The sequence below is a fragment of the Psittacula echo genome, assembly GCF_963264785.1.
Source record: "Psittacula echo genome assembly, chromosome: Z".
Taxonomy (NCBI): Eukaryota; Metazoa; Chordata; class Aves; order Psittaciformes; family Psittacidae; genus Psittacula; species Psittacula echo.
The window spans coordinates 44,031,757-44,102,989 of record NC_137742.1 but is presented as its reverse complement, the minus strand read 5'-3'; the positions used below and the strand labels follow the sequence as shown (position 1 = coordinate 44,102,989).

The 71,233-nt window shown below is 39.8% G+C and overlaps 4 protein-coding genes across 14 annotated transcripts; 3 read left to right on the top strand and 1 right to left on the bottom strand.

Annotated features, from left to right (window-relative positions):
- Positions 1-10,854: 10,854 nt before the first annotated feature.
- Positions 10,855-13,297, bottom strand: RMI1 (RecQ mediated genome instability 1; the record flags this gene model as incomplete). Its single annotated transcript, XM_080637813.1, has 1 exon — positions 10,855-13,297. One exon carries the CDS (start codon positions 13,295-13,297, stop codon positions 11,414-11,416), a length of 1,884 nt encoding a protein of 627 aa, XP_080493939.1. The 3' UTR covers positions 10,855-11,413.
- Positions 13,298-15,659: 2,362 nt separating this feature from the next.
- HNRNPK (heterogeneous nuclear ribonucleoprotein K) lies at positions 15,660-36,545 on the top strand. Of its 11 annotated transcripts, none has more exons than XM_080637069.1 (17): positions 15,660-15,790; positions 18,156-18,232; positions 18,332-18,411; positions 19,863-19,972; positions 21,430-21,486; positions 23,017-23,060; positions 23,959-24,031; positions 24,572-24,685; positions 25,699-25,827; positions 26,296-26,603; positions 26,957-27,011; positions 27,767-27,805; positions 30,886-30,936; positions 33,636-33,657; positions 33,735-33,817; positions 34,371-34,540; positions 35,327-36,545. In XM_080637069.1, exons 3-17 carry the CDS (start codon positions 18,363-18,365, stop codon positions 35,358-35,360), a joined length of 1,338 nt encoding a protein of 445 aa, XP_080493195.1. In that variant the 5' UTR covers positions 15,660-15,790; positions 18,156-18,232; positions 18,332-18,362; the 3' UTR covers positions 35,361-36,545. The 11 variants fall into 11 exon arrangements, with proteins under 11 accessions (XP_080493195.1, XP_080493201.1, XP_080493197.1 ...); XM_080637072.1 differs by lacking the exon at positions 15,660-15,790 and adding an exon at positions 15,818-16,070 and having other exon boundaries at positions 35,388-36,545; XM_080637066.1 differs by lacking the exon at positions 15,660-15,790 and adding an exon at positions 15,819-16,070.
- Positions 36,546-38,032: 1,487 nt separating this feature from the next.
- On the top strand, positions 38,033-43,697 carry QNG1 (Q-nucleotide N-glycosylase 1). The gene is made up of 5 exons (XM_080637430.1): positions 38,033-38,085; positions 38,260-38,608; positions 40,063-40,322; positions 41,892-42,087; positions 43,395-43,697. The coding sequence occupies exons 2-5, from the start codon at positions 38,272-38,274 to the stop codon at positions 43,625-43,627; spliced, it is 1,026 nt and encodes a 341-aa protein (XP_080493556.1). The 5' UTR covers positions 38,033-38,085; positions 38,260-38,271; the 3' UTR covers positions 43,628-43,697.
- A 1,983-nt stretch (positions 43,698-45,680) lies between these two features.
- Positions 45,681-70,499, top strand: KIF27 (kinesin family member 27; the record flags this gene model as incomplete). Its single annotated transcript, XM_080637963.1, has 17 exons — positions 45,681-45,999; positions 47,194-47,394; positions 48,766-49,724; positions 53,606-53,749; positions 56,253-56,426; positions 57,455-57,630; positions 58,022-58,152; positions 58,671-58,826; positions 59,903-60,111; positions 60,987-61,184; positions 61,531-61,644; positions 62,651-62,827; positions 63,435-63,650; positions 65,523-65,729; positions 66,428-66,626; positions 67,376-67,540; positions 70,045-70,499. The coding sequence occupies exons 1-17, from the start codon at positions 45,690-45,692 to the stop codon at positions 70,497-70,499; spliced, it is 4,191 nt and encodes a 1,396-aa protein (XP_080494089.1). The 5' UTR covers positions 45,681-45,689.
- Positions 70,500-71,233: the final 734 nt, after the last annotated feature.

The following is a 71,233-nucleotide window of genomic DNA, read 5'->3' as shown; positions in this document are numbered from 1 at the left end:
AATGAGTCAAAAGGATGGGGCAGAACTGGGTTCAAAATACACTGAGGCACACTGACACACTACTTTTTTGGGTTTGGTTTTTTTTTTTTTTTTTTTCCTCTCCCTGAGGGCAAACCCCGTAGCAACCAAACCTACAATACCTTTTGCTTTAGTAATATCTGCATGGCATACCCTCCCAAATTCTGCCAGGAAAATGAAGTTTCCATCATGATTCAAGACTCAAGACTGTTTAAATAATACCATAAAATGTTACTACCTTTCTTACACAGATATTTTTGTGTACTCATTCACAGAAGTATATATTTTAACACTTCCTGACAAAAGAAATTAAAGTTCAATGGGATACTTATGAGAAAATACCAATTTGCTGTGCTTTCCTTTCTCTTTTGACCACAAAAATTCCAGCAGGAAACACAGCATAGATACTAAAGCACCTCAGACGAAGCTATTTCTCCCAATTATTTTTTGCACCTTCACTGGTATCTTTAATCAGTATAAATATGTATGGCTTTCATTTTTAGCTTCTCCTGAAGTTGAGGTAGGTTTTCTGAATCACTTACTCTTTTTCAACCTTCTGGACAGCTTTGGACTTCCTTTTTTTTCCCCGCTCCTCACCTGTTTATTATTTTTTACTTCTCCTAACAAAGCCATTATTTGATTCATGGAAGAAAACAGAGGATGCAGTAAGCTTTTTCTCATCGTAATATTCAGAGCTCAACCTCCTAGCTTCCTTCCATTCTGTTCTTTACTTGGTCTTTTCCTATATTTCCATCCTATTTTCCTCCTGCTGTTTCTGAAGGATGCCTGTTGCTACCCATGAGCAGAACAGTGGCTGTGGCTTCACAGGCTTTAAACCAGCACACGCAACTCTCCATAACCCTCCCCCTGCTTCTTTCCACCCCTGTACTATTTCTTCCTTTGTACCTCAGGAACTAATCCAAGCTAAAATCCAACCCAGCAACTAAAGAAAATGTTTTAACTCAGCAGCATTATGGTGATGCTTTTAACTCAGCACAAAGATGATGGTTGCAAGCACGAAAATGGGCAGAAAAAGTCTAATAGCTTCTTTTAGTGGTCAAGATAGTTCATATAGATCTAAAGCAAATGCAGAACTACCATATTAAATGGTTAGGTGTTAATTTTTTTTTTTTCCAGTCAGTCTAATTCTACCTAAATCTTAAGGTACAATACAGACACTATTTCATTAACTGAGGTTATTACACAGCTTCTGCAAACCAGCACTAATTATACCAGTTGAAGCATCTTTATATCAATAACTCAATGTCCAAAGACTGTCAGTCTGTGTCAGCTGTATCACAAGTAATGTAGTTACACTGAACCTGTCTCCCATAAAACCCACACAAATTCACATTCTGTGCCTGGGAGGCATCAGGTTACTCCAGACACCCAAATGACTTGCAGGCTTCTGTAGAACAAACATGCAAGTTTTTGCTTCCAACAGCATGTTAGATGAGACAGTACTGTCAAAAAAAGAAACCCAACAAACCCAACTCAAAACAAGCAAACAAAACCAAACCAACAAAGAAACCCCAACCCCACAGCAGCCTAAGTTTTGACACAGAAGATTTCTAAGTATTATGATAAACATTAAAGAGTACTTCTTGTAGATGAGTTCTGCTATGAAAGGGGCCAATAAAAATCTTGCTACTGATTGCTCTGTGCACACCACTGCACAACATCAAACACATCATATGTGCAAAGAACATTGCCTGGAACAGCAACCTTAGTTTAAATATACTTTTCTACAGAAACTAAATTAAAACCAGCATATTATGCTTGTGGGTTTTTAATGTTGTTTTATTTAATATATTGCCTTTTTTCTCTACTTCAGTAAGGAAACACCTTGCTAAAATACACTTCCTTTAAGAAACCTGACTTTCTCATCAACCACCCCTTCCTTTTCTGCTAACAAATTCTCCCTAACAATCCCTTACACTCCTAAAATAAAGTCAGAAATGCAGAGACACAATTTCCCAATATCAGACTATGTTTACTTCCATCACAGAATATCTTTTTTAAAGTTTTAAATCCTTGGTATAATACAGTATGAACAAAGAGAATGTGTTTCTTCAGAAGATTTGAAGCGGTAAATTACACCGAAGACTTAACATTCAATTTTTAGATTCAAAACTATTCATTTCACAAAATAATGAGCCTTCATAAATAATGTTTAACTGTGGATTCAAAGCATATTAAAACATTAATATTTTTTATTATCAGACATTTTCATATATCTGCAGCTGAAAAGTTTTTTAAAGAAAGCTTCCCTTTACAAGGAGGTGGCAACAGAGGCTGTATTTAATTCCTATCTACAAGACAGTGGGTTTGTAAGAGCTCCATCAATATCTAGTACACTGTTGAAGCATATCATAATCTGTGTCACAAGAATAAGTTACTATTAGAAGAATATATTAAAAATGGATAAATAGCCATGCTGCATTTGGCACATTTGCTTCTGTCTACCCAGACTGATTAACTCTATTTAAAAGTGGATAAATAGTACTTAGCTGTAAGTATGCACAATTATTTCACTTTTCCAATATTTGCAGATGGATCCAGGGCCTAATTTACTGGTTAATAGAAAGGCCACTACAAAGATATTATTAGATCAAACTAATTCCCAGTTCTGTTTTTTGAATAGCAGAAATGGAAGAATGATCACTAAATCAGGAGTTTTGAACACAACTAGGAAAAAAATAGTCACCTAACTGGTATTACCTGACAAAAGAAAACCAGACTTTTTTCTTTTTTTGTCCCATGATTAGTCACCTACCATAGAATCAGAATAGTTAGGGTTGAAAAGTACCATAAGAGCATCAAGTTCCAACTCCCTGTCATGGGCAGGAATGCCTCATGCTAAATCATGTACCTCAAGGCTCTGTCCAACCTGGCGCTGAACACCGCCAGGGATGGAGCATATACCACTTCTTTGGGAAACCTGTTCCAGTGCCTCACCACTCTCACAGAAAAGAACTTCTTCTTTATATCTAACCTGAACTTCCCCTGTTTAAGTTTGAACCTAATCCCCCTTGTTCTATCACTACAGTCTCTGATGAAGAGTCCCTCTCCAGCATCCTCATAGGCTCCCTTCAGATACTGGAAGGCTGCTATGAAGTCTCCACACAGCCTTTCCTTCTCCAGGCTGAACAGCCCCCGTCACCAATACTATAGAGTAGATAGAGTATTTTGCTGGAGATAGAGAACTATGTCACACCTTTCTCTCTCATTTTACATTAAAAAGATATAACCTGTGTTTTACAACATCAGTATTAGAAAATAAGGTCATAAATAAAAGCTAATCTAATTATTAAAAACATCATGCAGTATCAACCCCATGTACTTTCATGATCACCAACACAGTCTATAGGTCAGACATCTGCTTTTCTCCTATTTAGGCTTTGCTTGACTGTCAAATGTTATGACATAGTATTTAACAGCTGGTGCCTGTCAGCTTTGTACCTGACCATTTATCCAAAAAAAAAAAAAAAAGAAAAAAAAAAAGAAAAAAAAAAAAGGTGTAACTTGTTCCAGAATTCTTGCATACCTTAACATACATTTTAAAGTGGTATAACACTTTTTTTATATAGGCCCTTGCTGCACATATGCTTGGCAGCATAGTCTCTCGGCAGCTCAAGGCTATGTTTCATCAGTATTTGCATATGAACAACCAATCTGTAAGTAAAAGGTTCCAGGCAATACACGTTTTCACAAAAACATATCTATTGAATTATTATTTGAATGTTTAATATTACAAGTAGATCCTTATTTACACTTTCGACTTAATGGCATTTTCTAGTTCAGAGAAACTGTAAGAGGGCAATTACACTAATAGCTGGTATTGGGGAGTAAATTACCTAAGCATATGCTTAGGTAGCCAGCAGTGCTGGGGCTGCTAAGTCTGGTTTTCTTTAAAATAAATGCTAGATTGCAATAATGTTTGCCCATATTTTATATATAGTATGCATTTGTTAAGTCATGATTGTATTGCAATTGTAAATATTACAAGAAATTGTCTTAAACACAGAAAAGTCACTTGTGAATATTTAGCTTGTTATTACATTTATTTCCTAAATGCTGTTAGAGGACTAAAGTATATCCTCCTTATTATTGTAAATCACACTCTTTTCCATCACAGATTCTTTGAACATATACATATTTTCACCTTAGCATGTTAATTTTTTTTTTTTAAATCCAGAAGAACACCTTGTGAAGGTTGTGATTCTGCCAGTACTGTGAGATCAGACCATCATCTGCTGCAGTTAATGCTACCATTCCTCATACTTGTCCAGTAATCATCAATATCATGAAATAAAGCTTTTGACCCTTTACACAGAAATAATAACCTGCCTTTTTCCTTTTTGCCTTACAGCAAAGGCTCTTCTCATCCAAGCACAAAATTAAAACTACCAAGGATGCAAAAACCAAGAAGTTAACATGTCAGGGTGGTCTGTACCAGCCAAGTTAAGAGTATATGCTCTCCATGCACTCCACGCAACGAATTAAGTGTTTCTAAAAAAGCTAAATTGCTGGGAAGGAAGACACTCATTTAGCAGGTAATAGGCAATAACTACTGTATGACTCCCAGCTTCCACCTTCATCTACAGATTAAGCATCTACAGAGATAAAAATTAGATGCCACTTGGATTGAAATTCTTTCTGCTCTTTCAGTAGGCATAAAATTGAGGCAAATTTCTTTTTTCCTTCAATGACCTTGTGAGAGCTGCTCCAGGAGACAGGGAAATACCCTTGACCTGAAAGGCCTTTAACCTATAACTCTTATAAATGGCTCAGTTCATCCAACTCAGTTCACGTCTCTTATTCATGAGGCATTGCCAATACAGATGATGTTCAGGATGCCTGCATTTTGCCCTTTTTCATATTAATGGAACTTAGCTGAAATCAATGACATTTTTGTCCTTAACAATAGTGTAAAAATTGATATTCATCTGCCACAAAAAAATAGGCTGTATATTGCCAATGCTTTTTAAGTAGTATTGTCCAAACAAGTTATGTTCTTCCACCATCACAGTGCCAATATAGTAAAAGGCATTGAATCATTTTAAAGACAGCTTTAACTGTGACTTGTATTACAATATGAAACCTAGGATACAGTCCTTCCTAAATAACTTGCAGCTCACACAGCAATATATATATCAAGAGAAGCATGTGATCCATGACAACAGGAAAATCTCTGCAGGAGCTGCCCCTCATAAATAAAAAAAAGACCAAAAGATGGAAATGTTGAGGGCAGTCCTAACTGCAGCAATCTTGACATTGTGCTGTGTCAAAGGCTTAGAGAAGCGAGCGAGTTATCTCTAAGCTTTAGATGTGCTTCCAGCTTATTTAGGGATCTGCTTGGATCCAATAGGAGATCATCCATGTAGGCAGAAAGGCCCAGGGGAGGGGGCTGCTTTTCAGGATAACCTCTTTGAAGCACACAAACACCAGACGGCGCAGAAGACCAAGCTGGTGCAGCAGGATGACAGCACGGATGAGCACACAACTCCTGACTGAACTCAGATGTGAAAATGAAAGCACATGGAGGTAATTTCAGGAAGAATACAGGGACACTGGTCAAGCACATAGGGATGAGATGGCAACAAAGAGGGCTTCTGAAAGTGCAACAGAAGCGGTAGGAAGACTGAGGAAAGTGGGACCTACTGGTTAGTTAGAGAAGGTGCCTACTGACAAAGGACATGGGAAAGACTGAATAATGCACATTTTCACTAGTTAGTGACAGCACTGTGGCCTTCCATTTACCTGAGCCTACTAAGAGGATCTGCAGAAAAGTAGTACAACCCACAGGAGGGGAGAGAATTGGGAGCACAGCAACCAGAAGACCAGAAGACCATTACATACCAATGGGTCAGTGACACACACAACACAGCTAGGCAAAGCAGGTGCAAGCCTGTGCTGTGCACACCAAGCCTGGCCTTCAAGCTGCACTAATGCCTGGGCAAAGACAACCTCAGGTGACGCATGGTGACAGAGAAGCCAGCGGACAGCTTCTGTTTGGTACCAGAAATTATGCCACCTGCATGGCCTTGCCTTTATTCAGAACTGTTGGCTCTTAATAACTACCATTTTACACAGTACTTTAGAGAATCCAAGTGTTAGGTCATATTTACAGGAGCATTTTACCCTGCAGACACATTCAACTCTCCATGATACCAGACAGGGTGCTGTTGGGGGCCCATGTTCATGTCACTCCTAGGCAGAATACTGCAGAAGTCGCAGAAGTCAGGAGATTCCTGATGACTGGAAAAAGGCAAATGTCACACTCATCCTCAGGGAGGAAGATCCTGAGTGACCTGAACCAAGGAGGTTAGAATAGATCCTCCGCAAATCCCTATGTAGGCACATGAAGCAGATGGTCACTAGAAAGAGCCAGCATGGGTCCACCAATGGTAAGTCATGTCTGTCCAACCTGATTCCCTCTAGGAAGAGGTTTCTGATTGAGCAGATAAGGGGCAAGTAGGGGGTGAAGCTACCAGACATGGCAGGAAGGGGCAGGAAGAAGAACAGAAAGAAACTATTCAGAGAACCAGTACTGCATGGGCTGGACATATAGACTGACAACCTCCTTATGTTCCACAAAAGCAAATGCAAAGTCCTTCATCTTAGTAGAAGTAACCCCATATGACAGAAGGGGCTGGGAACAAACCGATTAGAGAGCTTCACAGAGCAAGACCTGTATGACCTGGTGGGTAGACTGAACCTAAGTCAGCAGTGTAACCTTGCAGTGGAAATGACCAGCCACACACCAGGCTCTACCAGAGCACCAAGCAGGCCCAAGAAACGCAGCTGCCTTCTGCTTTCAGCACTTGTGAGGCTGCATGTAGAGTACTGTGTCCTATTTAGACTTCCTTAGCATACAAAAGCCACTGACAGTGAAGCAGCTTTACCAGAAGATGGCTGCCACGGTGGTCAGGGAGCTGGAGCATGCGCCAAACCGTAGAAAGATTGAGAGAACTGGGCTTGTTCAGCCTTAAGAGAAGGCTAAGAATAAGAAGCAGAACAAATTCTGACAGCAAGATACTGTAATTTACACTGTTAGAAAACCCAGTGTAAATAATAAAAAAAAAATCCTTAAGGAAAAAAAATTAAAAAGTGACATACTGATACAAAAGTATACTACACATACATTCAGTGTCCTGGGTTCAGCTGTTATTTGCTTCCTTCCTAGTAGCTGGTGCAGTGCTGTTTCAGATTTAGCCTGAGAACAATGCTGATAACACACCAACATTTTAGGTGTTGCTCATTAATGCCTACCCCAAAGAAAGACTTGTCAGTCTTTCATGTTCTGCCAGTGAGGAGGGGCACAAGAAGCCAGAAGGAATCAGAATACCTGACCCAAACTATCTAAAAGGGTATTCCATACCACAGCATGTCATGCCTGGTATATAAACTGGGGGGAGTCCTGCAGAAGGGACTGATCACTGCCCAGGTTGGGCTGTGCATCGGTCAGCGGGTGGTGAGCAAGTGTATTGTGCATCACTAGTGTTTATTGGGGTTTTTTTTCCTCCTTCCCTTTTTAGGTTTATATTTTCTCCCCTTGTTATTTCCCTTATTATTATTACTAGTAGTTGTAGTACTTTTATATTATACTTTAGTTATTGGACTGTTCTTATCTCAACCCGTGGGGTTTACATTCTTTCTTCTCATCCCAGCCAGAGGAGGTGGGTAAAAGGCTTGAACCATGATTGAGATGAGAAGCTGATTTGTGGCATCTCATCTACCTCTTCAGTTGAATTAAAAAGAATTGCAATGTCAGGCTGCTCTTAACTTCTCATTTGCTGTCATTACTGTTGACATTGTTCCTTCTAGGACCAAAATGCAGAGAACTGCAACTGAAATGAGAAACACTAATTATGTCTGAAAGTCCCTTTTGCTCCTTCCTCCCAAGAATATTTACATTTGCTTGCCATCAGATAACCCAGAACTATTGTACTATATTCCATAAATCATTCTTCCCTCCCTGTAACAAAAGGTTAATACCTTTTTATTCTAAACAGAAATGCTTGATATTATTACAGCAAGACATTAAGAAATAGGCTTTGTATTTAGAACCAAATGTTATGTTTACTGTTCTATCTAATCACGTTCCATACTCACCTGTGAAAACTTCTCCTATCAATATGACCTGAAATACATAATTCTTTCAGTGTGAAGTCAGAGTACTGGAGCAGTACAACATGCCCTTTAAGAAATCCCTGACCATTCCTGATACTTAAAATTACATCATCTCAACTAGCTGTAGCTTCCTTAGGACACTGCCTACATTCAACAACGAAGCTGCTGGGTTATAATGACATGCTTTGTTGTGGCAAACCTAGTATGCAGTAGGATTAGTATAGTCCTCAAGCTGCTCTTGCCAGCCTAGCTTATTTGGAAACCTGCCACATTCTTCGTTCTAGCCACTGCTTTGTTCTCCAGTTTGAGTGTGAATACCTTTAAAAGTAGGGCACAGTGAAGTTTCTGAGAACTTCCTTTTTTCTACTACCTCACGTTAGTAACAAAGCTTTTAACTGGGATATTCTGATAAGCTTCCTGGCACTGCCATAGCAAATTTATTGCTTTCATTTTCTTTAATAACTCTAAGACAGGCAGGAAGAGCAAACTTTCATCATTAACATAACATCCAAGTCACTGTAGGTTTCATACATTCAAATTATTTGGAAGCTTCCACTGTGATGAGGATGAGGAAAAAACAAAACCCAAAACAGTTTTTTTCATTAATATGAAAATATTCCTTATGAATACAGATTCTGAAACTGCACAGAGACAGATACACTGCAGGTGCACAAGTCTACTTAGCAGCTGAAACAATGTTATTAAGAAAAATGGAGTTTGTACAATAGCAGAGATGACAGAATGATCAGGAACTGCTTTCTGCTAGGTTACAAGTAACTCATGAGAGCAGCTGCCATGAAAAATCCCCTGTATGAGCTGGTACAGGAATTCTGTTGCAGCCCCTAGCAGAACTGCGCCTTTACCTCTGCTCCAGATTATCACAATGGTCAGTTTGGGTTACAACCTGTTCTCTGAATTCAGCCTGTAAGAACGCTACTAGTTGAAAGGCTATGACATACACTGCTACTTGGTATGTTGAAGCAGCACACACACAGAGTACACACAGCACAAAAGCATTAAGACTGGTAACAGGGAAGTTGATTTCAAGAGCCTTAGCGGATAAGGCGTGAACCAGTGACTGGTACACACAGCCACCTATGCTATTTTCTGTTAGACATACTGGTCTTAACGTCCTTTCTCAAAGTCACTTTATTTCATTCCTTTTCCTGTCTGAAAAAACCCATGCCATGCTTTTCAGTAATTCTAAAAGCATAAACATAGCTCTACAATTACACACCAGAAAATCACACTGAAATAAATGCAGAGCAGTCAAGCTCTAAAGAGCTAGCAGCACTGAGATTTACCTTCTTGCTCGCACTCGTATGCGAGTAGCCAGCCTGCCAGGAAGAACACCCTGGTAATGAAGACACGGGCAACAGGCGGAGGGGGAGAGAATGAAAAGTCAGATAAATAACAGTGCCTTTAAGATGCTAGGGGCAAAAAGAATGGAAGACACATTAACATTTTAGCAGAGATGACTAAGCCTTAACATAAATGCAGAAAAAGAGGGGCAGGTGTAACTTCATCAGCTGAAACAAAGACAACACTTAAAATTTGATTTTGTGCTTTGAATGACATTCCTCTTGTTTTGCACAAATAGAATAAAATCTGTGGATTATTCATTCACTTGGACTTCAAGGACTCCTATCCTTTTACATGGGAAGGCCAAAACTTCAAAGGAAGTTTCCTTAACTCACCATAAAAGAAATGTTTCCATAAAACTCCAATGAGGTTTACAGTCAGCTGTATTAACTTTTACGGGGATTATGAGATGAAGTTTCATCAGTTTCCTATTAACAAGCAATTCTTTCTGAAACTATAACTAAAGATCCATCAATATAGGTTCCACACAGGGAAAACCTTTTGCTCTTACAGTTCTAAATGATGCACAGCTCCCAACAGACTCAGAAAATAAACCCAGAGATAACTTACAGGGTTATGGTTTGCTCAGGTTCTCTGCAGAGTGGGGAAGGCAAGGATAGGACAGGGAGGAAAGGGATACAGGAATTTATGCATTTCTAAACTGTGTAAAATAAAGCTTAAAAAACTTAAGCCTTGAGCCTGAAAAAGCTCAAGGTTCCCGAAACTCCTCCAACTTCTTCCATTTTTCCCTTACTTAGCAAATTACCTCTAGTGACTCTTTAGGTCACTTGCAGTCTCAAATGATGCTTCTCAACTGGTGACAGGGCAGCAGGGCAATACTGACAATCTCTCACAGCAATTCCCAATGGCCTAACAGACATTGCTCAGAGAAAGAAAAGACTCTGAGAAAAAGATAGTAATTGTCCAATAGAAAAATCCCTTTCCTGGCTACCAATTTTAGAGTCTTTGCAAACACTGCACACTTCTACCTATGGTCCCCTGCCCCTGCCAGAATTAAAATTCTTCTCATTTCAAAGAGGAAAACAAAAATCCAAACAAACAAGTAAACAAAACAACAAACAAGAGAAGGGAAAAGGAACAACAGGAACAAACAAGCAATCAAACCATTTCTGATACTTTACACACTCAACAAGGTTTATACTTTTCTTTTACAGTAACTAAGAAGTTTCCATCAAAGTTTAAATGAAAACTGCAATATATTTATTCTAAAAGTAGAAATAAATATCAAAATTAAGACCAACATTAAATATACATATACAACAGGTTTGTAGCACAAGTGCTCGACAACTCTGTAAAAGGTTAGAAAATTAATTAATAAAGTGGCCTGTGGGTTCAAAACTGTTAGCAATGATCAATATTAACAAGTCAAAAAAAAGAGAATCTCCATGCATTATAATAATACCTTTTTTTAAATAAAAGATTTAAAAATACTTGTATTTTTTATTTGATTTTTTAAAATACACATTAATCTCATTAATATATAGGGCTGGGTTTTCTTTTTACAGCTCATCTGAACTTTCAGAAAAAAAAAAAGATCTACTTTTCTACACTTGTCTTGCACAGTGAATATGTATGAGAGTCTTCTACTCAAATTCTGCTACTCCAGATCACCAAAGACACAGAGAATTCTGCATCATGAAAATTATACACTTGTACTTTAAATCAAAACAGGAATATTTGAAAGCTTATTTCATTACCACCATAAGAAACAAACTGCTAAGTTTTGCTCAAACAAGACATCTCCTCTTCTCACTTTCCATTATTTTTCCTGGTAAGAGAAGAGACATACCACTGAATTTTAAATTTTAAATTTCAACAGTCCCTCAGGGGAAATCTGACTGAAATGTATCCTAATATAGGCTTGCAAGTTTGCACGTTATTTATTCAAACGTTTCTTCAATTGTTCTAGATGCCTTGCATCAGCATCCTGAAGAATTAACACAGTGGCTTTAGACTGAAGTGGATTAAACTCTATAGTCATCAAACAACAGAGATCTATCAGTTGTTTTTGACATTTCTCTAAACCATCCTTAAGCTTTAGACGTAACGCTGGATCTTTTCTCAAATTATTCATTTCAGACACAGAAAAGCCAATCAAACTTGTTAGAATATCATTAGCAAAATCTACTTCAAGATAAGCTGAACCATCAGAAATTTTTGCCTTTATACCCCAGGACCCATTGGTGCTTGTGAGGTTTCCAGTGAGAGTAACAATAAAACATTTAACTTTCAGCACTGTAATAGTTTCTGGTCTTTTTGCAAGTAGAAGAGAGATATACGTGAAAGGTAGAGAATGTAAATCTAAATGAGCGTCTACTGCTCTGCAAGGAACGGTCTGTGAATCATGCTTCTGCTGATCTGCTTCTGGATTCATTTTTGAGAAAAATACAGGATCATCATTTAACAGCCTGTTGTCAGAAATGTGCTGGGATTTACATCTGCTGTCATCTAGGTCTGTATTGTTCTGCCTTTCTCCAGGAGGATTTTCCAAATTAAAATCTGTAGAACTGCAGGTCTGATACATGCTTTTGCACTGCAAAAAGCTGCTCCTACTATTTCCATCACCATCAAATACTGTTCTTCCAAAAGTCTTTTGTTTGCTGAGAGCTTCTACTGGCTTATCCCTTTCACTCACATCATCTTTTTTGCAAGTGCCATTTAAAGATGAATTGCAGGAGCTTCTAGATGTATGTGGAAGTGTCTCAGTAATCAAACTTACGTTTCTGTTTATTACCACTGGTAGCCCTTCTTCCAGCTCTCTTTGTGTCTCTTCTTCCAGAAAAAAGTCATCTTCTGAAGGAAAGTCATTTAAAAAGCCATCAGCATATTCTATGGGAGGTGAAACTTGATCATCTGAATCAGGCAAAGGACTTCCAGATTCCTGTGGCAATACATTGCCATTGGGTGCAGTCACTGAACCTGGGGCTGTACTAAAATTGTTGCTTCTACTGTAGCATCTGCTTTCTAAAGATGCTCCATTGTTTAAAGCAAATTCATTATTTTCATCAAGACTAGCTAAAAGCTCTTCATCTGAAGGACCTAGATTTTGTTCTAAGTCATTCACAGGCCTTGGAACAATGTGGTCATGCTCAGCTTGTTGGATAGAATAAGGGTTTTCAGTTTCTCCAATTAATCTAGCAAGGACTCTTTCCTGAGAATACTCCTCCAGAAGAGCATCCACTTCACCTCCCAACAGTTTCACATTTTCTGGCTTAAGCAGAAGGACTCCAAGACGATACGCAATATTACCCTGTACAGTGATTTTTGTTCCAGGAGGAAGATTACTGTGGAGGACGGGCACTGGTTGATACTCCATGCCCTGAATTTGGTGTATCCCATCAGTTAGTTGTAGCATTAGCATTCGAGTTGGCTTTGCTTCCCAGGGCTTCTGGAATGCTTGAGTACTGGCTGTTACTTCTTCATTTACAGTATTTTTCCCTCTTAGCTTCTGCAGTTGGGAATATGCTGGCTGGCTAACATCAACCAGTGAATCAATCTGTATGGAGTAGAAGCCTGACAACTCTCCTTTGGGAGCATCTAAGATGCAGTCAGGCAAAATGGGATATTCCAAGTCTCTTAGATCAGTAAGAAGCCACTGCTCAAATACCTGACTGTTAATCTGAGCTTGATTTAAGTTATTACCATTATTTTCTTCCTGGATCCAAGTAATACATGCTTCCAGCCATGTCAAAGGAACTTTAACATGCCATTTGGATGAAAGCCAACTTTCCACTCTTGCTGCAATGTTAGGTGCAGACATTTTCTTTTGAGTGTAAATTCCCTAGAATTCCCTAGAACAGAACCCAAAAAAGACATATTTACAGCTTAAGTTATAACAAGTCTCTTGCTCACATTATATAGACATTTGCTCTCAAAGTTCTGCTATTCCAAGTGTGACAACAAAGAAGCAATTTAAATTAACAGCACGTATATGGACACTAAAAATAAGCATGCATTTCTCATATTTAAAGCATAAGAAGTATGTGTATGCAGTTCCCACATCATTAAGAAAGTACGGAGATTTCTATGATCAACTCTGCTTGGTGACTTCTTGTTTTCTGTTGATTTAATTAGAAACATAACACTGAAATCCTTTTGTTATAGATAGAAAGCGAATTAACAAAAAAAAAAAAACCCATAAAAAACTCCAAAACACAAAAAAATCCCTCAAGCACTAGTTTGTTACACATATGTCCTCTATTTTTTTGTTTCTGGGGGTTCTGCTGTTAACACTCAAGTTTACTTGAGAAATTGACCTGAGGGGTTAATTCTGCCATATCATTGCACTGTTATAAACAGAAGAAACCCCATCTACAACAGAAGCAAGCTGGCATCTGTGAGCACTGTATCACAGGGGTGACTTTTCAGCTGTAACTGCATAAAAGCTTTGTACCCGACAACAGAAAGCTAGCTTGAAACATCACTAGTTACCTAGAGAACCAGTCCAGGGTTTAGATACAGTAGCATCAACCCTTGGTAGTTATCATCAGGAATACCAGTGGCTAACAAGCTTTACCTTCTTACTACTTTAGGAAGAAGCAATGCACATATAGAATAGACTGTTTCAGTTGGAAAGGCCCTACAATGATCATTTAGTCCAACTGTCTGACCACTCCAGAGCTGACCAGAAGTTAAGTTTTATTAAGGGTCAAATGCCTCTTAGACCCTGACAGGCTGGAAGCATCGACCACCTCTCTAGAAAGCCCATTCCAGTGTTTGACCACTCTCTCAGTAAAGAAATGCTTCCTAATGTTCCATCTGAACCTTCCCTGCCACAATTTTGAACTATTGCCTCACGTCCTTTCACTGGATCCCAGAGAGAAGAGATCAGCAGCTCCCTCTCCACATCCCCTACTCAAGAAGCTGCAGAGAGCCATTAGGTCACCATTCAGCCTCCTTCTCTCCAACCTAGCCAAACCCAGAGCCCTCATCTGCTCCTCACAGAACATGGTTTCCAGCCCTGTCACCAGCTTTGTTGCCTTCTCTGGACACAGTCAAGGACTTTCACATCCTGCTTAAACTGTGTGGCCCAGCACCGCACACAGTGCTAGAGGTGAATTTGCACCAATGCTGAGTATAGCAGATAATCACCTCTTTTGACCGGCTGGTGATGCTGTGTTTGATGCATCCCAGGATGGGTTTGCCCTTCTGGCTGCCAGGGCACACGGCTGACTCACACTGCAGGTCCTGCAGTCAGCCAGCAGCCCCAGGTCCCTTTCTGCAAGGCAGCTCTACAGACACTCCTCCCCCAGTCTATACTTGCGGCCACTGTAATTCCACCACAGGTGCAGAATCTAATAGTTAAACTCTTTAAATTTCTGGCACTGACGATTGCCCAGTGCTCCAATCTATTTATGTCTCTCTGAAAGCCTCTTGTCCCTTGAAAGACTCAACAGCAGCTCCCAGTTTGGTATCATCAGCAAACTTGCTAATCGTGCATTAGCCTCGTGCATCCAGATCACTGATACAAACACTGAAAAGGTGTTAGGCTGCCTAACTGAGCTTGGATTATGCTTAACCTCTTGAAACGACAGCTGAGGAGCTCAACCTCCCTACAGAGCGAGACAAAAACAAGTTACCCTAATGAATAATTATGAAACGCTAGGTTTAGAAGGGATTTTTTTGAACTCTAACCTACAGCAAATTAAACCCACTGTGGCTCTAAATTTCACCTAAAGCTCCATCACTCAGAAGACACCGTACCTAGACAAAGTGCCGGTCTGCTACTCGCGTGGCGCTTCAGGGGCTTGGGCCTTGCCGGGGCTGAGGGAAGGGAAGGAGGGAGGGAGGAAGGCTAGACCGGGGGGAAGGGAGGCGGCTATCGCACCCCGCAGCCCTTCAGAGGGGCCGAACCCCTTCCCTCGCCCGCAGCTGAGCCGCCCGCACTTACCGGGGTGAGCGGGCAGTAACGGAGGGCGGCTCCCCCTACCGTCGGGGGCTGGGGTATGGGAAGGGGGGTGAAGAAAACAATCGCTCTCCGCGCGCAGCTTCCCAAAATCGCCGCTCTACCCAGCAGCCAATAGGAGACATCCGTCGCGCGCCCTTTCAATTATCGCGAGAGGCTCTTTCGCCATCGTTCCCCCCCCCCCCCCCCGCCCTTTCCTTTCCTCCCTCCCTCCCTCCACCGCCGGCGCCCGGTAGCGAGCACAAGGCGGGGTTTTCGCGGGCGCCATTTTCTCCTCTCACGACCGAGGTCGCTCTCGCTCTTCTTTGCCACCCGCTTGCACCGCTTCTATTGCGGTTCCTACTAAGGGTAGGTAAAACGACCAACCGGCAACAGCGCACGTGGTGTTGCCCTCTTCCCGGCGGCTGGGCCTGTCTGGTCCTAACCCTCACGGAGGGCGGGGCGCAGCGCGCATAGCCGCCTCCCGCGTCCTGACGGGCAGAGGCTTTACCCAGTGGCACGGCGCTTGCCCTGTGCAGGGGGGAAGCGGCGGGGCCAATCGCGTGCTGGCAGTGTCGGAGGTGCGCGTTGGCGGTGGGGGCAGCTGCGCTTTCTCTCCCGTGCGCGGTGGGGCCGTCGGTTGGCGCAGGTACGCGCACCCACGGAGAGGTGTAGCCGGGGCCAGCGAGGAGGGGGCGCTGCCCGCGAGGAGGGTGGCGGGGGACGAACATAGGCCGGGCCGAGCCTTGGTGGGGCCGCAGAGCCGCCGCCGTGCCTTTGCCGGCGCCACTGCGTGACGCGGCGCTGCGGGAGGCCCGTGCCTCCGCGGTTTTAGAGCCTCTGCTTTGTGAGGCTCCCACAGGGGCGGCGATGGAGTGGGGTGAGCGCTGTATGGAGAAAGGAGAGTGCGGAGTCGCCGCCTCGACTGGCGCTGGGGGTGACTCCTGAGGCGGCTGAGAGCAGTTGGGGGACTGCCCCGCCCTGCATGGCAGGCGGGAAGGGTGGCCGCTGTTGTACGAGCGGCCGTGGGCCTTGCGACCTAGTCAGCGTGGCTCCCAGGAGGGGCGGTGTGGTGGAGGCCGGCAGCGGTAGCGGGTGTTTTTTAAGGGCGGGGGAGCGGCTGCCGCCGCCTTCCTGCGCTCGCCCTTGGTAACGGTGCCTGGGGCGAGTTGTAGGGAATTATGGCGGGTGGAGAGGAGGGCGCTCAGGGCCGCGGCCTGGGCGGGGGCAGCCGTGAGAGACCGACTGGGCTTCGCCCCGCTTCGCGGCCCGTCGCTTTCGGTGACCGTGGCCGCTGGGTTGTCTCCTGAGGCAGCTTGCGCCGAGGCCGCGGCCGCCGGGCGCCTCCTTTGTGTCCTCTTTGGGCAGAGGGGGATAAATCTCTCTGCGACCGCGTGGTGGAGGCGGCTTTTCCGCTCCCGGCTCCGCCTAGCAGCCGGCAGCCGCCATTACAGCGGCCGCCATTTCTGGTGGTCCGTGCTGCCGGGGCGGCGGGGGTTACGTAACGCCGCCGTTTTCCCCGCCCGCCGCTGGCCGGATCGCCGTAAGCGGGAACCCGAGCCGGTGGCTTTGCCCAGCTGCTTGTGTAAAGTCTGTGGTAGCTGGTGATGCCTCCCGCCTTCCGTTGCCGCTTTACCCTTCAGGTGTTTTTAAATAGCATTAGTCAAGGTGATCTCGCTCGGTAGCGGAGAGCACTGTCTACAGGCGGCCAGGGGAGGTTCGGCATGGCGGGTTACGCGCGAGTAGGGGAGAATAAGCCCTGAACAGTACATTACAGTTCACTCTCTGCAGCCTTAAAATTTTTGGGAATGGTTGAAAATAGAACAACCGAGATCCTAAAGGGCTATTTAAACCTTCTAAAAATCTGCCCAGCTTCTACCTGTTCTCGCCCCACATACCAGCGTTTTGGCAAACGTCTGCCTGAGCATTCCCTTTCAGTAAATCGTGAGTGTCTGATGGCTCACTTCAAGTACCTGGAAATACTAGGGTATCCTGAGAAGGCAGCGCCTGCTGTTAGCCTGCACAAGCGGGCAACAGTTATAAATGAACAGTTGCCTGAGGGTATGTTTAAAAAGTTAGAAGCACCTAATTTTTTTTTTTTTTTTTTTTTTTCATTTTTTTTTTTCTTTATTCATGGTTGCCATCACAATGAGTGGTTGTAACTTGTTGGGGCAAAAAATTTGATAAACTACTAAAGGGAAATACAAGATTGCAAAAGTATTTCCTATGTCTAGACTTCTTCCTTATGTGACTTCCTAGTATTGCAAGATAAACTTAACAAAAAGCAGGTCACAAATAAGATGCCTATTTTGGAAAGTCATAGTGAAGTTCACCTGCTTTACTTGCTTTTTCTTTTTTTTTTTTTTTAAGTTATTTTGTCATAAGGATCTAGGAGCCAACATAGTGTCCTTTAAAAAGTAAACTCAATGCATGTGTCATCTAACATGTTGAAGAGAGGAGCTGGATGCATGTTCACTTTAAATGTATGAAAACAATTTTTAGTAAATGCAGTTAGCGTGTGCCCAAAAACTGTAATTCAGACATTGATTTTTTTACGTGTAAGCTTACTTGTTTTCTGTCTCCTTAAAGTTGTGTGTTTTTCCAGGGTGTGCTTTCTCTTTCATAGAGAAAAGCTTTGCAGGAAAAACTTGAGCCAAATGTCTGGTTTTGGCTATAGTGAGAATTGAAGCTGTAAGTGGGCAGAGTCACAGCTAATAATGTGCTGTTTTCATAGGCTCTTGAAGCAAGTCTGTTGGATTTTGATCCCTCCCAGAACACTTGATTTTTTGTCAGCAAGGATATATAACAGCGGTAAGTTCTGAAACCAGGCATTTCTTTCTGCCTTTTAGAACAATGTACAATTTGCCTTTTCATGAAAGAGATGTTCTTGCTTTTCTGCTCTTCCAACAGATTTTGCTTGCCAGCGTAAGAAAGAAAGGCAATGGAGACTGAGCAACAGGAAGAGACCTTTACCAACACAGAGACAAATGGTAAGTTTTTTAAAGGACCGTTTTTGCTTAGATCCTCTGTAATTTTCAGTGTTTCTAAATATTTAGTAATGCTTTAACTGTATCAGATATTTGTATCAGCAGTAGCTTTGCATTCTGTATTAAATCTTTTTTAATTGGACAATATCTTAAAATATGCTTTTGAAGCATGAACACAATCTTTCTTATTTATCCCATGTTTTAGGCATGGGATAAATAGCTGCAAGTTATGACCGTCCTGGGTTCAGCTGTAGCAGTCATTTTTCTCCTTCTTAGCTGGTGCTGTGCTGTAATTTTGACTTTCAGCCTGGGAACAGTGCTGATAGCACTGATGTTTTTAGTTGTTGCTAACTGATGCTTACTCCAACCAAGGACTTTCTCAGTCTCATGCTCTGCCAGGAAGAAGCAGAGGGAGGAGGTGAGGCTGGAAGGAAGCAGAGACAGGACACCTGACCCAAACTAGCCAGAGGGGTATTCCATACCGCAGCACGTTATGCCCAGGATGTGAATTGAGGGGAGTTACCCAAAAGGCACAGATGGTTGCTCTGGTCGTACTGGGTATCGATCAGTGGGTGGTGAGGGGTTGTATTCTCTCCCCTTGTTATTTCCCTTATGAGTATTGGTGGTAGCAGTAGTGGTTTTGTATTATACCTTAGTTACTGGACTGTTCTTATCTCAACCCGTGGGAGTTACATTCTTTTGATTCTCCTCCCCATCCCTCCGGGAGCAGGGGGAAGGAAGGTGGAGGGGGGAGTGAGGGAGCAGCTGAATGGTTCTGAGTTATTGGCTGGGCTTAAACCACGACGATGACTGAGGATTTGAAAATATTTCATAGCTAAATATTCAGTACCCGTGTGGCGAGTATGAACGTAAGAATACCATCATGCATATCCATTAATTGTATTTTGTTTATTGCAGTTTTTACATGCAGGAGTATAAATACATGAAATACCTCTAAAGAGCTTCATGGAAAGCTTACTGGGCATAATTAGGGAGGAAGCTAGGGTCTCAGTGTGGTTGATTCACTCCAGTTTTTTTCCAAACAGTATTTGAAGTGCCACTTTACTGTTATTCCACCAGTATTTCAGTGTTGGACAAACTGCATTTGAGCGTTTCGCCTGAAATGTTTCTCCCAACTGTAAACTATAAATAGATACTAAATGGGTGATGCTGCATGACATGCTTTAAACAGCGTGTCATAAGTTTCTCTTTTGCTGCATGCAACATTCTCATTTAAAACATAGTTCATGGATTTTAAATGGATTTTTAATAGTTAATCAGTATGTAAGCCGATGAAGACCTGTTTCTGTCCTGTGGCTGCTTAGAGACATCAGTAATTAATTAGTGTTGGACTAATAGGAAAGAATGCGTTAAGAATACAGAGCATAAATTTGGCATGTGCTCTACTTCATATGAATTAGAAAGTTAAATAAATTTTGTGTTTCCCCCTATGGATCTCTCTATAGGCAAACGTCCTGCAGAAGATATGGAGGAAGAGCAGGCCTTCAAGAGATCTCGGAACACAGATGAGATGGTTGAATTGCGCATCTTGCTTCAGAGCAAAGTATGCTTTTTTGATTTTACTGATTTTTGTTTATAGCACTGCTCAAGACAATGACAGAGTATGTTGGGATGTATGTTTATTATTAATGTATTTTATTTAATATACGATAACTTACCACAGATATCTTCAAATGTGCGTGAATGGTAGTAAAAATTGTATTGTGATGGAATTACCTTCAGAGGTTCTTCCAAAGGGTAAGATCCTAAGGATCAGTACTGTTACTTTTAACAGATGTACTTGTTGGGAGAAAAAAATGGAATAAAACAATGGAAGTTAGAAGGTGTTCTTATATTTGAGTGGAAGATCGTTATTTTGAAAGGAATGATTGTCTATTAATCTTTGGAAAGGGAGCAGTTTAGAAAATGAGCAGCTACAAAGTTAAATACAAGAGGTAAAATGAGAACTTTCTTATTAGTAACTCTTCCAAGCATATCTGCTAAACTTGTTCATAAATATCGATAGGATTAAAGATGGGAGTAATACTTTGGGGATTCCAGTGGGTTTGTTGACAAGAGTAGTTAGTTACAGTAAAGTTGATATGTATGACTTTCCTTAGGTGTTTCTAGTTATTACAGATGTTTTGTACTTCCTTAAGTATTTCAAGTCTTTTGCACTGGCATGGAGAAATGTTACCTTAATCCTGTGTTGCATTTCTGTCTGACAGTCGAGTGTCCTGGGTTCAGCAGCAGCAGTCAGGTTTTCTCCTTCTTAGTAGCTGGTGCTGCTGCTGAACCCAGGACATTGAGTTACCTGAGTATCACCAAATGTTTTGTATGCTGTTAACATGCGCGAGCCATGTTATAAAAGCAGTGCTTTTGCCTGTAATCTTTGACATAAGATGGTAAAAATACAGCTTTGCAGTTACTTTTCTTTGCTATCTGCCAGTTTATTCCTGTTGGTGTTAAAAACTTGGAAGTTAGTGGCTTTAACTTTTTTCAGAATATACTGCTCTAAGAAGTCAGTTAAGTTACAGAGGTATAAACTAAAATTAGCACTTGAAATTATCAAGAAATGCTTGGAATGCAGGAGTGGAATTTGCAAATACATTCCTTTAAAAACAAAAAAAAAAACCAAACTGGGGGAAAAGCTGATAAGATGAGTTAGGGAAATTATTGACTATGTTACATTCATACAGTATATTTTTGAGAGCTATAGTGTATGAGATTCTAGGAAGAATTGCCTAGAAACTTCTATTTGGAATTGAATCATTATTTGCAAAACTGAATATTCTTCCCTTTCCTTAGTTCAGTGGTAAGAGCTGTTGGTCCATTTTTTTCCATGGACAAACTGTATCAGTTTGTTTCAGTTCGATTTGAAACTTTCTAAAGCAGTACCTGCCTGCCCCCAGTCCCCAAGCCAACAGGCCCCCAAGCTACATTTAGCATTTTTAGTCTTGAGTTAGAAAATGTATTTTGTGGTGTGTTGGCATATCTTAACTTCTGAAAACTATTTTCCAGAATGCTGGAGCAGTGATTGGAAAAGGTGGCAAAAATATTAAGGCACTTCGTACAGACGTGAGTACCTATGAGTTTAAACTAATTTAACACCAATTCTTTCAGAGCACTACATCAGAAGATTTTCTAGAAGTGGGAGCAACTCAACCCTAGGCATCAATAGCCTAGTTACAAGCTATTTGTATTGATTGCTAGAGTAGATAACTTAATTCCCCAATTCCTGTTGTAATTAAAACCCAGCTCAACTAACGTGGGAGAAGAGGTTTATATTAAATCTCTTCACTTTTGAATAGGATTCTGCTAAATTTCACACTTCAAGTGCACTAACATCCTAATTAGAAATATTGACAAAGCTTAAAACCCTTAATTGTACCATTTCCCGTATCTGTGAATCAATTACAGTGCTACTGAAACCATTGCAGGTGGCTGGCTTAACCCAGTGATAGAGAAACTCTTAAATTCCCTTAAAAAAGCAAACAGACAGAATTGTCCATCTGTTCTTTAAGAGCTTGCACATGAAGCATCAAAGCAATAAAGTTGCTTAATTTAAATATGGGTATAGGACAGTAAAGGAACATTCTGTTGTCACTTGGAAGCACTTTTACATGGTCATGACTTATTTGCCTATTCACATTTTAGAGTGGGTTGACTCTTGTGATTAGACACATGCTCAGCATTAATGTTGTGTATTATTTATGAAACTTGGCAGCGCTTCTTAAATTCCATTTGTTTACACTCCTGTACTTAACCTCAGCTACAATTTCAGCAGTTTTCCCGATCAAGATTCTGTTCAACACAAGATTTGGCAATACGTATCAATACAAATCAGTTCCAGCTAAGTTCATAAACTACCGCAAACAGATTTAAGTTGAAATGGTCAGGAATTGTACATAAGCTCACTAACTTCGGCAGCTAGTTGACTTTTTGGTTTTTAGGGTCCTTCTTTTTCCGTGGGTTGTTTCTTTTTTTTTTTCTTTTTTTTTCTTTCTTTCTTTTTTTTTTTTTTTTTTAATATATATATTTTTTTTTTTTTTTTTTTGAATCAATACATCACCTAAGTCCAGATAATCTAGATTGGTCTGGAAAACTACCTTTCCCGATTTGCCCAAGGTTCTAGTAATACGGATCTCGACAGGTTTTGTGTCTACCCTCATGAGCCAGCCTGCTACTGAAACATCATATATTTAAAGTAGTTTAGTCAGATCAAGTAACTCATTTTTAAGGTCCATACTGTTAAGCCACAGTCGGTGTAGCAATCCATTATGGTGTTAGTCTTCAGAACAACTTAAGCTTGTTTCATTAATTGAGAGTAATGAGTATAGTTTGTATTAAATTAAAATTCATTGCTTTTCCCCCTCTTCCCTCTCCTTGTTTTTTTGGCCATATATCTCCGTTGCCCATGTACTGGATCGACTTGCCCCTGCGTTGCCCACCATGACGTTGGCCCATCCGCCCCTGAACGCCCATGTGAAACCCTGGTTGGCTATGCCCAAAAATGTGCTCGTTGCCAAACGGGTACCATACTTGACAACTTCTGATTGAATGCCCATGCCCAATGCCAACATCCACGAACGCCAATGACCAATGCAGTACAATGCCAGTGTTTCAGTCCCAGACAGCAGTGGCCCCGAGCGGTATGTCCCAACAGTTTATGCCTCACTGCCTGATTAGAAAGAGAGAAATGTATTATATTACCTGCCTTTGATATAATTAAATAGTATCCCCTTATAGACGGTGTATTGTTTTTTTTCAAGTTTTCTGTCTTATTTTCCCCATTAAGTCTTTTTGTCACTGAACTTTTACGTGAGTTGCCCACCCAAACAATCCACTAATTTTATTTCAATGGAAGGAGCACAGCTTCAAGTGTTGCATATTTGCTGCATTGTAAATCAAATTGTTCCAAAATAGTCTCTCGCTCTGTCTTTGTGGCCCACCTTGCTCCCTTCAACATTGCCTGTTCATAATTATTTCTGATGAAATGCTAACTCCGGTTCACTTTTCTTCGCTTCTCATTTGTTTTGTCTTCTTTTTGTCTTGCATTTGTATTTGTTTTTCTTGGAGAGCCCATTAGTAATCTGATTTCTAACTGGTTTCATAACCTTACTCCAGATACGATGTTCACCAGTTGCATATCCCACTTTTTACATGAGAAGGTGTGCCAGTTTTACCAATGTAACAGCGAGGGTATCCTAAATTAGTGGTGGCGGGGAACATGAATATTCACTTCACCTTTCAGTTCTGCGTCAATTTCTTGCCCACTTAATCTGAGCCCTTCCAAAAGCCCATTCTTTCTTTCTCTCTCTCTCTGCAAGAGCTACCTAATCTTAAATTTATCATGCATATATACTGGGCATAAACAAAGATGCATGTGTTGTAAATTGAGCAAACAGGTTTACTTTAAATGGGGACTATTAATTGTGAGCTCTTCTGTGTAGTAAATCTTCTTAGAATTTTGTGTATGATGATGAAAAGGATTTACTTTTTCTTTTCCATCTTCTCCATTTTGTCTGGTGTTATGTTCTCCAACAACAGCATCTTGAGTATCAGTGCAGATATAGAGACAATTGGAGAAATCTTGAAGAAGATTATCCCTACTTTGGAAGAGGTATGTCACAATGTTTGTTTCTTTTTAGAGGTAAAAGATGAGCATATGAAACAAGATGGTTCTAGATTTGCCACTCCTTAAATACAGGAAGTTAGAAAATAAAACCAAAAAGCCTTTTAAAGAAGGGTTATGGCTTTCGAAGTACATGTTGACATTTTTTGAAGAGGACAATCACTTTTTAATAATTTATCATTTCAAACAGCTTCTCCACTTTCAAAATATGTGCTTTCTGAATTTTTTGTCCCGACTTCGAAGTCGTTATGCTGTAATTTGTATTCTGTGTTGGCTTTGTAAGTGAGTGTTGCACAGTTTGATACCTTCTTAAACCTTTCTGCAAGTTGTGCAATGTAATAAGGAAAACAAGTTCAGCATCAGCTTATGTTCAGATGAGGTGCTTAAATAGTTGTGGTCCTATCAAAGGAAGTACACTATTACAATTTGGCCATAATCAAGTCATACCATTTGGAAAAAAACCCAAATATTTTCAATTTATATGTGACTAATATTTTATTATTTTCCTTGTATACATCTTTCTTACAGTATCAACACTACAAAGGCAGCGACTTTGACTGCGAATTGAGACTTCTCATTCACCAAAGTTTGGCAGGAGGAATTATTGGTGTCAAGGGTGCTAAAATTAAAGAACTCAGAGAGGTACTTCTTCCCTGTTCTTCTGAGGTTTGGGTTTTGTTCAGTAAACAACTTAGTGTTTTGTGTTCATAAGGGACAGGTGTATCTTCTGTGCAGTAATTCGTTCAGAACATACTGCATACATGACTTTGATACTCCTGAGGTGGATCTGAGAATTGCGACTTCCTTACAAACTCGCAGAAATAAGGTTGTTGGTAATAGAGCTTTGGACTTCTTCTCAAGCTTCTAAGCAATATTTGTGGTAATGTTTTTAAAGAAAGTTTTAGGGTGTTTTTTTGTTTGAGGGTTTTTTTCTTGCAATGGTATTTATCACTCCTTCTAAAATGAACTGCATAGACTATATATATTCATGTGTTTGGACATGAAAAATTATTTAAAGTGAATGTATGTCTACAAAATCTTCAATGGTAATTCAGTAGGTGCCTGAATATTACTGTAAAAAGGCTTTATTTTTATAACTTTAAAAAAAAACTCTTCTCCTGGAAGACCATTGTTTTCTTCTAGTATAGGAATGAGATCTGAACCACCTAATGGTCTCTGTGAACTTAACTAACTATGCTTTATGTCATTCCTTGGCATTGTGTCAGAGGCAGTTTCAGGTTATCTCAGGTATAAGCTGATACCTGTTTGCATGGGTTGAGAAAAGCAATATAACCAGACATAATGACAGCAACATCACTGTCTTGCATCCAAAGTATGTTTTCTTGACATGTGAAGGTTAATACAACCTGTAAGCTATTACAGGATATGTGGTTATTTTGCTGTATTTAATCAAACAATGGTATAGGTGAGCCATAATTGAAAAAGGAGAAAGTTCTACATTTTCATATAGAACTGTCAGTACTGATCTCTTAAAAAAAAAAATAAAAATTTGTTGTGAGAATTCAGAAGCAGGCGTGCAGGCTGAGAATTTAATAATCTTTTGGATCCTTTCTTTAAAAACGTTCTAATGGGGTTTTAAATCTGTTTTAAGTACTTAGACAATCTTGGATTTTATTTTTTTTTTTCTTCAACAGAACACTCAGACCACCATTAAGCTCTTCCAAGAGTGTTGTCCTCATTCTACTGACAGGGTGGTGCTTATTGGTGGAAAACCTGATAGAGTTGTTGAATGTATCAAGATTATCTTGGATCTTATCTCTGAGGTAACGTTTATTAAATTTACTCTTTCATTGTCACTCATGAGTGTTAGGGACCTATGAATATGGTCTCTTTCAGTTTATAGTTTGAATTCAATACCTCCTACTTTCCCAGTAACAAAGTGGTTGACTGTTACCACCTTTCAAAGCTATTTATGTTTTCTAGAATTGGGGTGCACCTTATGGGGGAGGGAAGCAATTTTTGGTACTAGTGGGCCATTATTCATACTTTGCATATCATTAAGATGCAAAAATTGAAGAGACAAATTTTATTTGCCACCGATAAGTAACAGCAGTTTCTCTGTCACAGTTAAGTTCACAGGAAATGCATCACCATCTCCTTCTTTCTTACCAGCATTGTGAAATATAAAAAAAATCAATATTTATTCATTTAGTATATATATTTAATTAAATATGCCAATTATAATGGTCCTATTTGGGCTGGTGGGGGCTTTGTTTGTTTGTTTGTTTTAGTCTCCAATTAAAGGACGGGCCCAGCCTTATGATCCCAATTTCTATGATGAGACATATGACTACGGTGGCTTCACAATGATGTTTGATGATAGAAGGGGACGTCCAGTAGGCTTCCCAATGCGTGGAAGAGGAGGTTTTGATCGAATGCCCCCTGGTCGTGGGGGACGACCTATGCCTCCATCGAGAAGAGATTATGATGACATGAGTCCTCGCAGAGGACCTCCACCACCTCCACCAGGTCGTGGTGGTAGAGGTGGCAGCAGAGCTCGTAACCTTCCTCTTCCTCCTCCACCCCCTCCTCGTGGCGGGTGAGTTGTTGCATAAACACATTATACAAAGTTCACATTGTATACAGTCACCTAAAATATGTTCATTTTTCCAGTGTTTTTTCCACGCTTCCATGTTGGTTGTGATTATGCAAGGATTGCATGTGTACTAGGCCAGGGAGTATTTTGAACAGCACTGGAATTTTATTACTTGCTGCACGGCAGTAGTCTACCAGGACTATAGTTCAGATACTTCTGTATTGTTCAGTACTTGGCTAGAGTAGTTTGAAATAAAGTTGGTTGTGAACCACGAATGTGAAAATTTAAATTTGAGCAAACAAATTAGTTTATAAGCAAAAGAATTGCATTGTAATGTTGCTTCCCTTTCATTTTAGAGATCTTATGTCCTATGACCGAAGGGGCAGACCGGGAGACCGTTACGATGGCATGGTATGAGTTTAAAATTTGCCTTTTTCTGTTTCATAAGCACAGTTAGAATACTGACTGTCTGAAGATACTGTTGCTGAACGCATGCCCTTAAATATGGGACATGCATGATTTTGATGATAAATCTAAAATGTTTTGTCCATACAAATGGTCCCTTTTCTGGAGGAATGTCTAGGGTGTAAGTGGTATCTGAGACATGATCTGTTTTCTTCCTTTCTGTATCATTTTTGATGGCAGGGAGAAAAGTTTGACTGTGCTCCATCCTGCAGGTTTTCTTGCACTGACCATTTGTTAGTTTTTTTTAACAAGGGTGACAGAAATGGGAATTGTTAGGCTTTTCAGATTAAGAAAAAATACGGAACAATGCTTTCCCGAAATTTTTTGAATCATACAAGCATCTTAACACTGATGTTGCAAACACGAGTTATACACAGTGTAATACAGATTATAGAATAGTATCTAATTAAGAGCTCTAGTTAATCTGGAAGGTGATTGCTCTTGAATCAGTTCTTGTCTATTTGCTGGTTTATCTGTCTGAAAAAAAAAAACAACCACTGTAATTCAAGATGTTTCAGAGCTAGGACCACTGCTAAGTTGAATCCTAAATTAAATTTGGTACATTCAACCATATTAATGCTAATACTTACAGAGCTAAAAAATCTATTATAGTATATGGGATCTTAAAAAAGGCTTAAATATATTCTTCCATGTTGTATTCTGAAATGTGACTTCCCAGCTGTCATCTGCTGTTGTTCTAGATTCCTCTTTCCTGGGAAGAGAAATCATATGTCTGGGAGGTAAATCTCTATAGTAACAATCTTCTTTTCTCCTCTGGCTTTGTTTGGCACCTGCTTTAAGATGACGGGTGAGACAAGATTTTTTCTTTTAAATGAATGGAAGAGCTATGAAATGGGCTACCTAAATGGGCTTTACATATTTCCTCCTTGGGAGTAAGATTTACTGGAAGTACGTAAGAATGTCACATGCTTATTATAAATATTCAAAGGAAAAGTTTGCACAGTATTACAAAAAAAGTGTTACCCATGCTACTTTAAATGTTAAGAAACTGGAAGAATTGAGAAGTGTACCTCCAAGATTCCTTATTCATATTTACATGTTCTCAAAGCTCAGTTTTTGTGTTGTTATATTTGCAGCTAATAAAGCCAGTGCTAGAGCATATAAAACTGAGCATATAAGCCTGCCCGTCTTTGGATGTCTGGTTGAACACAGTCTTCCTTGCCTTGACTCCTGGGCAGTAGTGTGTTCTATTTTTATTCCATTCCAGCTGGAATACAAAATCTGTTCAGCCTGACTTTTGTCAGGTTGACCTCTGCTTTCTTGACATTAGTTCCTACAAGTAAGTGTAGTCATCTCTGTTCATTTTTTTTGTTCCAAAGGGCAGTTTCATCTCCTCTTCACAGAGAGGCTGCTTATGGCTTTGGGTCTTTATGACCAAGTATCATAGCCTGGATAAAGTGAGGTCTGCTTCCCAATAAAAACTGCATTTAAATTCTAATTTTAGTTAACCATCATCCTAGTGTCCTAAATTGTGTAAGCAGATAGAAAGTCTTCACATAGATTGTGAGTCTGAAGCTGGAGATGTCATGCCATAAATGTAAGATCTTCCTGTGCCACCCTTCATTTCCTACAGAAACCATTCTCTAGCAAAATTTAAACCAGAGTAACTAAAAGTGAGCTAAGCAATGCATGGGAAAGGTAGCTCTCAGACAGCAGAAGTGCACTTTCACATAGATTCTATTTTAGAATAAAATGAAATAGTGCAAAAAAAATAGAATAAAATACTAAACCAGAATAAATTCTGTTTTACTTAGATGCAGTAAAGGGCAAGAACAGCTGCTTTTCTCAGACGAATATTTCAAAATCATGGAAATGTTGAATGTACAGACTCTGTTTGGGGTTGGTTTTGGTGATGTGGGGTTTTGGTGGTGGGTTTGGGTTTTTTTTCCTGGGTGGTTTTTTTTGAGGGTTTGGTTTGCCTTTTGGTTTTTTTGGTTTGTTGTTGGTTTTTTGGTTTGGTTTTTTTTTTTTTTTTTTTTGCCAGTTCTCTTCTTCACTAAAGGCAGAAAGATTGAGTAGCCCCAGGACCTTTAAAACTGGATGCTGAACTGTGAATTTTCTGGAATTCCAGAGATACAGGAGTATTGACAGCCTTGTTAAATGCTGAGATGAGAAAAACACATTTTGATTTTAAAAGACAGGTTAATTCCTCTTGCGCATGAGGAGTCACCCACCAAAGAAGATACTTGTTTGTTAGCCCATTCAATTATGCACGGCTGTTTAAAGAGTTAATTTGGCTTATAGTCCTTTTTGGAGTTTTTTCCTGAAAGACAGGCTTTTTTCTGTTTCTCTTTTAACAGAGCTATATATTTCTTCGTGTAACTATTCCAAATCAAATGCCTGTGGACTGTAGGGGCTATTCTGACAGATTAAAAAAACCTGAATGTATTTCCAGTATTTCTTTTTTAACACACTCATCCTCAGGGGTCTTTCAGATACATAAATGCATGCAGATACCAGAGGAAAAGAGTGAAAAATAAAGCAAACAAGCATACAAAGTAATTTTATCCCCTCACCTCTTTTTTTAATTAATTGATCAAGTACTAAAATTTAAAGTACTAAAACTTTTTAAATCTGAGTTAATAGTTAAATCGGAATGTCTCCAGTTAAGTGGACAGTCTCTTCAGACTTCTGTGTCTTTAGACTTTTAATGTGCTTTTGTTCCTTCAAATGCTTCCCAGTTCTTGGGCCTTTTTTTAACTTAAATGTATGTGTACATACACGTGTCCTGATGTATAAACACTTGAATAAAGGCACATACCTTTAAAAAAAATGCACAAAATGTTATTAATATTTGAGATGTAACATTAACAAGCACATAAAAACTCAATAAAAGAAGAGCGTATGACAGCTCTTCTATTTATCTATGCGGATGCTGGATGAAAGTAACAAAATCCCACTCTCCTAGGTCACTGTTAAAAAACAAAAAAAAAAAAAAACCACCACCAAAAAAAACCCCAGAAAATTATGACAAAAGAATTTTACATCAGTTAGGACTGAATGCATTTGCTTTCATTAAATGTAAAAGTTAAGCTGCCCAGCCAGTGTGTCATGGCTTCTATTCTAGTAATAGTAGTCAGTAGCACAAATCTATAGAGTAGAATATCGTTAGGTGGGTTGAGAGCCTGTTAAGCTGCTTTTAGGGTGCACAAATGAACATTAATTGCTGAAATAGAAGAAATCTGAAAGAAGAAGTGCTATATATCACGTCTTAAGAACATAATTAAATTTCTATTATAATTAGGGAGCAGTAGATTTAGTTGAGTTACTAGTTATTTGAGGTGTATAGAAGTGAATTGGTAGAACAGAAGAAGCAGTGTCCTTCCTGCTTGACCTGCTGTTGGCATAAAGGATCACTGACAGTTACTAGTTTCAGTCTTACTAAATCTTCATTGTCTAATGCATGGCAGAAATAAAAGCTTCTTCTAACAATGGCAGAAATATTTTTATATATAATAGCAATTGAAAATGTTCTAAAAGAATAAAAACAGGCCTGTTCAAGCTTTGCTCTGCCATTAGCTGTCTGTCCTTCTTTGTTAGAGGGAAAAATCTGTTTACACCACAGAAAGGAAAAAAAAAGTGAGTGTGACCGCTTACAGTTCCCTCACAATCAAATTAAAAGGGAGCGAGTCTTGAAAGTGGTCTTAAGTCACATACTTTTAAGCCTTTGTTGTAGCATAAATGTTTCTCTGTACCAGTACATACTGTATTAGCTTGCCAACTTACGTATAATTCTACATGACACGAACTTAATTTAGATTTCTTTCCTTTTTTCCTCCTATTGTGTTGTGTCTGGAAGATGATGCAGTGTCACGTGGATGCCTGTGATGACATGCAGCCACCAGAGTTGGTGAGTGTGCGCAACTTCTTTTGAAAACTGCTTTATTGAACAGGTTAAGTGATACTGGGGTTTTCTTGATCATGAGTGTAGTCAGTGGTACTTGTATCTGGTGAAAATTATAAATGTGATAATTTCATAATTCTGAGACTTCTGAGTCAGAATTTATTGGTAGTTTGTCGTAAAGTGTGTCCTTTGCAGGCAAGTAATGTTAATAGAAATGTGGAAGTGTGCAGCAGCACAGTCAAATGATAGGAGCTTTTCTGTACCTCTTTATGTCTCTTTCACACCCCATTTTTGTGTTGTAAATAACAACTTTCTCAATAACAGATCCACTGTAGATGCGTGCATTTAGGATAGCTATTTTATATTAACTTCAGAATGTTGTTTTTTCTCATATTTCTAACAGTAAATATTAGAAGTAGCTCCTTACTTGTAGATGAACTATAATGCTTTAATTATCAGTGTCTTTGCAAACAAACCATTTGATTGAGTAGATTTTGGGAAAGGAAGTTAATGGGGGTTGTCAAGTGTTCATGTTGTCAGAAGATGGCGAAGTGCTGCCAAGTATGAAACGGCAATTCTTAGCTTACATAAACACAGCAACTATAACTGTTTAACTCATCTGCTGTCAACTTCATTTGCTGCCCTGTACTCTGTAGAGGCAGAAAAGATCAAGAAAAGAATTGTTCTATAAAACAGCTTTGCCCAAAAAGGGGTCCTGTGGCAAATATCAACAGGAATATGCCTGTGTGTATGCAGATATGCTGCTCTGATCAGCCTCTGAGTTAAGTCTTAAGCAGAGTCCTTCATTCTTCTGTATTTTGGACTCCCCTACAAGCTCTGTTATGTATTACGATCTCTACAGGTAAGTGTTGTGGTTTAACCACAGCAGACAACTTCAGTACCATGCAGCTGCTTGCTTACACCTCCTCCCAGTGGGTTGGGGAAGAAGGTAGAAACCTGTGGGTTGAGATAAGAACAGTTTAGAAATTGAAAAAAAGTAAAATATAGTAATAACTCCCACAACAAAATTTAAAAAAACCCAAAACAACAAAATCCTCTCTCCTCCAAATAGAAAATGCCAAACAAACAAAACCAGTGATGCACAATAGAATTGCTCCCCACTCACTGACCAATACCCAGCCCGACCTCAGCAGTGATCTGGGCTTTCCGGGTAACTCCCTCCAGTTTATATACTGGGCATGACGTGCTGTGGTATGCAATACCCCTTTGGCTAGTTTGGCTCAGGTGTCCTGTCTCTTGCTCCCTCCCGCCCCTCCTCTGTGGCAGAGCATGAGAGACTGAAAAGTCCTTGGGATAAGTGGTACTTAACACACTGATGTTTTAGCTGATGCTGTCAGCATTCTTCTCAGACTAAAGCCAAAACACAGCACTGTACCAGCTACTATACCAGGAAGAGAATTAACTGTGTCCTGGCCAAAACCAGGATACCAGGTAATATGATTGTGTGATAAGTTGCTTAGAGACAGAGGATAAGCTCAGATCTTTGGTCTGAGCAGCTTCCATTTTGATCTTCTAGAAGGGTGTAGCAGGTAAATAGTGTTTTGAAAAAGTTGTTGATTTACAGCTTCTGGGAATGAGTAGTTGTGATTGGTTGAACTTGGCTGGCTGCTAGGTGCCCACCCAGCTGCTCTTTCTCTGTCTTCAGCAGCATGAGGAGAGAAAGTAAGATGGAAAAGCTTGTGGCTCAAGATCAAGAGAGAGCATTTTCTAACTGCTATCATGGCAAAACAGAGTCAACCTGGGGAAGATTAGTTTACTGCCACTTAAAAATACAAGTAGCATGGAGAGAAGCAGAGAAAAACTAAAAATGCCTTTCACCATTCACTTCTTCCCAGGCTCAACTTGACTCCTTCATTCGCTACTCTTTTAACTCCTCTCCTGTGAGTGGTACAGGGGCATGGAAAACAGCAAGCTGCAGTTAATTCATCACGCTTTGTCTCTGTTTTCTTCCTCCTCACACTGTTCCCCTGCTCCAGTGTGAGGTCCCTCCCATGAGATGCAGTCATTCACAAACTGCTCAAATGGGGGTTTTTACAATGGACTGCAGTTCTTGTAGAACTGTTCCAGTGTGGTTTCTGTTCATGGGGTACAGTCCTTCAGGAACAGACTGCTCCAGTGTTGGTCCTGACAGGCAACAGGTCCTGCCAGGCATGTGCACCTGTATAAGCTCTTCATGAGCTACAGCTTCCTTCAGGGCACATACTGCTCTCAGTGTAGCATCCTTAATGGGCTGCACTATGGCTATTTGCTTCAGTGTGATTCTTTCCAGGGGCTGCAGGAGAATCTGCACTCCAGTGCCTGGAGCACTATTTTCTACTCTTTCACTGGTGTCTGCAGGGCTGTTTGTCTCACTGTTGCCCCCTTTGCCCATCTCTCCCTGGTGCACACTGGGGGTTTTTTACCCTTCCTTAAACGTTGTCACTGGGGTCCCACCAACTTTGCTGATGGTCTCAGGTATAGGCAGCAGTGGTCCATTTTGGTGTCGGGTAGAACTGACTGGCTTTGGCTGCAAAGGGGCCAGCTCCTGCCCTCTTTTTTGCCTTTGATGGCACAGCACTTGTATTTATAGTGAAGTTGGGGATTGAGATTTTTGCGTAAAATAGGCTCAGAGTTAACCACACGATACTTGAGATGAAAATGTTAATGAAGCATGGTTATTCATTTCTTTTCTCTTTCTCTTCCAGTTTGAGGGTGGCTCTGGATATGGTAAGTATTTATATAGAACCTCTACATGTACTTAATTGTGTAGTTATTGAAGGGCTTGATGCATACGTTTAAATCAGATTATTCATATGCAGGGGGACGCGGTTCATATGGAGACCTTGGTGGACCCATCATCACAACACAAGTAACAATTCCCAAAGATGTAAGTAAAGTTGACAAGCTTTCAGCTTGTGTTCATTAAGCGAACAAAAAAAAAAAACAACCCAAAACCAACCAACCAAACACCTCCCCAAAAAAACCAAAGTAACAAAAAAATTGCAACCTTTTCTCAGACTATTTAAGTAAATCAGAAGACTATTTAAGTATATCAGACTATTTAAGTAAATCAGAAGTGTTTAGGGTGTTTGATAAGTACTTCCAATATAAAACAAGTGTTTCTAAATCAGCAAAAATCTATGCTTTGAATGTTTGGTTTGTGTCTTCACTTTAGAGACACACGAGATAATTTTAATAACTGGTAATAGTAATAGACATGGTCTCTGTAACTTGTTTTTTGCAAATCAGAACTGGTTCTCCAACTTTTATCCCACTGTGCTTATACAATTAATATTGCAGGGGATGTTCTGAGAATGTAGAGCAGTAAGTTTCCATTGCAACTCTTTAAACTTACAGAAGCTATGTAAACATGGCTGTGATTTTTTTAAGTGTTTTAGAAAGTTGTACTGGGAAATGAATACTTTGCTTTTTTCCCCTAGTTGGCAGGATCTATTATTGGAAAAGGAGGCCAGAGAATCAAACAAATACGTCATGAATCGGGAGCTTCGATCAAAATTGATGAACCATTAGAAGGCTCAGAAGATCGGATAATAACTATTACGGGAACACAGGACCAGATACAAAATGCACAGTATTTACTGCAGAACAGGCAAGTTAAAGTTTAATGTCATCCCTGCTGTCAACTTCTAAACTGACTGATGTGTACACTCTAAAGCTACTCTTCTCTGCGATGCAGTTTTAGAAAGCAGGTTTTAAGTAACTATTTGAACCTAACATCGCCAGTGGTAGTTCTGCCTTGATTATCTTCAGTTCTCCATTCTAATTAAAATGAAGACACCCTCAAAACTAATCTTGCTGGAAGACGCCTTAACCAAGCAGTCCTCTCATTTCTGTGGTGAAAACTGCTGCAAAAAAACTACTTTTAATAAATTACATAGAGCCTGTAGAAAATATAGAAGATTACAGTGGATGTTGGCCTAGTTCTGTGTGGAAGACTAGTGATTTTGTTGTTTTTAGATAACTAAATTGACAACAAATCACAGTCTGCCATATGGCACAGACCATGCCTCTACAGGACAAGTTGAAATCGATTTGGTGCTGTTATGCAGCATTTCATATCTTGTTGACATTACTTTGTCTTTTCCACCAAATACTAACAGCTTCAGATTTAATTTGGTTAGTTTTGCTTTATTAATATGTTGGCTGTCATAGCAGATTTTACTGTTTTAAATGTTTGGCTTCAGAGTACTAAGTTAAATGTGGTGCCTAAAACATATTAATATACCTATAATAGCCATTCATCTTTTGGAATTATATACTTTTAAATGTATTAGGAATTTGTAATTTAATCTGCTCTAAGAATGTAATTGTGAATGTTGATGCAAGATGTATGGTCCATCATTCTAATACATGCTTTTTTCTTTTTCTTTTATAGTGTGAAGCAGTATGCAGATGTTGAAGGATTCTAATGCAAGATTATTTTTTCTTTTTTATAGTGTGAAGCAGTATTCTGGAAAGTTTTTCTAAGACTAGTGAAGAACTGAAGGAGTCCTGCACCCCTTTTTTTTTTGTTTGTTTTTTTAATCTGCTTCTGTTTAAAAAGCCAACATTCCTCTGCTTCATAGGTGTTCTGCATTTGAGGTGTAGTGGAATCTTTGCTGTCCACCAGATGTAATGTTTTAATTCCTTACACGTGGGGGGAGGGAAAGGGCACACAAAACTAACATTGAAATTTTGAAGCAGCAGCAGAGAGAGTGACTTTTATTTTTGTTCATTGGTGGTGGTAGATTGTAATGTTTTCATTGTAATTGTTGTGAACACCCTGCTTTACGTACACTGTATCTTTTCTTTGGAAGTGGGGGGAATACTGCTAGTCCACGTGTCCCTAGCATCCTTTGAGAGCAGTGTGCACAATGTAATGCTCTTTTTTTAAGAAACACTTTATGATTTCTAAATAAATTAGTGAACCTATTCTTGGTAGTGACTTTTCTTCAGATACATGTAAGATAAAGTCTAAAATACACCGTTCTGTTGGGCTTTTTTCTCCCACATGAGACAAAGTTGTGTTAAGCTTGCTCTTCTTTTATATAGATGGATTTGTGTGGATATTTTGACACATTAAAGAAACTGTGTGAAAAGAATGACTCTGCTTTGCTGTTTGGGGAAAAAATGCAGGAATATTCATGCATATGTTGTGTAAAATTTACATTTCTCAAGTGTTTGGCCCTCTTTGCAGTACATATATATATTGGTAACAGTATATAAATAAAGTATTTTACAACTTTGTGATGTCACTGAGTAAGCAGTGGTAAAGTACACCTGGTTATAGACAGCTTGCTTAATGCAGATAACACTGTTAGAAATGACAGTTGCTGTACCGTTACTGAATTAATTATAGTTATTTTATGAGCTTTCATTTATATGAGGTTAGAAATCCGTATAAATTGGCAAATAGACAGTATCTAACTCTGTAACTTGGTTTTCATTGTATGCAAAACTTGTTTGGTTTCCCTGTCGTATGTTGAATTCCTTAGGAATTATTTGTGAGAAATTAAAAAATATAAAGCCTCTGGATATCTCATGTAATAACTTGGCATTTGTATTTATAGTTTAAAAATGTTAATTTTACTTCCTGAATAAAAACAACCTTAAAAACGTGAGTGTGGCACATACTGATATGAGTCCAGACTGAGCATGGATTCTTGGTTTGGGGCATTTTCCCACCCTGTCTTGTAGAACATTTCACATCAGCAGCTGCTTGAAATTTAATGGGAAAGGCAAAGAGCTAAGAGGTTGTGCATAAGGCTGACCTTGTTGGCAGAGTTAAAATCCATCACCACCTTGATTTTTGGCTGCAGAAGGCAGATGGAGTGGGTCTGTGCTAGCATACCTCTGGCACTGGCATTCACGTGGGGAAAGCTGAAGGTAAATTTGAGGGAGAAACCTGCAATCCAGGCAGCAGTTTGAGGCAAAAAAGGTAAGTGAACTGTATAGCAGGCTGCATAAGAAGTGTTACCAGGAGGTTGAAGGAAGTCATCCTTTCCTTCTGCTTTTGAGACCTCCACTTGGAGCACTGTGTGCAGTTCTGCTGTCCTTAACGTAAGGAGGACATGGAGCTCTTGAAGCAAGTCCAGAGGGGAGCCTGGAGGATGATCAAGGGGCTGGAGCACCTCCTGTATGAAGACAGGCTGAGAAAGTTGGGGCTGTTCAGCCTGGAGAAGGCTGCGTGGAGACTTCATAGCAGCCTTCTGGTATCTGAAGGGGGGCTATAGGGATGCTGGGGATGGACTATTCATTAGGGACTGTAGTGATAGGACAAGGAGTAATGGGTTTAAACTTAAACAGGGGAAGTTCAGGTTAGACACAAGTTCTTTAAGGATGCCCAAGAAAGTTTCGAATGCTCCATCCCCGACAGTGTTCTAGGCCAGGTTCGACAGAGCCATTAGCCAAGACGGTCTAGTGTGAGGTGTCCCTACCCATGGCAGGAGCATTGGAACTAGATGATCTTAAGGTCCTTTACAACCCAAAGCATTATATGATTTTAAGTGAAAGGCAGGTGCCCAGTTTTAATGTGTGCCTCCAATTTGTGTGCTTGCAGAACGATGCAGCAGTGGTGGTCTGGTTTTGTTCAGGTTTTGTTTTAAAGTGGGAGGAAAGCTCCACAAGTGTCCCTGTGTAAATGTTTTGTGTCCACTTCCACCCCCCACTTCCCCTTCTTTTTTTCTTTTCAATGATGCAGATCTTTCGGAAAATTCCCTTACCAAGTCGAGTATGTGCGCTGCCCCAGCTGGGAAGGATCTTGGGGGGGATTCTTCTAATAACCGGCCATGATTCGGGATTCACCGCGGGCCTCCCTCCGGCTGACCGTGGAGTCAGCGTGCCTCCTGTCCCGAGTCCCGCTCTGCCCACTCGCCAGTCCTGCTATCGCCAAGGGCAGCCCCGCACCGCGGCGTGCGGCAGCGAGCCCGGCCTCACAGTGCCCGTCGCTGAACACCAGCTCTGCCTTGCGAGGCAGCCACCTCGGGAGGGGGTCCCGGCCCAGCAGGGGTCTCCTGTCATCAGACCGCACGGCGTGGAGCCAGGATCAGGTCGGCACGGATACCGACCGCGCCCGCCTGAGCCCGCCCCGAATGCCCTGGGCGCCTGCGCACTGTGCGGTGGAGGCAGCGCGGGGCGGCTCCAGCCCGGTTGGCGGTGAGTGGAGCCGTGTGCCGGAGCCTGCTGCTGGAGGGTCGGTGGGGTACAGGGGGTGGGGAGAGCCGTTGCCGAGTCTCTTCCCGCAGGTGTGGTGCTCCGCAGGCTGGGTGGGGCTGGGATGGGAGCCGAGGGGCCGGCCTTGAAAACCGTGCGTGTTTGCTATCCGCACAGAGGCGGTCGAGCATGGAGGTGTTCCCGTCCCCGCTGGAGTCCGCCAAGTTTATAGCCGCCAACAGCACAGATGTCTTCGTGGATGAGGAGGGGGCGCGGCGGGTGGCGGAGAGTTTGTTCGACAAAGCCTCGACGGCGGAGTTCGGGCTGGAGGGGTGGAAGAGCCTCCACGAGCTGAATCCCCAGTCTGCTAGCAAGGAGGCGGTGGCATGGGTGTTTCTGGTGGACACCCTCAACTTCTCCTTCTGGTCCGAGCGGGAGGAGCAGAAGTACCTCGTGAAGTACAAGGGCAAAATGTACAGCGGGTATTGGTCCCTCTGCGCCGCCGTCAACAGGGCCCTTGACGACGGTCAGTGAGCGCCGGGGATTGGGGCTGCCCCTCGCATCATTCCCCACACGCCGGGGCCCGGCCTCGCCTCGCCCCTCAAGGCGGCCGCGAGAGCCCTTGAGCGGGCGGGCGGGGGGCGCTGGAAACGGGGCTGTAAGCATAAAATAGAGAGTGGTGAGGCACTGGTACCGGCTGCCCAGAAGCTGTGGCTGCTCCTTCCCTGGAAGTGTTCAAGGCCAGGCTGGATGGGGCTTGGAGCAACCTGGTCTGGTGGGAGGTGTCCCTGCCCGTGGCAGGGGCTTGGAACCAGATAAGCCTTAAGGTTCCTTCTGACCAAAACCATTCCGTTAAATAAGAGCCACTTCTGCAAACTACCTGTTCACCATTTTGATAAATCTGTATGTGCAGGCCAATCTGTGGGGCTTGGGAGTGGTAGCTGGAAGTGCTTTAATAACACCTTGTGCTGAAATTAGAAAACTTATGGCTCTAATTGCGTTACCGCTTATCTGTTGTTAAGACTGTAAGGAGTGCCTGTAGAAAACTGTGACTTCCGTTATTTCACATGTGTTATTAAGAAAACTGCATGTTTCCATGACAAATAAGAAAATGAGACTTCAGCTGAGCATCCTTTCTACTAATTTAGTACCAAAGCAGCTCCAGTGACTCTGAAAACCTGTATGCCTCAAACCCTGTGTTTTAATGCTTACTCTTGTTGCTGTCATAAGAAAAAAAGACTATTAGTAGGTATAGTTGGAAGTTTTAATCCATCAGGGACACTAGCAACAGGACAAGGGGTAACGGGTTTTAACTAAAACAAGGGAAGTTCAGGTTAGATATAAGGAAGAAGTTCTTTACTGTGAGGGTGGTGAGGCACTGGAATGGGTTGCCCAAGGAAGCTGTGAATGCTCCATCCCTGGCGGTGTTCAAGGCCAGGTTGGACAGAGCCTTGGCTGGCATGGTTTAGTGTGAGGTGGCCCTGCCCATGGCAGGGGGGTTGGAACTGCATGATCTCAAGGTCCTTTCCAACCCTAACTGTTCTATGATATTTGCTTGTAAATTATGGGAATGTTTGGTTAAGATACTTTTTATAAATGCATAATGTGATTAGGAGCTAAGGAAAAACAGGCCTGTGCTGACTATCTGTATACGAACTGTATTTGCCCATGTGCTATGTAAACATCCCCCTGAAAGGTGAAGACTAAGCAGTTGGGAAAAATTACATATAAAAAGTAATAAAGGTTCCGTGGTGACATGTTAGAAACTGTTACTTGTAGAAGGAAGGACTGTGTGCAAACACAGATTTGTTTTTAGGCAGCCAAGTGAGTGTGGTTATCACTGAACACTCAGGTAATTGTTTTTAAGAGTTGATAGACTTAGATCTTACTGTGTAAATGCTTTCATTTGTGGCAGGTTTCTGCATTAGGTCTTGGGATGTGTTATGCTAGCCTAAACATCTTACTTTTCTTTTTCTAAAGGAATACCTATTACTAGTGCATCATATTTTGCCACTGTGACACTTGACCAAGTTAAACACATATTTCGCTCTGACACGGAAGTGTCCATACCTTTAATTGAAGAAAGACATAGGGTGCTGAATGAAAGCGGAACAGTTCTGCTGGAGAAATTTGGAGGCTCTTTTCTCACCTGTGTTAAAATGAGTAAGGGAAGTGCTCAGAAACTACTACATCTAATACTGGAAAACTTTCCTTCTTACAGAGATGAAGCTGTATATGAGGTAAGCTGGTTCTAACAGTAAGTTTCTTATGATAAGAATTTATTCCTCCTTAATTGTGTGACTTTAAAAGATAGCTCTTAGGTTGTCTATATAAATTTTTCTGAGAAGTTAGTTCGGAATTGATCTAATATTTGTGAATTGGGGCGTTTAATCCAGGAAATGAAAGGTGAATAGAAACATTTCTGTGGAATATGTGAAATTCAAGGGAAATAAGAAGGGAAAGTTATTCTTAATATTTTTGCCTAAAAGTGATAAAGATATTGTCCTGTATAATGAAAGGAAAATCAGACTGTGAAGCAGCTGATCTTAATTATGTCAGTTGCTAAGAGTCACACAGATAGGGAAGAAGGTTTTTTAAATAATACTCTTGGTCCACAATATGCTTTTTGATAAGCTGGGGTAAGATAATTGAGATTTCATTTCTTTATTGATCTAAACGTCTGAAACAGAATCACACTATTTATTAACAGTAGAAGAATTTTGATTCTGTTAAGTCCTTACCTAGTCAGGAATGTATTTCTAAAAACAAGAGTAAAATTTTTCCCCCCCCCAGAGGAGAGCTGTTTTTTTCATTTGCTGTCTCTGTCTTCATTGCTTTGTTTGTAATTTATTTTGCTAATACTCCATGTTCCAGGTAGATCATGACTCCTTTGTACGCCTTACAAATGCATGATATTTGAGATGATTACTGCCTGGAAAAATCACAATTTTATTATTCCCCCCCTTTGGTGCGGTTGCTGCTGACAGTCCCTATTCCCCATCTCTTTCTTCTGCCGTGAGTTTCTTTGCAGCTAAAGAAGGAAATGAAACTGGTAGAATTGTGAAAATGTAGAACTACTGGGAATCCGCACTATAACTTCTGTTGATTCAACAGGCATTGCACAAATGACTGCAGGCCAAAAGTAGCTGATAACTTTTGTCAGGTTTGACAGTATAGTGAATCTTTTGGGATCTGTTTTCCTGAAAGAAACTGATGGGAAGTAGACCGACACTATCTGGTGTTTTCCATGTCTGTGGTTTTGCCTATACAGGCAACATCTTCTTTTAGCATCAGTGACATATAGCCGCTCCTGTGCTCGGTCCCATCTGCAATAGCATTCAGCTGTTATATCATTATGTCTTATTGACCATGCTGTCAGCAGCATAGTCTTTACCAATAGTCCATGCAGTCCTTTCAAGGTAACTCCTCGGAACACCGGTCACTGGAGCTTTGAACCTATTGCTTTTATCACTTAAATCTGCCCTTTAGTATGGGGCATGACTAGAATTTTACCTCATTAACATTACAGATAAACAGATTTAATTAAATATTTCCGTTGTCTAATCCAGTACGTGTTTTTTCTCCTTGAAATAAAAGGTTGGATGAGAATTCCACGTGATACTTGTTTGTGGTTTGATATTGTTTAGATTTTATGCTGTTGAGTGTTGAATTTTTATTGTTTGCTTAACCACAAACACGATAGTTTATTTCATAGAATGTAACTCTTACATGTCTCTCTCTGTACATGCCATTTGCTGTATTTGTTGATGTTTCAAGTACTTTAATAATTAATACATTTCTTTCCTCAGAGAAAAAGGGTGTCTTTCTACAAACGGGCACAAATACTTGTGGCTGATACATGGAGTGTATTAGAAGGCAAAGGAGATGGCTCTTTTGAAGACATTTCTAGTCTGACTATATTTGCTGACTATCGAATTCCCCAAGTTCTTGTTCACCTAAAAGCAATGAAGTATTCCGATGAACTAATGAAGAAACTACGTGAAGGTTTGTTCTTCCGTTACTAGTATCAAGTAAGCTTACCTCTTGACACTGTAGGCTAAAGCTGCTTTTACAGTGTAATGTTTTGTCCACGTAGGGGTTGCGTAATTTTATTTTTCTCCACTGAACAAGGCCTACTTAGGTAGAGATAAGGTAACAAGAAGGAACTTTTAACAGTGATCTTGAATGACATCTTAAGGTTACGCTTTTGTAAAGGTCTAACAGTCCTTGGCTTAAACATCGGTAAGGGAAGGATTAAAGAAACTCTAAGATCTGAATTTCTGAAGGGCTGCTTTTGCCAAAACCACGCTTCAGCTTCAGCATAAGTATGGTTATGATTTCTGAAGTTTAGATAAAGGAAGCAACTATTTTGTCATTAGTACAAAGATTATGTAAATGGGGATTCCTTGTTATCTGTACTGAACTGCTGATGACAAGCAAGGTAATATTAAGCATCCATTAAAAAAGAACTGCTTGAAGTTAATTTCATCATACTCCAGTCTTCTTTCTAAGCATGGTTCCATCTTCCTGTACTATGAACATCAGTGAATAAAAACATAAACCCAACCCTTTATCCACTGTAAAATGGCTGTGTCTAGAGGTAGGACTGCTGTTATGCAATTTTAAAATTACACGGTGAGATAAAGAGATTAATACAATTATCCATGGATCATAATAGGATGGCCACGCATATATATGCCAATATATGTGTGTATTAAATACATCATGTAGACAATTTATCTTTTCTATGAAACCTAGTTAAGGACATTCCCATCCAAGTCATTCAAACAAATGAGTCCCTTTACATTTATATATATAGGTAGCTTTCTTGATGGTTTTAGTTTTGGTTTGGATTTTTTTTTTTTTGAGGGGGGGAAGAAGGGATGATTTTTTTTGTTTCCATTTGTTTAGGTTTGGATTTTTTTTATTCTATTTTTTAATCTTGAATAGAATTATCCTGGCAGAAAATATATGGTATTGGAATTACATTTGACTATCGTTTTTGTATCCACAAGCAAAGAAATAGTCATATAATGTGCAGTATAACCCAAACACCTGTTCTTTTCTTAAACAACTTTCTTAAAATACAGGATGCTGTTCTAATTGAATAGGGGGTGAACTTATATGTGCATGTGATAAAACTAGTCATTAGAAAATGCATAGCAACACTGTTAGCAGTTGCAGTGTATTAGCCATGAAAACTGCAGTCCTCATTTGGGATAAATATGGAGGGGGGGTAAGGCAAATTCAGGCCACCCTAGGTCTTCTGTCTCTTGCGTATAAATGGATTGCTGTCTCTTTGTGTCCTACAGGAACAGTTTTCCAGTCTGGAGATAAACAGGAGGTAGAGATCCGTGGCTGTTCCATTTGGTGTTGTGCTTTGATTTGTAAGCACCTGCTGGAGCTCTATGAGAAGAAGGGTCAGGACATGCGTGACAAAATCAACTCGGTTTTACTTGACTACTATCTTTGGGACTATGCCCGGGAACACCGGGAGGAGATGAAAGACATTCCTTTCCACCAAGTGCGGTCTATCTATTACTAAATCCAGCCTCATGGCTGTTGTATTGATGCATTATTTGTTGAATTACGATTAGTCATTTTGTGGGGTGGTTTGTCACATACAAATTTGCAACGGGCTAAATGAAATGCTCATTTCCTGATGATGAATTAACTTGCCTTTTGTTTTCTTTCCCTGAATCTCTCTTGCTGTGACTGGAATTTGTTGTGGAATCTTCACTGGGCAGCCCGTGTCGCTGCAGGGCTTATGGCTCCTGTTTCCAGTTCTGTGTTTGTGTACGTACTGGTGAAGGTACCATTTTGTTTCTTGAATAAACCCTGCAGTCATATAAATTGCATGGAGACCTCTCCGTTTTCTGGGGCGGGTACAGGCCGTCGGCAAACGCTGCGGTGCGTTCCACGCGGAGGGGGATGGCCGAGGGAGGCTCTTCCTCGCCGCTGTGGGGCGCTGTGGGAGCCGGGCGGTGCCACTCCCCGGAGCCGCCGCCGGACTTTGCCGCCGTTGCCTAGCGAGGCGCCGTAAACAACGGGGAGGCAGCGGCGGCCGCCGCCCCGCCGGGCCCCCGCGTGGCCAGTCGCGCCGCGCCTCTTCTCCCGGGACCCTCCGCAACGGCCAGCGGCGCGGAAGTCGGGGGACGGCCTGGCGGGGGGACTACGGGACGCTCCACGGCCCGGGCGGCTCCCGAGACCCAGGCAGGATCCCGTTCCTGGCTCCTCTCAGGTTTGGGGTGAGAGGTGCGCTTTGAGACACGTCAAACGTGGAAAGAGTACAGGCCCCTTCGCAAAATACCGCTGCCAGAGGAAAGAAGAAGCCTTCCGGCTCATCTGCTCCTGCTTCTGGCAGCAAGGAGCGTGCGGTGGCGCTCTGGGGCTATTTAATACTCCACATACTTTTATGCAATAGTGAATAGGTTTACCTCTGTTTTTTACCGTTTATCTCCCCCATCTCTCTTCCCCCACCCCTCACTCCCCCTCGTAACTTGGTTTAATTTGTTGTTTTATTTTGGGGTGTTTTAACATGATTTTAAAAGAGAGAAGAGTGTTAGCATGTTGCAGCAGAGCTTGCTAGGAGATAAAAATAATGCACCTGGATAAATAAAACCAGAAATCGATCAAAGTGGGTTTTGAATCAGTAGTGAGTAAGTATATAGGGCTGTTTCTGATCATGCAGTCGTTTATGAGGCGAGCCTGATTTCAGTCTCATGCTTTGCTTGTTTTTCTTCTGCTCTGACAGTGAAATGGGTCTTTCTCCAACTTCAGATAGTTTCTCAGCTCTGGATGGTAAAGCCCTTGAACTAAATGGAATAAAATAAAATGCAGAAGCTATTCTCGTTGCAGCCACAAGACAACAACGGTTCAAAGCTGTTTGTTTTCAACCAACTTGAATGTGGGGTCTTAGCTGACGAGTTCTGACAGTTTGGCAATAACAGCTTTCTTAAGGGCAACCAGCGTGTGGGAGTTCAGCAGTCAGGAGTTCAGTAAACTTGTCCTTGCACTGCAAGGATGCTTAGAATTAGAGAAAGAAAAGGTGCTGGGATCCAGCAGTGCCCGTGAGGGATTTTGAATGTTCATGCAAGGGAGCTGTAAAGAAAGGGTGTTCCTTGATATTTGCAGTTACGCTGCCCTACAGTGCTTATGTTGTGAGAATGAATGTGCAGGGAGCAGCATAAGGAACCATGCTTGCTAAAATATATCATTAATAAAAAATAATGGAATATGTTTTGAGATGCAGATTAAATTCAAAGAAATGCTTTATATGTAATAATTAGATACTTTCAAAATCACACCTCCTGTGTAGGCAACACAGCTCATTTGTCTGTGCTTGACAGTTAAAAATGCTTGGCATTTCATATGTGGAAGAGGTTTCTAAAGCATGCTTTTATATCAGGTGCTTTTCAAGAGTGTAATGGTGCTTATATATTTTTTTTTAGGAAATGTCAATTTACTGCTTTGGCAGGAAACTTATTTATTATAGAACGTGGAAAAGCTTTTCTTCTGTGGTGCAGACACCTGTGAATGACATGAACACAGGACTGGTAACAGATTTCCTGATGAGTGTGTGAACATACTAAGTGGGGAGCACAGGGATGGAGTCTGGCATGGAGGAGATCCCAGTTAAAGTCGCAGTTCGAATCAGACCTCTGCTTTCCAGAGAAGTACTTCATAACCATCAAGTGTGTGTGAGATTAGTCCCAAATACACAACAGATTATCATTGGGAAGGACCGTGTCTTCACTTTTGATTTTGTATTTGGCAAAAACTCAACCCAAGAAGAAGTTTACACTGTTTGCATTAAGCCTCTTCTAGTGTCATTGACTGAAGGATACAATGCTACAGTGTTCACATATGGGCAGACAGGCTCTGGGAAGACTTACACCATTGGAGGTGGCCACGTTGGTAGGTTGTAGAAAATTTTCCTTTTCATTGGTGAACAGTGTAGTTGTGCAATGTAAATATAAAATATATAGCAGATGATGCTGCAAAATTTTAAGGTATAGTAAAAAAGTAGAGTAAAAAAAAAAGTTTCCAATGTTCATTTTATAGTTAAACTATTCTAAAAACCAAATTCTCCATAAATTAGGCTTATCTAAGAAAAAAAAAATTTATAAAGTGCTTTGGCTCATTGCACATTTTTAACATGCAGCTTAAACTAGAATTTCTTCCTGAAATGCAGTGTTTTGGAGATTCTTGCTACCTTTATCTTACCTTGAAAATGTCTGCTTTAGGCAAGCAATTGTTTACTTCCTCAATCTGTTTTTTGTTTTTGTTTTTCTTTAAGAAATTTCTATAACAACATATAAATATATGATTTAAGACTTTCAAATGGATGTAAATAGATGATTCTAAATATCTCAGTAGTTATTAAAATCTTCCTTTTATTTAGAATCCTAGAATTATTTAGGTTGGGAAAGGCCCTTAAGGTTATCAAGTTCAACCATTAGCCTAGCATCACCAAGCTCACCACTAAACCATGGCCCAAAGCACTACATTTACACATCTTTTAAATACTTCCAGGGATGGTGACCCAGTCACTTCTCTGGGCAGCCTGTTCCAATGCCAGATCATCCTTTTGGTGAAGACATCTTTCCTAATATCCAGTCTAAACCTCCCCTGGTGCAGCTTGAGGCCATTTCCTCTTGTCCTGTTGCTTGTTACTTGGGAAAAGAGTCTGGCCCCCACCTCATTACAACCTCCTTTCAGGTAGTTGTAGACAGCAATAAGGTCTCCCTGAGCTTTCTCTTTTCCAGACTAAACAACCCCAGTTCCCTCAGGCAATCATAATGAGTATGAATAAAGAAGAAGTCTATACCCTGGTAGATTTAAAGTAGACTCCATATTTCTGACAGCTTCCATGACTATAACATTATGGAATTTAGAATTTAACTTTGAATCCTATTGATGGATGCAAACAAATATTCTGAACCTCATAAAAAAACAAATGTTTACAAAAATCCTTAGGAACACTGAGCTTTTCAGGTTCCTCAGTATGTTGAGTAGCAAATGTTACAGATTTCTCTCAATCTTCAGTCTTTTGGGATTTATGTGGCAAAGTGACTGCAAGCTCCTGTGACATCTTTGCTTATATTTTAGCATCAGTTGCAGAGGATGAAGAGGGCATAATCCCACGGGCTATTCAGGAATTGTTTCAGCATATTTCTGAAAACTGTAACATTGACTTCCATGTGAAAGTATCTTATATAGAGGTTTACAAGGAAGAACTTCGAGATTTACTGGATTTGGAGACCTCTGTAAAAGAACTACATATCCGAGAAGATGAAAAGGGAAATACAGGTAGGATTTCAGCTCTAAAATTTGGTGTATTGGGCTTCAGACATGTGCCTAAGTTATTCTTGCCTTCTCTTGAAAGAGTTTATTCATTACTAATACTAGAAAAACATTATTTTCAGTGTATAAACTCAGTTTAGCTGATTTGGAGCAATTTGGGGGTTTTGATGCCTGTGAACAATATACATGTTCCATCAGAAATGGCAACAAATTCTAAAATAGAAATACAATATTGTTTCTCCAGATTCTGTCTATAAACACAACAGTGTGTGATTATTTGCTTGAGTAAGTATTTTATGGTTAAAACTTTGCATCTCACTTCAAAATTATAATTGTTAAGCTGCTTATACTCTAAATATCAGCCCTCCCTTTCACTATGAAATGAGTGGAAGACAGCAATTCGTTGAGAGTAGCATCTGGTATTTTCTGGAAATTTTGAAATTAACACTTATCCTGTAGTTCTGTCCACCACATGAAAATGCTAGGAGAATCCACAACAGAGAGATTTTATTCTGAAACTGTATAATGTTTTTTGCCTGTTTCTGCACGTCATTCTCCACACACACACTTATTCTTTATATTCTAATTGTTGTGTTTGCTCTATTAATATAATATTAATATATTGTTGTATTGAGCTGGCATGGTTTTCTTATCTGTGGCTGGAAGAAGGCACTAATTTAGCATAAATCTTGTGGACAATACCATTGCTTCATAAGGATCCCAAAGTATATAATAAATAATATATTTTAAATTGTTTCTCTTCCTCAGTACAGTTGGAGTCAGCTTCAGTAGTTTTTCCATCCTTCATTAAGACAAAGGACAAAAAATGCACTTGGTGGAGTACTTGATAGAAGTATACTTCCACATTATTGGATTACTAATAGATAACTGTCCAAAAGGCGCAACTACACAAGCTACATAGAAATTCTGTTCTTCCCATAGTCTAGGAATCATGTCTACTACATACTTGTTTATCTTTAGTCTTGATTTTGTTTTGTTTTGTTTTTAAACTGAGAAAATATCCTTTCAGCTGATTTTGCTCATGCTTTTCCTAGATAGCACTAGACTGCAAATTGCATATGGATATGGCAGTGCATGAGCAAAGATGTGTATTGTGCTTAAGATACTGTTTTAAATGCTATGACATAATATGTCCATACATTAAATATCTGCAGGTTTCAGATGTGTTGTACCTTATGTTTTTCACATGTTGTCTTATTTTTCCATACTTATATGCTATAACCTCATAATAATGGAGGCTTGTAGGTTTCTCTAATATGTGCGTGTAGTTTGACCTTTCCTAACTGCTGTAAAATATTGCTGAGGAGTTTAAAATTAATCAAATTATTCTAACTTACTTTGGTTTGGTGTTTGAAGTGATTGTTGGTGCTAAGGAATTCCAAGTACAATGTGCAGATGAAGTTATGAGCCTGTTGGAAAACGGCAATGCAGCTCGTCACACAGGAACAACACAAATGAATGAGCACTCTAATCGATCTCACACCATTTTTACCATCAGTATTTGTCAGAAATGGTCTGCAGAGCCTCAGAAAAGTATTGATGCTGCACAGAATTCATCTTGGAAATCAGCTGAGATGATTGCTTCGAAGTTTCATTTTGTGGATTTGGCAGGATCAGAGAGGGTAACAAAGACTGGAAATACTGGTGAACGCTTCAAAGAATCAGTTCAGATAAACAGTGGTCTGTTAGCCTTGGGAAATGTCATCAGTGCCCTTGGAGATCCAAAAAGAAAAAGTGTACATGTTCCATACAGGGATGCTAAAATAACTCGTATTTTGAAAGACTCACTTGGAGGAAATGCCAGGACTGTCATGATAACATGTATAAGTCCATCTTCATCAGACTTTGATGAATCTTTAAATTCCCTCAAATATGCCAACAGAGCCAAAAACATTAGAAATAAACCAGTTGTAAATTACAACCCTGATCAAGACCGGATTGATGAAATGGAACTTGAAATCAGATTGCTTCGAGAAGCTTTGCAGAACCAGCAAGTCAATAATCAGTGTTCGCATGACTTAAATCAAGAAAAAAATCATATCAGTTCACTTGAGGAGCAGCTCACTCAGCTTCAGGTTCAGTATTTCAGTTATAGAACTTGTGTAGATGAAGCCTTCCCATTTCTGGTTGATTTGAATGATAATGTTAGTTTAAAAAGAAGTCAGCGGGACAGGTTGCAGAGCTGGATCACTATGGTACAGGAAGTGAGGAAGGGAGATCTCATGATGCTGGAAGCTGACACAGGAACTGAGACCAGCCAAATGCCACATCATACCACAATTCTTCAGCTGAAGCAGGAACTAAAGAAATGCCAGGTATTTAATTAAAAGTTGATCATTTAATGTAATGGGTTTACACTTAAACAGGGGAAGTTCAGGTTAGATATAAGAAAAAAGTTCTTTACTCTGAGGGTGGTAAGGCACTGGAACAGGTTGCCCAAGAAATGGTAAATGCTCCATCCCTGGCAGTGTTCAAGGTCAGGCTGGACAGAGCCTTGGACGACAGGGTCTAGTGTGAAGCACCCATGCCCATGGCAGGGGATTGGAACTGGATGATCCTACGGTCGTTTCCAGCTCTAACCATTTTAGGTTTTAGCAGACTGCTAAGGATTTAAATAACTATGTGAAAGAGGAGTCTGCTAAAACTTGAATTCAATTTTGAAAGTTGTAAACTGTTACACTTACTTGTACTTAATTTGACAATTTACATTTAATTCACAATCTTGTATAATTTTGTTTGTCTAATCCCTGCAAAATAGCTTTATCTTAATGGGGGATTGGATAGAAAATCATTTAATCATTATAGAAATAAGTAAAGTAACATTATATTTTGGCTAGTCAGTTTTAGGATGATTCTGAGGCTGAGCTGTTTCATCTGCTAGATTTTGTATTTAGGCCTGGCTGGCATGGAGTTAATTTTCTTCATAGCAGGTTGTTGTGTGCTGTGTTTTGGGTTTGTGACCAATACAATGCTCGCTGAACAGTGTTTGCACAGTGTCAAGGCTCTCTGCTTCTCCCTTTGCCACTCCGTTGAATAGATTGGGGGTGCAAGAAAGGTTGGAGCACGCACGTCTAAGCAAATTACTCAAACTAACCAAAGAGATATTTCATGCCATACATCATCATGCTCAGCAATTAAAAGAGAGAAGAGGAGGTTTAGGGAGGTTTGTCATGTTTCATCTAGGAACTGGCTGGGCATCAGTTACACTTAGGAAGTGGTGGGTGATGGTCTTTCCATCAGTTGGTTTGTTTTATTTTCTTTCCCTCTTCTTCCCTTTCACCTTTACTTACTGAACAATTTCTATCTCCACCCACAGTTTTTTTGTGTTCTTCCTTTGCTCTTCCCATGTCCCACTGAGGTTGGAGGTGGAGGGGAATTGGGCCAGCAGCTGTATGTGCAGAGCTGCCTGCTGGGGTTAGCCCCCAACCTTTTGGCACCTGATATGTGGCTCAAGGCCTTCAAAATAATGACAAATTTAATTAGATTGTACTAGATTAAACTTCTAGCTATTATACCTGATCAGTTAAGTTGTTATTTGAGTGACTGCTGTATATCATGATGCTGGCATATTTACTTTAGGTAAATATGCTGACTTACTCTTTTCCAGTTTTGCCATTTAGTGTGTTGTTTATCACTTTGTTTTCCTGTGCTTAGGAAAGCTATGAAAAAAACACCAGCCTTCAATCTAATCTGGTATTTGGGTTTTAGCTTATGTCCCAGTATTCCAAGAACCATCTCGTAGACAAAAGCAACAACTATGACTTCCCCTCCCTTTTTTTTTTTCTCAGAGTGACATTGTGTGGCAGGAGGAAAGAATGGCACCTATCTATTCCTCTCTCCAGGATAGGTTTTTATAGCCTTGATATAATGGCTTCTCAGTTCCTTCAATATTCTTATGTAATCAGACCATTCACACTGCTGCATGTTTTGTCATCCTGATTTTGATTATTGTTCATAAGGTTAAACAACTAATTGTGGGTGCCACAGAGGAATTGCTCTAAGGTGATTAATCCCTGGGGTGACTGGGTGTATGGGAGGAGTTAGGCAGGTGCGTAGGGCTGTTACTGACTTTGACACCTTGGGATTTCAAGCTGAACAGGCTTGTAAACCCATCAAACTAATACACCATTTGAAAGAGAGCAAGTGAAACACAAACACTTCCAAAGCTGTACTGAGACCTGGCCTTTGCCTATCAAGCCACCATCCAGTGCCATCAGAGATGCGAGAGGGCTTCCCGATATAAGAGCCCACAAATAGGCAGTGAGGTCTCTTGCTCTGAGGCCATGCAAATGGGCACTAAGCCAGAGACTGAACTCTCAACTGTAATAGTTTTTTCTGTAGTCAAGAAGAAACAGTGGAAGCAGAAGTCAACTCAGTAAGAGAAGACCCAGCTCCTCTGAGAGAGGGAGAATCAGAAGAGGCAGTCTATTCTGTAGCAGGACAGGGGAGGAAAGAGATAGAAATCATAAGAGGTGGAAACTACCCAGTCCCTATCCATGACCAAGCTGCAAGACAGGTGGAAAGATTTTGTCTGTGAGCAAGATGAACAAATTGCTACCTGGTTGCTCCAGTGCTGGGATGGTGGGACTACCAGCATGGAACTAGAAGGTAGGAAGGCATAGGAGCTGGGCTTCATGGCTAGGGACTGTGGGATTAACAGAGTGACTGGAAGAGGGGCAGCCACCCCCAGCCTCCAGAGTTGGCTCTTATTAATACCAGGTTCCCTCTTAAGGAAGACATTGTAATCCAGTAAGGCTAGTGAACTACCACAGCGGAAGGTATCTGGTGTCTGAGGGAATTAGCAGTGGTGAAGGCTATTAGAAGGCTACAGTGACATGGACAATAATCAGGTGCCCTGGAATGGCATACAGTGAACACAGCCTGTGTGGCAGAAGTATGTACAGAGTGCACTGATGTCATGCATCAGCAACCTAGCCAAGATGGATTGAGCTCACATTGAGGTGCCAACTTTGTACGGACTGGTCTGCCAGCTCGAGTGATTTAAAGAGAATCTCTGTTCCCCCTCCCTGCTCTTGGTCTGCATCTCAACTGCAGAAAGACTGTTCAACAAGGTCCAGCAACTCTAAGAGAATGTGGATAGTCTCCCTCTTTGCTCCTGCAGGCCAGCATTTCAGCTACCACAACTCGGCCTTTCTCTGCTCAAAGGAAAGGGAAACATAGATACACACCACGTGCCACCCTGTGGTTTTCTCTCTGTGACTGTGGGGAGCATATGAGGAAGTAGGACGGTGCACCTACCTTGGTTCTGAAAGTCTGTGTACAGGAACTGGGGGGGGTGGTACTTAGAATGCAGATATCCCATGAGGATCCTGTCATGCTGGTAGCTCCAATGAGCTAGTGCTAGACAGCAGCCTAGGGGGATAAGAGCTCTCAGCTTTCTCAAGCATGATAATTTCTCCTCACAGAACTGACACACTCAATACAACTGAGCAAATATATTCTGATTTTAGTTAGGTATGTTTAATGCAATATGGACAATGTGCCACTTAGTATTCTGTCTCTTCATCCTGCCCCACTCTGTCACTATGCTAACATACGTGCTAGCTTCTTTTTTTCTATAGTTGGCTCAACTCTGCATAATGATACAGCACCTGTAGGGAACAGGATACACTTGTCAACTGTTTAGTAGAAACATTTGCATAGGTACACAGACTTCGGAAAAAGTTCTATTCTCTAAAGATATCAGGTTCTCGAGTGCATTCTTAAAAGCTGTTCAGAGTTGTCTTTTCTTGAAAGAAAGATGTAGGTATGCTAGTGTACAGAAGTATCCAGTTTTAGAACAAGAAGACATGATGTTTCCATGTTTCATAGGGGTTCTGGGCTTTCTGGAAGATTAGTGTTTGAAAGTCTCCTTTGATTAGTATCGGATTATTTATCCACAAGAATACCTGAAGAAGCAATCTTAAGGTTTCTTTAATCTTTAGGCTGTTATCCAAGTTGCAGAATGAGGGCAGCTGTCCTTATTTTTTTCATCTGAGAAGCACTTTAATCTGATGGTTGATGCTGAGATCTTGTGGCTACATGTCACAGCACCCTAAAGAGAATAATTGGATTTAGATATTTACTTCAGTAAAGTAGCCTTGGTTGTACATACATTATTCTCAAGAAAGAAACTTGTCAGAAGAAAATCCAATAGTCCCTTTTTCCCCAGCTGAACTTGTATTTTATTATGTAGCAGGCTCTCATTATGGATGAAGAAGTATTTAGCCAGAAGAATCGTGAACTGCAGATACTGCAGAATCGGATAAAGACATTATTACAGGAAAATGAAAAACAACTGGAATCTTTAAAGAAGGCTCAAGAAACTCACAGATTACAGGTATTTTTCCTCTGGTACTCATTACCTGTATCTGTATTGAACAATTCTTCCATGTATGAGTGCATTCATTATTTCAAGATAGGTCCCTAAGACTTTTTTTGGACTTAACTACCTGTCAATCTTACGGGCATTTTGTTTGAGTTACAGCTGTATCACTTAATGGGTATAGTTTATGTACTGGATGAAGCACAACAGTGTGATAGTTTGTATATCATCCTAGCTGTGTCACAGCCTTCCTGCATAACATGAGGTGAATTATTCACTTTCTCCATGCTTCTTAAACACATCCCTCTCTCCCCAGATGTGTGTTATTGCTAAGTAGTTTCAAGACAATTAATGAACTAGGATTTTAAAGACCTTTAAAGATTCTTCTGAATAAAAAAAGAGACTGTAAAGACCCTGTAGGGGGGTTGGGACTATGTGATCTTCAAAGTTTCTTCCAATCCAAAGTATTCTGTGACTCAATGATTCTAAGAGGCTGCTTGGACCCTAAAAATGCCTGGCTCGATCCTAAACATATTTTGTTATAGCTTTATTAAGAATTAGAGTGTTGTTCCCTTTTGACTTTATTAGGCAGAATTTAATCCAAATTTTCTGAACATTTACTATTAGAGAAAACTGAGTGACACAATAGAAACACTGCTTGCCTTCTTCCTTCTCTAGCTTGCTAGTGAAATTATGATGGGTAGGAAATGTATAACATTTCAAGATCCAGGAGACTGTAAAATGAATAGTTAACAGTCTCCTGGTGTTACCTTTCATGTTGATGATAAATTGTCTGACTTTTTAAAAGAGAAAAGCATGGCTAGCTAGTACTCTCCTCCTTATTCTACTTTCTCTCATTTTTCCTCTTCTTTGCTGATGGCTTGAGGAGAGTCAATGAATGAAAGGTAAGTACACTAGGCATCATCTTTTTTTTTCTTCTGTCACTTTCTTTTCTGTCACCTTTGGCAAGATTGATTTTTGTGTTTTGGGGTTTTTGTTTGTTTGTTTGTTTGTGGTTTTGTTTTGGGTTTGGTTTGGTGGTTTTTTTGGTTTGTTTTTGTAGGGTTTGGGTTTGAGTTTTTTTCAACCTGTACACCATAGTCTCAACTGATTACACTGAGATAGTAGTTATATAAATTCTGGAAGATACAAGGTAGAGGTAATGGACAGGAACAGTCACAGTGTAGGTAAAAGATCATGATTGTTTCAGTTTCAGAGACAGGAGAGAAGCCTGAGAAGTCTCAGGCACCATTTTTGTACTTAGTCCACTAAACTGCCCCTTTTGTTTAAAAACAGATAAAATTGGTAGAATAATGAAAGGCAAACACTTGTGTCAAATATTTAAAGTTGTATTCACAGCAATATGTACTTTAGTGATACATGGTAGAAGAAACTTTAAGAGTAGCAGGTACTAGATAGTTCTTAATGCTTATACACAAACATATTTATGTAACAGGTGTTGTGTGTACACTGTTGTATATACACTGTGGGGTTGTATGTACAAGGGTACCAGGGATGAAGAGTCCTAAAAAGGTTAAATAGTAGCTTCAACGTGGATCAGTTGGCTGTTACTGCTTCCAAAATCATAACAAATATGGTATTCATATATCTATTCTGTTTCCTATGACATAGGAATATTATGTATTGTATTTCAATAAAATGTCAGTTTGCAAGGCATTGTCTGTATGTGTTTGGAAGGAACTTGCAGTTTAAGAAAACAAGATATAAAGAATGAATAAAAATGTATTATTCAAAGTAGGAGGATGCAAAATATCTGTCAGTGAATACTTCTGGTTGACTATCACTAGCTATTCGTCAAGTTTCCTGTTGTTACTAGGCCAGATTTTAAAGGTACTTTGAAAAGAATTGAAAGGAAGAGAGGGAATTGAAAATTAATATAATCCTGACCTTATGGATGAATCAGTTTAGGTAAGATAAGTCCTTATGAAAAATGTAAACAGACTGCTGCTGGAAAAGCAGATAGGTAAGTCCTCCCAACTAGCATTATCAACAGTGTTGGGGCTGGATAGAAGCTAAAGAAGTAGCCTGGGATGATTTTATCTTTATTAATACAAATAATCTTTGAAGTGGAACTGCTCAAAGAGGAAGAAGAAGCCTATATACATGTTTAATTAGATCACATGATTCATTTGAACATTTTTGTTGATTTCCCATTTTATTTCTCCATAAACACATGTATAAAGTAAGCACATGCTGGTAAGTATGTCATCATCTTCCCACTAGATGCCTACATAAACTAATGTAACTTATCTTGGATACATCTTTCTGGACAAAAATGTGTCTAATATTTATTAAAGTTAAGGTGAGTGTGTTAGATTGATGATAATGTCATAGAATTTTCAGTTTGTTGCAAAATTTACCTGTGCACTGCAGAAGGATTTCGTGTCAGTGAGTGATATACGAGATTCATGACCATTGTAAGGAATTTATAAGTGGTGGATGTGACATAAAGCTCATGATCAGCAACAGCTTTGCTTTGTTTTTTTTTCCATATGAGAATGAGAAAATGGTGGAACAGCAAATGCTTATTGATCAGCTAAAAGAGAAATTGGAGAAGTTTACAGATGTGAAAACTTCGGACTTCTCAGGTGCAAGCAGGCCATACAGTGTCCCACTCACAAAGAGTCTGCTACATTCTCTTCAGTCACCTTCAGGGACAGAGAGCCGAAAGGTAATGTCTATCCAAATGTTACTTTTTTTCCAATTTACTTTGCAAAGGTTACAGTTCAGTAGTTAGAATTGACATGACAATTTATGGTGGCTTTCTCAGATGATGTTTAGCTTCCCACTGAAGACTCTGAAAAATTAATTTTTAATGCCTTGCAACATATGCTATGCCACAGTTGTCCAAAATCTTCAGGCTTAAAATTATCACAAGTGCTAAAGCTGCAGTCTTTTCTGGTGTTTTCCTTGAGATTTTGAGCATTATAGAAAACGAATTATTATTCTTACTGATCATAGAACCATAGAATCATAGAATAGTTAGCGTTGGAAAGGACCTTAAGATCATCAAGTTCCAACCCCCCCTGCCATGGGCAGGGACACCTCACACTAAACCATGTCACCCAAGACTGTCTAACCTGGCCTTGAACACTGCCAGGGATGGAGCATTCACAGCTTCCTTGGGCAACCCATTCCAGTGCCTCACCACTCTTACAGTTAAGAACGTCCTCCTTATATCCATTCTAAACTTCCCCTGTTTAAGTTTGAACCCATTACCCCTTGTCCTGTCACTACAGTCCTTGATGAAGAGTCCCTCCTCAGCATCCTTGTAGGCCCCCTTCAGATACTGGAAGGCTGCTATGACGTCTCCACGCAGCCTTCTCTTCTCCAGGCTGAACAGCCCCAACTTTCTCAGCCTGTCTTCGTACGGGAGGTGCTCCAGTCCCCTGATCATCCTCGTGGCCCTCCTCATATATTACACTAGATAATGAGTTGCTAATAGTGCCTTCTTTCACATTTGGAACAAGTGCTCTAAGCTCTTGCAAAACCTTTTGTTACAAAGCTATCCAGAGGTATTATAGAAAACCTCTCTAATTTTGCTTACAAGCTCAAGTGATGACAGGCTTTTAAACTGAGGTTTTTGTTTTGGTTTTTTGTTTGGTTTTTTTTTTTTTTTTTTTTTTTAATGTCAGTAAAGAATTGATAAACTGTTGCAAGTGTTTTTACCCATAACTTTTTTGTGTGTGCTTTTGACAGGTGTATACAAGCCCCCCTGCCTTGTCCCTGGCCCGGGTAATGGCAAAATTCCGTGCTCGCAGCCAAATGACACTGAGCCACATAGAAGATCAGGATAAAGTCCTTCACTGCCATTTCTCTGACCAAAGTGATGAAGAGGATGAAAATACAAGCAGCAAAAAGAAAACCTCATTTAAGTAATTTTTTTTATATTAATTTTTGTTATAGACAAATGTATAACAAAAGTAGTATTACTCCCTAATCCTGCCATAATATGATACCATTTGTGATGTTTTTATGGTAAATTTAGGGGACCAACTGGGCATATTTAAACTATTTATTAAACTTATTTTAGTTTAGAAAACATCAGTTTTGTGATTTAACAAAGATTGCATAATCATGATTGTGGGGCTAGAATCTACCATGGATATCAGGGCAGATGGGGAAGTGGAGAGTAGATGGGAGAGAAGGTACAAATGCTTGTGTGAGTTTGGGATTCTTCTCTATTACAATCACATACTTGGAAGCTTAAAGAAAAAAAAAATCCCTGCATGTTTGGAATATAGCATGTTTTTCGTTCTTCTCTAGGCATTCCATAAACCGAACATGGACACGAAAACAGGCTTTGTGTTTTCTTCCTGATCTAAGTGACATGAAGTGTCAGGTAGAGAAGTCTTGTTTATCCAACAAATCTGCTCTACACAGTGATACAACCACAGGTAAAATGGAAGTCATGAGAGCAAATCTTACAGCATCAGAATACACAAGAATGTCTTCAGCACACATAATTGTTTTTCCCAGCAAAACGTGTATTTGATACAAGTATTTTTTTGTTATAGATCAATCTGGGCTTTGAGATTCTCTGCTTCCTCTTCCCCTTTCTGAAACTGATATTAGTGTCCTTAATGTTTAAGTAATTTATTAGCTAGAAAACACACATCAAAAGCTTACAAATCTTTAGCACTGCTTCAATAAAAGAAAATAGATGCTATTATCTTATCAGAGATGGACTAAAATGGTTTTAGGAATAGTTTTTAGGAATAGAAACACTAGTGCATACCATTCTTTCTTTTACTGTTTACATATCAGGGAAAAGATTCCTTGTGCTATTCTCTCTTTTTGGTTCTTTTACTTCATGTGGCCGGATTCCACATACACAATGATGCAGAGCACTATCTTTTGGATACAGAGCATATTCCAGATTTTTTATTGCTATATTGCTTTGTTTTCTTTCAAGGTGAAGAGATTGACAGCCTCCAAAAAAGTCATGTTTTTAACATGCAGAAGTTAAAGAATTCAGAGTTGAGATTCACTGAGGCTGAGCAAAAAATAAGAGAACTTGCACTTAATATCAAAATGAAAGAGGAACTTATTAAGGAATTAGCAAGAACAGGTAGGTGGCTACTGTTGGAAAAATTAGAATGAAGAAGTTCAGAAAAAAAAGAGAAGTGACAAAACTTTTGAAGTTCTGTTTTAGTTTTTCTGTAATTATCTTATGCAAGAATACTTTTAATAAATTAAAGATTCATAACTTTCATTAATTATTTGCTATGATTTGCTATATGACACTGAAGGCTGTAAATTTTGATTACAGTCTGCTATGATACACAAATGTATTTGTTATATTTTTTTGTGCTTTGCTGATTTTTGCTTTTATCCACCAATAGTCTAATTTTTCATGTATGCTTAGTGCTACTGATCTGTTTGTGGACATGTATTTGTCACATGGTGTCTGGGATAGGAGAGAAGATACATCACTGTGCTGCGAATGTAAACATTCCCAGCGCTGCAGTAGAGAAGCAGGAGTCAGAAGTGGATGAGGGAAAAGGTCAGTGTCCCTGTTAGCCTACACCCTTACACATCTGTCCTGGTACGTATATATCTATATGCCTGCCAGAAACTAGCCTTATTATGACTGTAAGGATCTCTTTGCTCAGCCCCTTCAATCACACTCTTCTCCTGTGCATACCTGCTCTTGAGGTTGTCTTTTGGCACTGAGAAAGATTGTGTGCCCCCCAGAATAGTACTTTGGAAAGATAACACAAACAAGGCAAGTAAGAGGGCAGAAACACAATCCAAAGCTGTTTACTAATTATTAAGATGATAGTTGAGTAATAAATAAACAGCGTATTCTTCTGGAAAAAGTAAAATTTATGAAACACATGAGAGCCATTTTCACAAAAACTACAGTAGGAAGAAAAATTTTACTTTATTTATCATTAAGGTGGCACTTTATTTGGTGACAAATTGTGACTCATAAAGAACTCAGTTTTAAGACTCTTTCCTTTATTTCAGAGTTATAAAGGAACTGTATGTTCCTTTAAGGTTGGAAAATATCTCAGAAATTATTGGTTTAGCCAGAATGAAGAAAGTAATACAACTACAGAATTAAGTATTACATTTCAACTGATTATCCTGATAATATCATATGATATTGATAATATCATATCTCGATATGATGTCTTTAAGGTAAGGATGCTCAGTCTGTAAGCAGGCAATATTCTTTGAAGATAACTAAACTGGAACAAGAATCTGAGCAGGCCAAACTGGAACTGGCTGAAATGCAAAAGCAGCTTCAGGAGCTGGAGAGTAATAAGGAGCTGAGAGACATTCCTGAGAAAACAAAGTTACAAAGGGAATTCCGGAAGAAGATGGATGCAGCTAAGTTGAAAGTGCAGGTATGTCTGATCTGAACATTAAGGTTTGCAAATCTTTGTGTTGCTATCGCTTTTGAACCTTAACACTCTGCTTGTAAAACTCTCATCAGTTTTACACACTGGAAGCTAATTGGATTGAAGATAATGAGAAACTTAATACTATTATACACAGAATGCTATTTGTGTTATCCATATATGTGGTTAGATACAGTATTTTCTTGATAGAGAAGAAACCAAGAAAGAAGTGGGTAATATGACATGCTCATACACCATTGTGTGTAGTACCATAAAAGAACCTACACATGGAGACTATCACAAGGTTGTTACCTGCTATAAATAAAATCAGTGTTTTATGAAAGTACCATATAAATTCCATCTCTAAGCAAATCACTATGATGGTTTGCAAGACCAGGCCTAATACAGTCATCTTATATGGCACTAACCTTCTACTTTTAAGTTTTGCTATACCTAAATTTAAGTTCTCTGTAGGGCCAACTTAGGTATTCTGTGCTTCTTGGTCCTTGAAGGGTGGGTTAGACAAACCTCATAAAGAAAGAGGTAGTTGGCTTATTAACTGGAGCTCAGGACCAGCATTCTGGCACCATTATGTTTCTGCACATTTCCCACATCTGTGAGTCCTATTAGATACTACCACTTTCATAGTATTGCCAGGCATGAACTGTATCTTTACCTTACCTTCTCATGTTGCTTGAGGTTAAGTCTGGCTGTGCCTACTTTACCAGATAGCTCAGAAACCAGAGAAATAATGAATGATCATTTGCAAAGAGGTTAGTAAGTGTTGCTGACTCATAAGAATTTAGTGAAATAAAGAATGAAGTTGTGAGTAATATTTTAGTTTTTCTGCTATTAAGCTGAAAACTGTCATGAACATTCAGGACTTACAGAAGAAGCAGCAAGACACTAAGAATTTAGCTTCATTATCTAACCAAAGTGAGAGACAAGCAACAGAACTTGAGCAGAATGTGGCTCAGATGAAGTGTCAGCAGGCCCAGCTACAGAAGAGATTGTGTGAGGAGAGCGAAAAAAAGAAGCAACTAGAAGCAGAGATTCAGCGGGACCAGCAACAAATTAAAGTAGGATTCTTCCTGGTTCTTTGTGACAAAGAATGAGATGTGCCAGTTTTGACATTGCTTCCCCGAAGTCAATAAACTATACTGCTAGGCTTTCCAGTTTTAATTAGCTGCTTTCTTCACAAATGCTCTTAAGAAATTGCTATAAACACTTGAACTGAAATCTTCAGTTTGTCTTTCTTTTCAGCTTTTTATTATTTATTACATGATATCTAGCTCTAAATTGTAATTTTACTTGTAAATTTAGGGTCAATATTTCAGATGATATACTTGTGTGGACTCTGACATTAAACACTTTAAAAACAAACTAAGGCAGGAATAATGAGGCTTTTTTTTTTTTTCTTTATAGGAACTTCAGCTAAAGATGGAGCAACAACAGAAGATCCTTCAACTTAAGGATAAAGAGATTGCTGCGTTTAAAAAGAAGAAAAATGACTCAGTGGAAACTTCACAGAAGCTCCAGGTAGCTAATCTATTCCAAATCTGTGTTGGCCCTGAAAAAAAACCCCAAACATTCATTTTTCATCCCTCGTCATCTTTGTAAAGTATTTAGAAGAAGGGTATTCAATAATAGTTTGTCCTTTTTTTTTGCTATAGCAAAAATTTGGAGTATAGTCTAGCAACTCTTTTACTCTTTTTGAATGAAGGAGAAGTTCTAATGTCTTTTCTTTCTGTGATTTGTCAAAGATTCTGATTCAAAGACCTAAGAATTCAACAAGTTTTTTTGTCTGGTAGGTTTGAAGGTGATCCTGATGAGCTCCATTAGAAATGTTCCATGGTTTGTTTAGGTTTTTTTATTTTCTCCTCTGACATATGTGATGGAGGTAGTTCCTAACAGGGTTAGAAAAATATGTGTCCTGTGCATCATTTCAGATGTGGACACTGGAACATGAGAGTTTGATGAGTTATCTAAAATCTTTAAAGGTGAAAAGAAATCTAAGAAGTTAAATAAAGGCAACTTTTTAGCCATACCAGGGATATATTCACTGATAAACTGTGGCTTAAGAATAAATTTATAATTGACTGTGCTAGCAAGATCAGAGCTCTCATTTGTTGTCTTTCTTTCAACATCATAATTGCTTGTCATTATGTTTTTCCACAAATACCTGGTCTTCGGTAACTATAATATAGTGAAGATGGGCTAACTGAATTCTTGTGATACCTTTCAAACCTAATTGCTGTGATTATGTAGAAGACATCTATTTATATAACTGTTCTTAGAAAAAGAATACATTTCATTAAAGACATGTGATACAAATTTGCTTATATGAGATGTAGCAATGTAGCATTTTTCAGCCTCTTTTTAAGTCAGTTCAATTGCTGTTAACAAGTTCAATTAATGTTAACATTACAAATGTCAATTTCTTCAGCAGTTCTATCAGTTATTCTGAAAAAGGAAAAACATAATCACCAAATTCTGACTCCAGAAGTCCTGGTTAATGCTCTCTGTATCTCCAATTAAACTTTAGAAATTAGAAGAGCAAAAGAAATGTCTGGATGAAGAAATTGAAAGAATTCTCCAACAGCACCAACAGTTAGCGGAACTAGAAGAAGATTTAAAGAAAAGAGAAGCCATTGTAGCCAAAAAAGAAGCATTATTACAAGAGAAAAGCCACCTGGAAATCAAGAAACTGAGATCTAGCCAGGTGGTATAATAAAACCCATAAAACTCACCACAGTTATAGTGCTAACTGAAAGAATGGTGGGGGGAAGCCAGAAAGATAGCAGAAGAGGCTCAAGCCATGTGACCTGTGTCTCTGCTATGAAGTTATTCTGTGGCTTGAGCAGATCAACATCTAAAATGTGAATAACACAGCATAATTATTTTTATTCTCTTTCTCACCCCAAAATTCCAACAACAAAACAACTGTGTTCTGTTATTGCAGAGCATTAAAAAATATGACATCTAAAAATGACTCGGTTCTTTTGCAAACTGGAGAACATGAGAGGGAAACGTTTTGTATTATTTGTTTTTCAGTAGCGAAAGTGAATAGAAATTGAGGTATCATTGTCACTTCCAAAGACTAGTCCCTTTAATTTTTAGTATGCAGAAAACTGCACATTGTTTCTGTTTTCTTTCATCTTATGAGTAAATAGTAAATTTTATGGTACCTGTCTGCTCAAAATAAATGGGGTCTCATTACAAGAAGCAGGCAAGTCTGTCACTGCAGAATGTGAAAGTCTCACCTACAATTTTCTTACTGGAAGGGGTATCTCAGTTTTATATCTATGGTTGCTGTGGGTTTTTTTTAGGCTTTAAACAAAGATAGTATGAAATTGTCTACTCGCTTAAGTATGCTGGATCAGGAACTGTGTGATAAAGGTATGCAGCTTCAGGGCAGCACCACTGAAGATAAGGCACACATTTTGGAAAAAATTCAAGTTCTCCAGACAGAAAGAGATCAGCTGCTCAAAAGAAGAAACAGTGTAGATGAAAAACTGAAAGATGGTAAAGTGTTGTCAACTGAAGTAAGTAAGCATATCTGAGATAAATACTGGGTTTAAATAGTGTTATATAACAAAGCATTCTAATCAGAAACTAAAATGTCTCCAATTATTAGGTAAGCTTGAACCAGGGAACTGAGGCTGGGTACTTTTGTAAATTGCAACATTAAAATACTGCCATGAGAGCACCACTTATGTACCAGTGAACAAAGTTTATGGTCAGAGGGACCTAATTCAGCTAGTTCCTTGACAAACTCCACTGGCCGAAGGATCATATGAGAAATAAGGGAACTTAAAAGTTCATTGTTTTATCTTAGGCAGATATTTTAATGTTAGGACACAGAACAAGGCAATGTACTTGCATAGAATCATAGAATAGTTAGGGTTGGAAAGGACCTTAAGATCATCTAGTTCCAACCCCCCTGCCATGGGCAGGGACACCTCACACTAAACCATGTCACCCAAGACTGTCTAACCTGGCCTTGAACACTGCCAGGGATGGAGCATTCACAGTTTCCCTGGGCAACCCATTCCAGTGCCTCACCACCCTCACAGTAAAGAATTTCTTCCTTATATCCAATCTAAACTTCCCCTGTTTAAGTTTGAACCTGTTACCTCTTGTCCTATCACTACAGTCCTTAATGAAGAGTCCCTCCCCAGCATCGTTATAGCCCCCCTTCAGATACTGGAAGGCTGCTATGAGGTCTCCACGCAGCCTTCTCTTCTGCAGGCCGAACAGCCCCAACTTTCTCAGCCTGTCTTCATACAGGAGGTGCTCCAGTCCCCTCATCATCCTCGTGGCCCTCCTCTGGACTTGTTCCAACAGTTCCATGTCCTTTTTATGTTGAGGACACCAGAACTGCACACAATACTCCAAGTGAGGTCTCACGAGAGCAGAGGAAAGGGGCAGGATCACCTCCTTCGACCTGCTGGTCACGCTCCTCTTGATGCAGCCCAGGCTACAGTTGGCTTTCTGGGCTGTGAGTGCACACTGCAGCTGGCTCATGTTCATTTTTTCATCAACCAACACCCCCAAGTCCTTCTCTGCAGGGCTGCTCTGAATCTCTCCTCTGCCCAACCTGTAGCTGTGCCTGGGATTGCTCTGACCCAGGTGTAGGACTTTGCACTTGGCATGGTTAAACTTATAAGGTTGGCATTGGCCCACCTCAAAGTGTATCAAGGTCCCTCTGGATGGCATCCCTTCCCTCCAGCATAGCAATGCCCCTTGATGTTTTTTCATAGGATTTTGTGAAAAACCAAACTTCACCTGAAAACCTCTGTGTTCTTGAAGGAAAAAATGTCTTATTACCTGAGCGGCCCACACTTCAATTGATCAGTGTAGTTACACTGCAGATATAATAAATTCATATCAAGTATGCAGATTATTTTTAGGTCTTGAGCAGCAGTACGGGCATATGCCTAAAGTGATAATGTGCCAGAAAGAACCCTATTTGCCTTACTCCTCAAAATCTTCTGCAGTGCTTCAGGCCATGCAATTCTGCCACCTCCCTACAAAAGCTATAGTCACCAAATTCCTTACTGACCTAATTCATTCATTAATCCAACAGAAAACAAGCACAACCAAAAAAGAAATAATAGCAGAAGTTAAACTGTGGGGAGGATGAGGAAAGGATAAAACGGGAAACATGACCTCTGTTTTTGTGATCAACCATTCAATTGATTCTGTATCATGGTAGGGGTACTATGGCAGCTGTTCTAAATTTCTACTCTACCTCTTATTTTCCCCATTCCATTCTCTGTACTACTACTAGTTTTATCTTGCCCTTAAGTTTAGTTTCACTCTTGGGAATGAAAGTAAAGATGTCTTATGTATAGAAAGAATACTTCTACATTTTGTTTTAAATAAAAATAAAGCTCTTATGTGTTTCTCTGTAGGAAGAACATGTCCTTTTCCAGCTGGAAGAAGGAATTGAAGCCCTGGAGGCTGCTATTGATTATAAGAATGAAAGTATTCAGAATCGCCAGCACTTGCTTAAGTCATCGTCTCAGATTCTTTCACAGAGTGAGAATAATGTAATGGGAAAACTAGTTTCCCTGTCTGCTGCTGAGCTCAGAGCTATCATCTTCAAATATTTCAATAAGGTTTGTTTTGGCTAATGGCTAATATTTTATCCTATTTTCTGTTACTATTCTAGATAATGAAATTAAATGGTGTCAAGAAATCAAACTAAATTTAACAAGCTTTTAGTGAAAATCTCTTCAGGTTGCATAGATCTGGTATGAATTAAGATATTTTTAATTTCTACATTAACCTAAATAGGATACTTGTGTGTTAACTTTGTATGTTCTGGTTCGGGTCATTACCTTAAAAGGTGCTGAAAATCTAGATTTTTTTTTTTTTCCCTAAGTCCCTTATGAACTACTTTTGCATACACTGCCTGCAGTGTGTACAGCCACACACTGAAGATCTATACTAACATCTAGAAACAAAAATTAAATGTATTAAGACATGGTGTGTCTTTGTGATCTTGGGTGAAACTTGTGAGATTTTGTGAACAAGCTGTTTATGGGATGCAAGTTAATCTTTCCAGAATTAGGAAAACATAGTTGTTTCAATTTAAATTCTGCACAGAATATTAAAAAAATCCGCTAGTCCATGTGATCAGAATGTACAGAGCTCATTCATGGTGTGAACTCATAGCAGCAGGCAAGTTTGTATTCCACAAGCTTATGGCTTGTAAGAAACCACTGCTTTTGTATGCTTTAATTTATTAAGCAAAAGGGTAAAAACCATTATTAAAATGGTTTAATAAATCAAAATAAGTGTATTTCTTTCTTAGATTGTTGGCCTACGTGAGTCTGAACGAAAATTACAACTGCAGATTGAAGAACAGAAAATGAAAGTCATAGACCAGGAAAACTTAATACGTGAGTTAGAATCTGCACTTGACCACATGAAGTTGCAGTGTGACAGGCAGCTGACCCTACAACACAAAGAACACGAAAAAAAACTACAGTTGATACTGCATCATTTCAAAGGTATTTGTTTCCTGGGGTGGTATTGCTCAGTAAGTATTATCTTCAGTCACTACTGACAAATACTATATTCCAGCCGAAAACAAAAATTTGTTCAGAGGTATTTTTTGGCTGTCACTAATGCTGATGTTGTGCAGGTTGCTGAGGAACAGGCACATAGTGCCTGTATGTATGTAAAACACAGTATTTTCTTAAAGCGGTATCAGAGTTGTGTTTTTATACTGAATTTGGAGTATTGGAAAGTTTAAAGATACTGGTCCTGCTGATCTTGATCTTCTAAATATTCCTGTTAAAACTGACAAGTAGGGTTGGCATGGCCTTTTTAGTCCTGTGTTGTACCAGTTAAAATGTACACATTGCAAGCAAACTGTCAGCAAGATCACAGAATCATAGAATAGTTAGGATTGGAAAGGACCTTAAGATCATCTAGTTCCAACCCCCCTGCCATGGGCAGGGACACCCCACACTAAACCATGCCAGCCAAGGCTCTGTCCAACCTGGCCTTGAACACCGCCAGGGATGGAGCATGCACAGCTTCTCTGGGCAACCCATTCCAGGGCCTCACCACCCTCACAGTATAGAACTTCTTCTTTATATCTAACCTAAACTTTCCCTGTTTAAGTTTGAACCCATCCCCCTTGTCCTATCACTACAGTCCCTGATGAAGATGCAAGACCTATTCTGTCTAGTTGGGCATCTTGATTTTTTGGCACAGAGGTATTTGGTTCTTAAACTAGTTTTATTTGTCCTAGATCAAGATAGTGAAGGTATTTCAGAAACCTTGAAAGCATATGATGTAAAAGTCCAGCAACTTGAAAAAGACTTATTCTTCTATAAGAAAACAAGCAGAGAACTGAAGAAGAAGTTGAAGGGCCTAACCGGAGAGTCATCCCATCAATTATGGGCAGCCACTAAGTGTAAGTATATTATGTTAAAATATTTATGCAATTGTCAATAGACCATTTGACGGGTGATGAGCACATATGAGTCATATTTGTACTGACTTAACTCCAGGAATGTATTACACCTCTCCCCCAGTTTCAAATGAGAGACAACACTGGTTTATAGTTGTAACAGTGGTTTAATTTCTCCTGTTTTCTGTGGATTCTAACATAATTTTAGGATCTACAACCTCAGACTGTTGTGGTTAAGAAAAATGAATTTTATTATCTGAAATAGTCTGAATGATGTTGTAACTAACAGCTTTGTCATATGCCATGCTTTTAGATAAGTTGCTACCAGCGTATGATTTCATAAAAGTTATTTAATGGAAAATTAAAGAATTCCACACTTGCAGTTACTAACTTACTTTTGTTTCTTACTAAGGCTAAAACAGAGGATTTACACACTTGTAGGAAAAAAAAAAGAGTTTCCTAATGTGACTCTGTGCTTTGACATAAAACTCCCTAACAAACAGAAAAAAGAAATGCACACACACAAAAAGACCCAAACAAAACACCAACAACTAACTGGTACTGTAAGTTTTTAATTGTTTCATGTCCTACTTGCCAGAATTCAAACCTTCAATAGAGCTAATCAGTTGGAGGTAAAAAGAAGGTTCTATTTCTGTCACTATTTTAGTTGTCTCACACCTTGCAATGCCACTATCAATATCTAACACACACAATACAGCCTTCTTGGCCCTGTGTTTCTTCTTAAGGCTCAGCATGACTGGTTCTTCCTCCTAGCAGATGCTTCCGTTTATTTCCACCTGGGCAGTGTCATGCCTTCCTAACAAACAGACACTGATCATACACCTGCTGCTCCCAGAGCAAATTAAGGCTCAGCTCTTGCCCTCTGAGCAGGATAATGAGCCAACACCTTCATTACTGTCATGGTTTAAACCCAGCCAGTAACTCAGAACAACACCGCTGTTCACTCACTGTCGTGGTTTAAGCCCAGCCAGCAACCCAGAAAACCATGCAGCCATTAGCTCACTCCCCCAGCTCCTGGAGGGATGGGGAGGAGAATCGAAAGAATGTAACTCACAGTATCACAGTATCACAGTATGTTAGAGATTGGAAGAGACCTCAAGAGATCATCTAGTCCAATCCCCCTGCCAGAGCAGGAACACCTAGATAAGGTTACACAGGAATGTGTCCAGGCGGGTTTTGAATGTCTCCCACGGGTTGAGATAAGAACAGTCCAGTAACTAAGGTATAACACAAAACCACTACTGCTACCACCAGTAATAATAATGATAAGGGAAATAACAAGGGAAGAGAATACAACCGCTCACCACAAGCTGACCGATACCCAGCCTGACCTGAGCAGTGATCTAACCCTTCCAGGTAACTGCCCCCAGTTTATATAGTGGGCATGATGTGCTGTGGTACGGAATACCTCTTTGGCTAGTTTGGGTCAGGTGTCCTGCCTCTGCTTCCTCCCAGCTTCCCCTCCTCCCTGGCAGAGCATGAGACTCAGAAAGTCCTTGGTCAGAGTAAATATGACTGAGCAGCAACTAAAAACATCGGTGCTATCAGTGCTGTTCCCATCAAAAACACAGCACTGCACCAGCTACTAAGAAGGAGAAAAATGACTGCTACTGCTGAACCCAGGACACTCACCCTCACCCCCTTTTTCCTCCCTCTCCAGAAGGGATGGGGAGTAGGATTGAAAGAATGTAAACCCCACGGGCTGAGACAAGAACAGTCAAGTAACTAAGGTATAACACAAAACCACTACTGCTATCACCAACGATAATAATGATAAGGGGAGTAGAACAGTCAGACTATGAACGTGAATATTCCAGAGGTTGATTATAAATTGGCGTCAGAAAGACTACTGTGAGTCTCGTATACAAAGCAGCACGTAGTTCAGGACATGTATCTGTGCAGAAATACCCGTTCTAGCAAGAAGATCCCTCTGAATTTCCAGCTTTTCACGTGTGGATTTTATTAAGTTTTACAAGAAAACCTCCATGGTTAGTTATTTTGCTTTTGAATACATTCTGAGGCATGCCGCAATACAATGCAATAAAAGCACTTCAGAATTTGTTGCTGTGCTTTAAAATAGTAAAAGCCTTGTGTGTACATTACAGTCAAATTTGCAGAATGTGTTGTGCATGTTGTGCTAATGTAATTGCTGACTGTTTTTCAATAAATAATTTCATATTTGACTGTCATGATTCAGTTGTTTTAAGACTGCCTATCAGGATACATAACAAGTTAGAATAGTGAGGCTTTTATTACCAGTACCTTGTCAGAGGAGAGTTACTAGCTAATACCTCTGATGCCTTTATAGATGACAAACTTTTTAACAGAAATGATAAAATGTCTTTTTTTTTCCATGTTCACACTACAAGTTTTTGATGCCGTAAAACTGACTAATATTTCTAATATAAGACTAATATTTCTTGCTGGTAGGCGCCCAGAAGAGTTATAGGTTCTAACTATTTACCTTCTGATAAATTTGATTTTAGGTAACAGTGCTGATGACAAAGCATCTGGCCAAGATGAAGCAGAAGTTGCTTCTGAAGAATTCAAGTCAACACTTAACCCTGAAACCAACAGTCAACTAGGGAAAATAAAACCAACAGACAGAACAAGTATTTTAAGAGTGCAGCAGAATTTACACAACCTTGGAGAGGATGTTTCAGAATTTGGGTGCAACAAAGAATGCTTGTCAAGCACTAGTGATGACAAAACAGGAACAGGTGAAGCTCAGCCTTCAAAATCATATCCTCACCTACCTTCTGTCACCCAGAGAAGAGAGACCATAACACAGTTTCAAGGAGTAACTCCAGTAAAGCTATCTCGCCGAGAGCTACGTCATATTCCTCCCTCTGAATTACCTTTGAGACGCTCAAGCCGTGGAGTTGGTGTTAGTTTTATTGCTGCAGATTCCATTGAAATGGACAAAAAGTCCAGTGTTTGAGTAGATTGCAAAATATTTCATTCTGAACTACTTAACGTGTGAAATGATTGTTTCTTTCATAATTATACCTAGTTATTACTTATTGTTTAGCTGAGCTGTGAAATAAAGATGGGGATCTTGTTTGGTTTTGGATTGGGCTTGATTGTTTTTACTGCTACAGAAGACATAAGACAACATTATGGAAGTTTTGGAAGTATGGAAGTTATGGAAGTATGGAAGTTATTTGGAAGTATGGAACTTATGGAAGACATAATGTTGAGTTTAATACTAAGTGTATGTCTTAATTGCTTTGTTTCTAGTGAAAAGTTCAATAAACAGAAACAAGTACACAGTTTCAGATGTGTACTTATTACCACATCTCCTTATGAAGTGAAGGAATTGCTGAAGGCATTTCTTCTCTAGTTAATACCATGCATTATCATATGCCTTATGCTCCTATATAAATAAAGATTAATTCCTCTTCTTTTGAAGTTTACACAAGTGAAAAACCTGTTCTTTATAGATGCAAAATAAGCAATGAAAATGCAGAAAGGTACAACTCAGTCACTGGTAGATGTCAGCTGGTGCTCTGGAGGTGCCTGTACCTGTCACACTGCGGGTGAAGCAGTTATTCAAACACTAGATTCAAATACCATACCCATTTCAAGACATAACTACAATGTCACCTGATCTAGTTAATAGATAGATAAAGAATCTAGATAATAGGTAGATAAATGGATCAGATATATTTGTGG

Bases quoted from the DNA above. Each gene is read 5' to 3' on its own strand.
- HNRNPK (XM_080637069.1), top strand. From the start codon at position 18,363: ATGGAGACTGAGCAACAGGAAGAGACCTTTACCAACACAGAGACAAAT. The intron at 18,412-19,862 runs GTAAGTTTTTTA...TTCCCCCTATGG, and splicing joins TACCAACACAGAGACAAATG to ATCTCTCTATAGGCAAACGT. The intron at 25,828-26,295 runs GTAACGTTTATT...TGTTTGTTTTAG, and splicing joins TCTTGGATCTTATCTCTGAG to TCTCCAATTAAAGGACGGGC.
- QNG1 (XM_080637430.1), top strand. From the start codon at position 38,272: ATGGAGGTGTTCCCGTCCCCGCTGGAGTCCGCCAAGTTTATAGCCGCC. The intron at 38,609-40,062 runs GTCAGTGAGCGC...CTTTTTCTAAAG, and splicing joins CAACAGGGCCCTTGACGACG to GAATACCTATTACTAGTGCA. The intron at 42,088-43,394 runs GTTTGTTCTTCC...TGTGTCCTACAG, and splicing joins AATGAAGAAACTACGTGAAG to GAACAGTTTTCCAGTCTGGA.